Source organism: Scardinius erythrophthalmus (assembly GCF_964197995.2).
Source record: "Scardinius erythrophthalmus genome assembly, chromosome: 21".
Lineage (NCBI taxonomy): Eukaryota > Metazoa > Chordata > Actinopteri > Cypriniformes > Leuciscidae > Scardinius > Scardinius erythrophthalmus.
The window spans coordinates 13,896,697-13,964,275 of NC_138241.1; the positions used below are offsets into that span (position 1 = coordinate 13,896,697).

Consider the following 67,579-nt stretch of genomic DNA (forward strand, 5'->3'; position numbering starts at 1 on the left):
TAGAATGCTAACAACACGTGCTTGCTAGCATAAAATTTGCATCACAAACTGATAAAATTGGAGTGAAATGATTGTGGGCCTTGTATAAAACAAACTTCAAGCTTCAGATCAGATCAATATTTCATGTCTGTGTATTATTTATTTGTTAAGTAGATGTGTAATAAGAGGGACAATGTACAGTCAATTAGTGCTTATCGCAGAATATCGCCCCTTCAGGGTAAAACAAGTACTGTCCACTCTGCTTTGCATGGAAGTTTATTTAGTGGCTGTACTGTAATGACAGACTGTACTTAATCCAGTACATAATATCTGTCTGTCTGAATATGAGATGATTTGAATCACTAACATGTGGGCAGTCATAACTTAATATTTCAGATTTCTAAAATCGGAAATCCAGGGATTTCATAGTGAGAGGTTTTTCAGCGCTGTCAATAATAACTAGCTTTTTTGGACTATTGGACTACGTTTTGAGATCTGTAAAGTGCAGTGTGCTTTCATTGAAAAATTATATCAAGGAACATTTGATTTTGATTTAACCCCACTCAAAGATGTATTTAAGCCATAATTGTGACATTGTATGTTTGAATGTGAGCTTGAGTTTTCTGTCTTGCTGTAAAAGGTTATGCTGGAGAATTTTTTTAAAGCAGTAAAAAAAGATTTAGAAGGTGGACTTCTGCCAATATCCTAAAGACAGCAGATGAGCCGTTACTTTTCTATAAATGGCATGGATCCATAAAATGTTCTCATAAAATGGTTATATGATCATAAGTCTGGCAATCAGCACTTTAATTAAGAAAATGGCTTTTTCACATTTAAATAATATGCAAGAAAGCACACACCGTAAGATGGCTTACTTCTCAAAGTAACAGATTATTTAAGTGCAATTGTTATTTAAATAGAAATGATTTTGAATATTAAACTTATTCAAAATTGTGTCAAATTCCTCTTCTGTGTGTCAGACCCGTGCTTTTGAATTATTAAGTAGGAAGCCTCAGCTAAGCGTCTTTACGCACGCATAGCTCCGCCCTCCAACGCAGTCATTGGCTGCCTCTTTTAATTATTCACCGCAGGGGCTTGTAATAGGATAGATTCTTACACCGCTGATTTCATAAAGCAAATTCTTGGGAAGTTGTGTAAAATCACTAAGACACAAACTCAAGGTCCACAGGGAATCTCTTAATCTATGAGGAGGGAAGTCGTTTATGAGCGGCGCTGGACTTTCATTCATGTAAGTACCGATGCTTTCATGTCTGCCGCAGCGGCTTTGAAGTTAGAAGCGGCTCCTTTGATCTGATCTTTCACTGCGCATCTAATTAAATGTTCTCAGCCGATCAGATGAGATGTGATAACTGTATGGATAAAGGTTCGGGAGATCGCAAGAGAATGGTCAGTTTCTGGTCGATTTGCTTTTTCATTTTGCTTTATTTACTACTATTTTCACTTGTTCTGCTCATCGGACTTTTAAAACAAATATGAAACAACATCAAAAGAATGTTTTTCATTTTGTTTATATATTTTCGCTTTGCTTTGCATGCGTACTTTGATAATAATAATACTTATTAGTTTATTTTCAAATGCATTTATTTATTTATTTATTTATTTTTTACAAAACCACATCATGAAACTTTATTCAATTCAGGGCACCTCCATCACCTTCATTGAGACCCAGATTTTTGTTCTTTCTTTTTATCAATAGGGATGAGAAGCTGTCTATTTTCTCTAAGTTTACTTTAAAGCAGTGTCTTGTCGTAAGATGAAAGATGCTTGAGGCACTGACTGTGCTGGTGTTTGTCGCAGTCCGATCAGAGTCCAGAAATGCATGAACACACACTCAAGATGAGAGTAAAATAGGCTATAATTTACGAGGTGAAGGTCACAGGCAAAAAAATGCAAAGAAAGAGAGTTTATGGTTCCACATTGATAGGTCAGAGGCAAAAAATGCAAAGAAAGAGAGTTTATGGTCCCACATTATTAATTTCTGTAATTATTGTATCATTTGAATAATACAGATACATTGCAAACTTTGATTCAGTATGAAACATACCGGGGGAGGTTTTCATAAAGATCATAATGCATATCATCTAACATCTCAGTTGTAACCGTATTGTGTGATAGCTGCAGTGAGATGGAGCTGATCGCATATAGTCAAACTGCCTCTTCGAGATGAAGAGCTGGTGCAAGGACAGATTCACCTCTTCTTGTGGTTCCTCTGCCTGTCTTTCTCTGGATTTATGACCCCGTAGATATGAAGACTTTTTTACTTTGGAACACATCCAGCCCTCACCTCACCCGAGAAGCTTTTACATCATCGTATTACGATGAGAGATGACAGTACATAAGGTACTCTCAGAGCACTGGTGTTCCACTGCCCTTTTCCAGCCATCCGCAGTGTTAAATACTAAATAAATAACAATAAAATGACATGTTTACTCTGCTTTTACTGTTTCTGCCCTGGCTGTTTTGCACTGAGTTATTAATATGAAAGGGGTAAAATAATGCTATAATATAGGACAGTAAAGAAGAACAAAGTGACAACCTCTGCTGAGGCCTTTAATCAGTCTGACTATGTACATTCTGTCATCAACACTCAAATTATCACTATGCTCAAACCTTTGGTCCAGTAATATGACTAATACAATACTTATTTGGGTGCTTTGATTACACTTTCATCTCAAATAGAGGAGCGTATATTAAGACAACCTTAATCTAAATTAATTACATGGCTTTGATGTTAGAGTTCAATGGGTTGATTAGAGGAGTTGGGGCATGCATATTTTTTGAAATCGTTACTGCAAACACATACACTCATCTCTCTCCTCTTTGTGTTTCTCACCAGCTTGAGCATGCCATCTCTCTTTCCTTGCCATACTGCACAAATGCCGTTGTCTGAATCCAGATTTTGTCTTCCCCTATACTCTGAGAAGTACATACATATGGGGCCAAAGGTAGTGTGTTAATATGAATGAACTTTCCATATTGATTTTTCTCAGGTTTTTTACCTGTATTTCGAAATATTAATAGTGTTGTGTTTTAGGGTAAAAGGAAAAATCTGTAAATGAATGGATTATATCTTGGCAGCACATTACCGGTGCCTTTATGTTGTTCTATTGATATTTTTCTTACAGCGTATAATTAACATTATTGTCATTGCTTACTCACCCTTATGTCATTTCAACCTGTATGGCTGACTTTCCTATACAGTACGTGGAACACCAAAGGAGATCTTTAGTAGAATGTTTGAGCTGTTTTCTTACAATGAAATTAGATGAAGACCCGGACTGTCAAGCTCCAAAAAAGACTAAAAGCCCCATTTTCCATATTCCAAATCTTCTGAAACCGGAAGTGTTTCAGTGCTTCTGTATGATAGCTCTGTGTGAAGAAAAAACTCATTTTTAAGTTGCTATTCACTGAAAATCTCACCTTGATCAATAAAACCAGCTTGGATATTCTGTAAAAAAACTACTACTGTGTTCCACTGGGGGGAAAAAAAGGAAAATTATTACAAGTTATTACAGAATTTTCACTTTTGGACGGACTTGTCATTTTACAATTAGAGCTATAAGCAGGGGTGCACATACTGTAACTTTTTCGGTCTGGTTCTCAAGGGAGCACCTGGAGATGCTGTTTGGTACTCAAACTTTACGTGATGATGATGATGATGTTTTTTTTAATTATTAATATTAAAGGGATAGTTCACCCAAAAATGAAAATTACCCCATGATTTACTCACCCTCAAGGCATACCAGGTGTATATGACATTCTTCTTTCAGGCAAATACAATCGGAGTTATATAAAAAAATGCTTCCAAGCTTTATAATGGCAGTGAATGGCCGTTTATGTTTTGAAGTCCATAAAAGTGCATCCATCCATGATTAAAGTGCTCCACTTCGGGGGGTTAATAAAGGCCTTCTTAAGCGAAGCGATGCGTTCGTGTAAGAAATATCCATATTTAAAACTTAATCGACTAAAATAACTAGCTTCCGGCAGACGGCCGAACGCATCGATTTACGGCGAAAGAGTAACCTTTGACATGATGACGCATGACACATTGACGAACGCGGAAGCGTAGAGGATAGAGCAAAACAATACACCAGTCACGAATTAGAAGTCTAAAACGAGAATTTTTAAAGAGAAATGTCGGAGGAGCTTGCCCAGCCCTGTTTGTTTGAACTGCGAGAGGCGTCAAAGCTTACGCTACTCCTACATCCTACGTCATGCATCGTCAAGTGTTACTCTTTTGACGTAAGTCGACTTGCGTATGCCGTCTGCCGGAGGCTAGTTATTTTAGTCGATAAAGTTTTAAAAATGGATATTTTTCTTACATTTACATCACTTTTATTAACCCCCCAGGGCCGCGTGGATCACTTTTATCATGAATGGATGCACTTTTATGGACTTCAAAACATAAACGGCCATTCATTGCCATTATAAAGCTTGGAAGAGCCAGGACATTTTTTTTATATAACTCCGATTGTATTCGTCTGAAAGAAGAATGTCATATACACTTAGGATGGCTTGAGGGCGAGTAAATCATGGGGTAATTTAAATTTTTGGGTGAACTATCCCTTTAATGACACAGACAACAGCAGGAATATTAGGCTGCTGTCACTTTAAGATCAAATGCACGGACCGAATATACTGACACACATCCGGTTTCTTTCTCAACTGTTCACTTATGACAAATATGAGAGAATACTTGCTGAGACAGGCATTTTGACATAATTTTGACATAAGTTTATGTGTCTGTTCAAGCGCAAGTGAACGCAAAAGAGGAATCAATTTGGTGTTTGTGCGTGCCTCTCTCTCTCTCTCTCTCTCTCTCTGTGTGTGCACGCGCTTCGGGTGTGGCTGATAACATCACAGATGACATCGCGCGAGTCCTGATTTTTGTCTCTTCTTCTGTGTTTAAAATCGTTTGAATGTGTAAATTGGCAAGACAAAACAAGTCCAAATGATAAACTTTCATTCTATGATTATTAAACTAGCAGTTAATCACATGTGTGCCGTGGGGCCTGATAAATACGGATCAACTGCACCCCATTGCACCCCTATTAATCTAATGATCTAATTAATGAACACACATCATCATGATTGCTATCTTATGAGATGGAGAAAAATGAAAAAAAAAAAAACACCAAAGATGGAGTCCCTGTCCCCAAAAATGTTGCTACTCAAAAGCGTTATCCTCCACGTTTTCTGCTGCGCATCATTTATTTTTACCAGGCATGTGCACCGGTTATGTGCACCCCTGGCTATAAGACCTCATGTCAATGGCTTTGTTTGCATTCACTTATTTATGTTAACACATGGAATTTGCTTTGTATTCAACGGTGAACAAATGAGCAGTTTTGGGAACATAAATGTTCAAGTCAGTTTTACATTGTCTTAAAAGATTCAAATACATAAATATATAATAAATTATATTTTGTATTTTTACATTAACTATGTAATTAATGTTCTATCTATTTATTAAAACCAAGTAAAACATCTCAAGTTAGTATTTTTAAGCACTTTTTTTTTTTTTTACATTTAGTCCAAAAATAATAACTAAAGGCAGTACAATTTAAACAATATTTTATTTGTGAGCTGATGTTCAGTTGTTCTTTTTAATAATCAACTTATTTTCGGATCATCAAAGTTTGTTAAACACCGGTCACAGACACGTAGATGAACCTTTAATTTCATCAAGCTGATTTCTCTCTAAAAAAAACCTAGTCCTGATGTTTTCAGGCCATTTCACATTTGATTTTTACGTGACATAATGCAGTGATATCTAAGTGGGTGAGTTGTTTACTTACTTTTTAATTAGTCTTCCCAACGGCATAATTTTGTTCATTCAGACCGATCCGCGAACAAGCACGTGCACAAAAACAAAAGGCTGGAATTATAGCACGAACCAATCATAACCAATCATAACCAATCATATCCAATCATAGCGCGATGGAGGCATTGCCTCCTCTCATTTGACTTTCCCCCATTCATTCTCAATTACCCCCCTCCATACCCCCTCCAAAAGTCAATGGGCTCAGGGGAGGCAAGAGAGCCTCTGACTCCCACTATAACTTTATCTGCTGGTGTCGCTGTTGGACAGACAGAAAGATCATGTCCCTCTCTGTCACATATGGATTTTGCCGTCCTAAATGTCTGTCTCATGTGCAGTGAAATGGCTTCTACTCTCAGATCTTAATTTGGTCCATTCTGACCTGTCACATGTCTGCAGTTTCTGTATTTATGTCTCTGTCCGGTGAGTGTTGGGAAGGTAATTGCCTCTTAACACTGTAGAAAGCAATTCAGTCTCCCAAAACTCAATGAAAGTGGAATATCTCGACTGTGTGGCTCAGTTCAGGATGTTTTACAGTTCCTCTCTCTTGAGTGAGTCATAACCTCAATGAAAGACTTTTTCACAGATCAACAGGTAAGTATAATGGCGGTCTTGTCATAGTTTCATTCTAGAGAGTGATTTATTCTTTATAAAACTTGATGAATTTCACAGATAACAATGTCGGTGTGGATGTTACTACTCACTGTGGGTGTGTCTGGACTGTCCTGGGGTCAGCGGACTGAACCTATGTTTGCCTCAGTAACTCAGAGTGTTTTCCCCCCGGACTATGAGAATAACCCAACGCAGCTCAACTACGGCGTGGCTGTCACTGACGTGGATGGAGACGGAGATCTGGAGATGTTTGTCTCAGGGTGAGTGTTCTGGTCTTCTCATGATTGGATTCCCAATCACATGGGAACGTGAACCGTTTATGACATTATGTTTCTTTAGAGAAAATACTTAATCAGTGTCTAGAAGTTATATGGTCCTTTTGTGCCGTTTGAGTGAACGTACATTTTTGGAATATTGACACAGAACAGAGACTGGCCAAGAACATTACCTCAGTTTGGGGCTTGAAGGTAATATTTTCTAGGAGAAACAGAAATGTCAAAGCAATTAATTGGGATTATTTGTAAACCATTTGTGAAATGGTTTGGATCTCAGCGGATTTATGTTGATGATAATAGATGTAATTGGAGAGTTCATTGTTTTGTTTGAATTGTGCTCAAGACTAAAACGAAGTGCAACTGACAGAATTGTATCTCTAGGGAAACTAGAATTTGTTTTTCCTTCTATTAAATGACAGCCGAGGTTGAGTTGTGGGATTACAGGTCAGTGAAATGCACCAACAAGGATGTGCCTTGTTGGAAACAGGAGACTAAATGAATGGAATATGGTTTTATAGTAATCCTTCAAGGCATGTTTTTCTTTGAGTTGAGTTTTCAGAGAATGTATCTCGAATTAAGTTTACTTTTCCAATGCCAATATGATTTTTTCTCGTTTTAAACATAAATCTAACAACAATCAGGCTTGAAGCAAAGAAGAAGAAACAAAGCTAATGGGGTATATAATATAGGCCTATGATGTTTTTTAGTAAATCTTACTATATTCAATATTACATTTTAATTTTAAATATTTATATAGTACACTATTTATATAGTATTAAATATGTAAACACACACATATAAGACATAACTACTGAGTAAGAATTGTTGTCTTCTTAGTTAGTCGGTTTTAAATATCTAACTCATATGTGTTCTCTACTTTTTTCTCTTTAGCTACAATGGTCCAAATCTGGTGTTAAAGTACGACAAGTTTAAGAAGAGGCTTTTAAACATTGCAGTTGACAACCGCAGTTCTCCATATTATGCACTCAGAGATCGACACGGCAATGCCATCGGAGTGACAGCATGTGACATAGATGGTGATGGCAGGGAGGAAATTTACGTCCTTAACACTAATAATGCCTTCTCAGGTATGAAACGGTTTAATGAACGAGGCACTGGAGATAATGGTAAAGTAAATGGATGTTAGTTTCATGTAATTGTTCTTGTCATTTCATGCAGGTAGAGCAACGTACACCGACAAGCTCTTTAAGTTCCGTAACGGACGGTTTGAGGATCTCCTCAACGATGACATAAATGAACACAGAGACGTTGCCAATCGTGTGGCTGGCCGGTCAGTCGCATGTGTGGACAGGAAGGTAACACCTCTACTAAAGTTTGTGTTAAATGAAAGCTTTTGCCACTTCATCCCGAGCGAAAATGTTTTCCTCAAGTAAAACCAGCCAGGTGGAAAAAGGAATCATTTGTATGTTTTCCTACAAAATCTTGTGGATCATCTCAGATCAAGATTCCTATCGTTTTCAGGGATTTTTACATTGATTTCTAATGGAAGAGTTATGGGAAATTTGATAGTGCCATGGTTATCTGGTTTAAGTGGGACATCAAGTGGTGACACAATTTAAACACATTGTGGTCTGCACAAACCATGTGTATCTGTGCTACAAACAGGATTTGAAATTAACTCCCGAATCAACTGTGGGGGGTAACACTGTCTAATCACGAGCCAATTTGGCCTGTTACTTATTATTATGTTTACTCACTTTGCTGGGGAAGTTCGTGTTAGCCATTTCTGCACAGATTAGCGCAAATACTCAACTCGTGAGTCATCATGGTATATTAAATACAGCGTATTCGCAGAATCTGCACATAGGCCTATATGGTTTACTTGAACATGCCCGTCATGCACGCTTGTTCATTCAAGCAATAGCGAAGATTAAAAAGCATTTGGTTAACAGAAAAGACACTGTTATTTTCCAGCATCCTACATTTTATTGATGTTCTTTGTACTATATTGATCTGTCCACCTAAAATACTTTTTTGGTGAAAAAGAAGAGGATAAAAGAGGAAGGGAGGAGATGGCTGGATGGCAAGATTTTGTTTGAATAAGAAATTAATGTATGAAATCCAAATTTAATTTTATATCTATATAAACTGTGATGTAGTTAATCTGGTTTATTTTTGGCTAGTAGAAGTTGTGAATGGCCAGTAACTTAAAAATGTAGTAGCCAAATTGGCCAGTGAGTGAAAAAGTTGATTTCAAACTCTGGTTACAAAAGAACCAGAATCTGCAGTCAAAAATATTATAATTATTATTTTTTGAATGAGGGATGTCAAGCAACCTGCCCACCTTCCTAATTTGGCTAGTTTCAAGTGACAGATGAATTAATAATACAAATTCGGATTTCTCCTCCCTTTTAAAAGTTGATAAGCTGATTTATTTTTCGTTTCTACTTGTGCATACGTGGTCAGACATGTCTCATTTTTGTTTGAGAACCACTGCTGCAGTGAATATAAACTTTTCTGGTTATGCTCGGCTCTAAAACATTTCATAGATTAGAAATTGCTCTTCCTGAGTGCAGCATGAATAAAATGCTTTTTAGAAATCCAGTAATCATGAATGACTGAAAATCACGGAAATTCCTAGGTCGAAATGTATGGGAAGAAAATGTGAATAGTAAGTTGCAGCCAGAGGTACTATATGTATTGATCATCAACAGAATTGCAGAAGAGCAGCATGTTGAATCTGAGGGAAAGTGAGTTCTTGAGGGTGTTGAGTGTCTGTTTACATCTCATTACTGATCATTTCACCCTCACAGACTCAAAATCTTCTACGGCCATCATTTACTGTCCGCCATCAGCGTTGAGTCCTGCCCCTCTCAGCCAACCAATGTTCATTTCCAGCGATCTGCGATATTTCTCTCAGACATTAAATCATGTGCTGTGATAATTAGAAAACTCAAGGCCTCATTTGTTTCTTTTTGTAAGGAGACGTATTAGGTGGGAAGTGCAGCCTTAATTTGTCTCTCTGCACGCATGTTATCAAAGCTCCCACCGTCTGACCGCGCTTCACCTAATCCCAGACGGCATGATGAATGGCCAAACATGTCAATGATTTGTATTTAGTCCAAAACACAATAAGCTGAACAGCATATTTTCGCAATTACTTCTGGACGCCATGCTGTTGTGTGGAGCAGTCAGCAGTGAAGGATGCTCAGTAATCCTGGGGTAGAGCTGCGAGGGATTGAAATGGATTTTTTTCACCCGCAGTCATTTGACTGGGCTGATAATAGTGAGACGATGCTGCTTACAAGTATTTCACCAATGATTTTATGATTTAAATGATTTAGGATCAGGCTTATAATAGGTTTGGAAAGAAAAAATAAAAACAAAATGTGTTTGCTCTTCATGGGACTGAATTGGCCGGGAAAAAAAATCGCCCTGTCATTGGATGCTATGCAGTCGATCCCCTTAGTGACTTCGCAAAGTTGAAATTAACTGCTGATGCAGATGGTTGGGTTTGCCTAATTTATTCCCAACTGCATTTATACAAGGTCAAAGTAATTCAGGAGACCTGTTATCACAACTAAATGCATGGCTGCAAGTAAAAGTAAAAAAAAAAAAAAAAAAAAAATCAAATTTATTGTTTTAAGTTGCAAATATTATTTTGTTGAGTTAATTACATCAACTAAATATCATCTGTTATTTAAGATCAAATTTCTCCATTAATTAGTTATTTAAAAACATTTAGTTGTAGTAACTTAATGAAATTATCTTGACAACTTTGGAAATTAGGCAGTGGATTTCTATTTGCCAGCATACCTTGCATAGGACTGGATAAGGAGCATAAATGTTGAAATTAAATGTTAATATATTTGTTTTTAGTGAAGGGAAATACCTGTTAATGCTGTTATGTTTGACATTTAAAAGAGTTTCTGTATTCTTGAGGTTTTTGTGGTTACCACTGAAGAGTAGAGAAGGTAAACACTACATTGACTGCGCTAATGCCATGTGACAAGTAAGACTTTCTTGATCATTAAATATACGTGTTAAATAAGTTATGTTAGCATGTGCTATGATAGCTGTTTGAACTGGAATAGATGAGATTAATTGGTTCCACGGCTACAACTCAAGTAGTTGGAGCGACTTATTTTTTTGAGTAATCAACAAAAATGTGTTTATGCTACAAATTAAGTTCTTCTAACTCAACTTGTTAAAGGGTAACTCTCGCCAAAATGCAACCTAGGGTCTTTTTGTTAATCTACTCGAGGCAAACTTTAGTTTAAAGGCATAATTAGAATGGAAACGACTGTATTTTCGTTTTAGGTTAAATGCCTTGTGAATGGGAGTGAATGGGGCACTTTTATGATATAGCATCAAAAATCGCTATTTTTAAAACACTAAGAAGGTTCGACACAACTTTGCTGGAAGTATCACTAGGGGCTCTACACATGAACCCGAGCATTGAGAACATTATTTGTGCACACAGAGTTCCAAATGACAGTTAAGCAGAGTCTCAAAGCATACTGTAGGCTACTGTATATGTTTACCCCTGTGAATACATCAATGAAGTACATTGAAGTTTGACTTTTTCTATAAATGCAAATGACAGCATCTGCCACCACAGTTATAGAACAATACACACAATACACACCCCTGTGTATTCCGTTCAGCTTCAGAGACATTAATATTCAAATGTAATGTGTAGTTTTTCACTGCTTGAAACTGAAGCAGTCATTTGTCACTTCAAAGTGGATTGGAAGACACATGGGCCTGTTTCTGTAGGGAGATGGATTGGTCCTCTCATTTGCCTATCTGCATGGGTTAGTGATTACCTGCATTATGTGCTTATTGAGGTTTTCTCCCCCAATAACACATAAAAAGGGCAAACATTTACAGTTGAGACTGCAACAAAATATCTTTCTCAGTTTAAAATTGGTTTAATAGGGCTCAGATGCGTTAAAACAGAGGTGCCCCATATACACTTATGCATTTATGTATTTATTTATGCACAAATTAGGCTATTCAATATTGACTAAAACTCAATATTGGTAAAACAATGTAAATTAGGCTATTAAATATTGACTAAAACTCAATATTGGTAAAACAATGTGGTGTGGTAACTTTTCCTAAATAATTATTTTCAGTCATTGGAGTGGAAAGTCAATAGTACAAAAATGAGTTGGAACAGAATATTAATTCAAAATATTATTATTAATTTCAAATTCTCTGCTGGCCCTTGTTACTGGCTGAATTTCTCCATTTTGTATCGATAAACAGAGCAAGAACATTAAACCATAGCAAAAACATGGAAATCATGACATTAAAACCTAAAACTGCTAATACATTCTGGGGCAGCATGCGTTTTAACTCCATTATGCTATAATCTGTATTTTCTGACCTGAAGTGGCGGTTATGTAGAAACCAGAAAGCGTTTGACATTTTCATTGTTGTGCCTCATTAGGATTCTGGTCACGAGCTGCTAATATTTATACACTTATGTATATATTTCTTTATTTCACCATTTCCATGCTGTTGGATCGTAGGTGTCTTTATTGAAACTGTGTGCGTAAGTTCATTTGCTTGGCTACTTCACTGACTTCATGTCCACAGGGAATCTTTCTGATAATGGGGTGTGAAATTAATATCCAAGGGGAGGCAGCTGAAATATGTGTGTGGTGTGTGAGTATGTGTCCGTGTGTATGCTCTATGAATGAGTGCTCCAACTTGTTTCTTATATGTTCTGTGGAGATCACATCAAAAATGTCTTGGAAACTCTTTTGCTTATCAACCTTGTCCCAGACCCAGACAGACTTTCATGATATATATATATAAATATAAAATGTTTTATATAATTTTATATATATAATTTTTATGTAATACATATATATATATATATATATATATATATATATATATATATATATATATATATATATATATATATATATATATATATATATATATATATGTTTTTAATTAATTAAATGATGATATAAATGATTTGTTCATGTATTAATTCATATTTTCATGATATTTAAGCCAATATATATATATATATATATATATATATATATATATATATATATATATATATATATATATATATATATATATATATATATCATCATTTAATTAATTATATCAGATTTTATTTAATTAAAATTCACTTTCACCATTGCAGTGCAGAATAAATCACTATTGAATAGAACATTTGAGAAGTGGTGGAAATGGCACTGTTGTGGAAATGTTTATGACATTCAGAGAAAAATAACAAAATATACTGTGATGCATGTATATTCACTGTTGGACATGATTATATATTGAGAGTGTGAAAAGGGTTAGTTAAAGTTAATATCAAGTTTATTAAAGGGTTAGTTCACCTGAAAATGAAAAACGTATCATTAAATACTCAGCCTCATGTCAGTTTGCATGCATGTGTGCTTCCACGGTTTGATTTTGCACTTTTTCTTTGGATTTCCTTCAGTTGTGTGCACTGGTCTTGTGTGTTTCACTTTTTCTTTTTTTCTTTTTTTACCCCCTTGTGAACAAACTTGTACACCAGCCAATGTGTACAATAAAACAAAATATATGGATATGAGAATGTGTATAAAATATAACTAAATTAACAATCTCTTAAATATTTTCTAATTTCACTAAACATTTCATTAAGTTTTGTGAACATTTTTATTAAACATGGACCTTTGTGTTCATTAAAAATACTTATTATGCTATTGTATGCTCATTTTTTTAATGTAAGCAACTAATTTAGACGTGCAAACTGGGTGCCGGTGTGGTGAGAAGTTCGAGCTCGGCCAGATTCGGCTCGAAGTCGTTAATCTTCGGATGCGGAGCCGTGCGAAATCTGCCGTGCACACCACAAAATCTGCCGTGCACACCGCCAGGCGAAATGGGCCCTTGTGCACCCAACGCGCGCGACCGCCCAGTGCCCACCCCACACCGCGATGACGTCATTTTTGCAGCGCGCACCTTCGCGCTCGTGCGGACGCGTCGAGTAGGGCTATACGGGAAAAAAGAGATCCCGGCCATGCAGTCTTGGAGCCCGAAACAGGAAAAGTGTAACATCTTAAATCAAAATTTTATAACCTATTTGGTCAGAAACTTCATCCAACGTCATTCATTTGATGAATGCTCAAGTCCGATTTTATATAGGCCTATCCTCAAGTCCGAGTCCAAGCACGATCATCAGTCCGCGAGTCCAAGTCAAGTCACGAGTCCAGAGAATAGAATCTCGAGTCCAGAGAATAGGGACTCCATCACTGACCTAAAACAATATAGGCTAGCCTACTGATGAATAGTAGCTATTAATAAATCCTTATGTTATTTAATCGGTGATGGCTTATTCTGTTTGTCGACAACTTATAAACACATTAAATAAAATAGGTTAGATAATTATATAAAAAGTATGGAGATTGAGTCAAAAGGACCAAGATCTCAGCGAGTCAGCGAATGCAGAGCGAATTTTGAAAGCGCGACCCGACATTCGTGTGAGAGAGAAGGAAATTCGCCTGCGAAGAGATTCGCTCTTGCGCATTAACAGCCACTCAAGTGTTACAATAATACGCTCTTGACAGTCGTTATTAAAATTACACGATAGAAAGAAACTGCCTCAAAAGAACTATAGCTAAAGAAGAGAAGAATGTCGTGTCTGAAAGCTGGCGCGTTGCCACTGTCTGACAAGTCGATAAATCAGTGCAGTGGTGTAGTCTAGTTTTTTGTAGTGAGTATACTGTAATATACTATAATATATTAATAGTTTTTAATAAACTATTATTATTATTATTATTAGGACTACTTGAAGTATACTCTACTGTGCAATAGTAATATATATTATGTTATCATTTTTATATGTTATACCGAACTTTTATTTTGACAGGTTGTCATAAAGACATTACAGTTTCTGTGTATATGAAACGAATTAATGACGATAGTTTTATCAAATGAAATGGTGAAATTCGCATGAAGTGACTCTCATAGCAGCTCTGCGATGAAAGTGCACATGTGTATCCTATCCTACATCATGTCTCAATACAGTGAAACGCTGAAAACACCACGAGCGTGAGTCACGCGTGCTTCAGTGTGTGTGATATTCATATACACTAGTCCATATCGAGATTTGATTCATTGTACAGCCCTACTTTTGATTTATTCATTAAAAAATAGCCAAATTCCATGAAGTTCTGCTTAGCAAGCTCCATTTGTGACTGGATTCCGTGATTCGATCCGTGTCGCTTCGCAAAAACACAGACGGGGTCAATTTATGAATGAAAGTGTGAAAGTTCTGACACAAAACGAAGTTGTTACGTATCCTCACGCTTTTTTAAGTGGGTATACGGAAATCCTTGGCCTTTTCTAGTGGGTAGCCTATACGCCCGGCGTATACCTGCGTATCACGTAGACTACACCACTGCGATAAATCATGGACAGACTCAGACATTCCATACACATAACGCTATACAGCGCTCTAATGCCTATGGTTAATGCATCCACATCCCCCACCCCCCACTCCACCCCCCAGTGGAACTGGTACGGTCCAACCGTGAGCAAAACACAGAGAAATGGAAAATCAGAGCAATGAGTAATTTTTTATGTTTGTTCAAAAATCAGACTCGGACGCAACAACCCAGCTTGTAGAATTGAAAATTAAACTGAGAAACAATTATCCGTTTGTGAATTATTCCAAAGAAATGGAAAATGAAAGTTTGAAGCCAATTTTTCATTTGGTTAATTTTGATGGTTCAAATTGAACAAAGAACTGCAAAGCGTTACACGGACCAACTGATGACGGAACAGTATGATCTTCGGCTGACAAATCAGAGGAAAGGGACATTTCATTCCCGCCCACGTGAATATTCAAGCTGTTTATTAATTTTTCTACATCAGAACGAAAAACAAAAAATCAAGCAGAATTCTTGTTTTTCTGGAAGAAATTAAAAAAGCGAAAAAGGAACTGTTTTCTCATTTTTCTACTTTCGACATTTCATTTAGTAACATTAGGCAGTTAGGCAGTTTTGATTTATAAGCTGTTCAATGTTGATGATCATGTTATTTTATGCATATGATTACACATGATATCGCTCGTTTCTGCTTCTTTGCATGTGTTTTGATCAGGAGATTCAGTAATCTTTCAGAAGATGCATAATAGTACCCCCACCATATAACAATGAAAACACGGAAAGATTCCTTCAATGGTGGGGAAGCGTTTTCTCACACATGAGTCATGATGGAAATGTCCATCAATGGCGGGGAAATAGTTAAGTCCACAGTGCCAGAAGTCACCCCAGAAACATTTGTATATTGTGTTAGCATCATGTAGAATTGTGAGAAATTTTGAAAAAGTTTAATGTACTGTATTTTTCATGAAATCGTCTTGGGTTACGACTGTAACCCTTATTCCACTGCGTCGATACGATACTTTGGGGAATGCCCCCAGCGTAGCGTGTCTGAAGCATGAATGAAACTATTCTAATCCTGATTGGCGTTACGTCATGATGTAACATGTGGCAGCATACACGGAAGCTACAAAGGTACGCCGGCACACAACAGAGTTAGCTTTTGCGATGAAGCAAGTCGCTCCCAGGCAGAGGAAGCCCTGGTGATGGGACGCAGTGTCTTGTTCCCTTCTCAGGGAACAAGGGTTACAGTCGTAACCCGAGACGTTCCCTTTCGAGGGAACTCGATCAGCATCGATATGACACTTTGGGCAACAAGTACCCACTATGCCTTTAGAATCTGATAAAAGTATGAGTGGTGGCCCATCCTGCTGGATCGCACACTTCTTGGATTGGGGCCCCTGAAAGGAGTGCTCTAGAGGACGCCATGCCTCTCGATGAATGAGCCCTCATGGCCAAAGGTGAAGGCAAGCTGCGCACCTGATAGGCCATTGAGATAGCCTGAACGATCCAGTTACTGATGGTCTGTTTGGATGCGGGAAGCCCCTTCTTGGGTGACCCGAAACACACCAGCAACTGGTCTGACTTCCACCATGAAGAAGACTTCTGGACAAAAATCTCTTTCTTCATCCGCCGTCACGCGAGGTGGAGGATGAAAAGCCTGCAGAACCGTAGGCCGTGCCACATTAGATGGCACTTTAGGCACATAGCCCAGCCTGGGATGCAAGATAGCCTTAGTGTTGCCTGGAGCAAACTCCAGGCAGCCATGAGATATAGAGAGTGCCCGAAGATCTCCTACTCTCCTTAGAGAAGAAATGGCTTATAAAAAATTTACCTTGAGGGAAATATTCTTGGCCTCAGCCAACTCCAGACGTTCGAAGGGGGCCTCGACCAGTCCTTCGAGAACCACTGCCAGGTCCCATGTGGGAACTCTGGTACGAGCTGCAGGTCTCATCCTCCAAGCCCCACGGAGGAAACGTGCGACCAGCTGATGTCTCCCCAGAGGCCCATCACCCAGAGGAGCATGGAAAGCCGTAATGGCAGCCACGTACACCTTGAGTGACCAGCTGAGAAGCGATCCTGGAGGAGCTCCAGCACTGAAGCCAACCGTGCAGTTAACTGGGTCCACCTCACGCTCTCTACACCAAGTGGAAACACATTCCACTTTGGGCCGTACAATCTCCTCGTGGAAGGAGCTCTGGAACTGGTCTCAACCACTCCAGCCGGCAGGCCAGCCTCTAGATATTGAGCCCCCTCAGGGGCCAGGCCCAAAGTCTCCACAGGTCTGGCCGAGGGTGAATATTGAGCACCCGGCCTGCTGAAGCAGGTCCCTCCCCAGAGGGATCTACCAAGGCTGGCCTGCCAGCAGTGCTATGATGTCTGAAACCATACTCGGACCGGCCAGTACGGGGCTACTCGAAGTAGGCTGATCCCGTCTCGACGGACCCTCTCCAGAACTCCCGGGAGATGAGCGATCGGGGGAAAAGCGTACAGACGTAGCCTTGGCCACATCTGTAAATGTACCGTCTGTACCATGGCATCCAAACCCCAGTGGGGCCGGATGGGTGAGAGAAAACCACAGTAGACAGTGGGACGTCCCTCGAGATGTGAACAAATCCACTTCCACTGGGCCGAACCTCTCGCATATCGACTTCACCACCTCAGTGTGAAGTCTCCATTCCTGGGCCTCAGCCCCTGCCTCAACAGGATATCTGCTCTCTGATTCTGGTCCCATGAGATGTGCATTGCTCTGAGAGATAACAGTTTCCCCTGGGACCACAGGATGAACTGGTGCGCCAATCTGGATAGAGGGTGCGATCTCAGACCCCCCTGATGAATTAAATAGGAGACCACCGGCACATTGTCTGACCGTATCAGAACGCGGTGACCCCTTAGGTCTGGGAGGAAGCTCCTCAGAACCCTCAATACCGGCAGCATTTCCAGGCAATTTATATGCCAAGAATGGTGCCAGTCCTGCCACAGACCTCTCGAAAAGCGGCCGTTCATGACCGCGCCCCAGCCAATGAGGGATGCGTCTGTCAAAACGGTTTTCCGGTGACATGGGCCCCCCCCCCCACTCTGGGCCTTGGGACAGGAACCAAGGTTTCTTCCATATGGACAGGGAATAAAGGCATCTGTGCGTAACCCTGATCATACGTAACGGATTTAGGAAGTAGGATCTCTTTCCTGACGCCTTCCAGACCTTAATGACGATCCTTAGAGCTGTCTTCTCAGGAGGCTGTGGGCAAGAGCGCCGCCTAGAGTCCCAAGCTCTCTGAGTTGGACCTCTAGAAGCGACACTCTCCTTCTGTTCTGGATGGTAGGCTGAATTAAAATATCTAACTTCACAAAGTCAGATAATATCCCCCTCAGGAGCTGACTGTGCATGCCCCGCACCCAAACAGTATCACACTTACACACCGATTTCCTTATTTGCACTGCCTCGGCAAACGCGAGATCTGAGCCACTTGATTCTGTATTGCAATGCAGACCTTAAATCTATGCGCTGCCTCTGCAAACGCGAGATCCCAGCCACAGAATCTTTTTTGCAAAGTAGACCCGTAATCTATGCACTGCCTCGACAAACACGAGATCCGAGCCACTAGATTCTGTATTGCAATGCAGACCTTAAATCTACGCGCTGCCTCGGCAAACGCAAGATCCCAGCCACAGAATCTTTATTTGAAGTTCTTACGGGACAAACAACACCAAATAGGACAGACAGTTTGACACAGAGCGCTTGCTGAAGAGCAAAAAGCTAACTCTGTTGTGTGCCGGCATCCCTTTGTAGCTTCTGTGTATGCCGTCACATGTTACATCATGACGTAACGCCAATCAGCATTGGAATAGATTCATTCATGCTTCAGAAGCGCTATGCTGGGGGCATTCCCCAAAGTGTCGTATCGACGCAGTTCGAGTTCCCTTGAAAGGGAACTATTATTAGTTATAAGCACCCATGATGTCAGACTTTGCCTACGCAACATCAACCCAAGGAAAGCAGCAGGACCAGATGGAGTACAGGGTCGGGTGCTTAAAGACTGTGCAGCCGAGCTAACAACGGCCTTCACTACATCTTTTACCTTTAACAGAGGATGCCATAGCTATTGTGTTACACACTTTGCTAGAACATCTAGAACACAGGAACACATATGCAAGGCTTCTCTTTGTCGATTTCAGCTCAGCATTTAACACAATCTTGCCAAACAAACTCCGTGACAAACTACATGGACTTGGACTAGGCACCACATTATACAACTGGATACTGGACTTTCTAACAAACCGCACACAATATGTCAGAGTAGGCAAGCACACGTCCTCCACCCTGACCATTAACACCGGGGCCCCCCAGGGTTGTGTGCTCAGCCCACTTCTCTACACACTTTTCACACAATACTGCAGTTCTTCCTCCCCATCCAACTACGTAATAAAATTTGCCGACAACACAACAGTGCTCGGCCTCATCACCGGGAATAACGAGACTGCATACAGGCGAGAGGTCCAACTGCTGGCGGCATGGTGCAGCAGCAACAACCTGACCCTCAACACAAAGAAAACCAAAGAAATCATTGTGGATTTCCGCAAGACTGGACAGTTAAACCACTCTCCATTCCTCATTGGGAATGAGGTGGTGGAGAGGGTCTCTAGTTTTAAGTTTTTAGGTGTGACTGTGACGGAGGATCTGTCGTGGGGGAAAACCATCGCCTCTGCCACAGCGAAGGCCTGTGCCTCTTCTTCCTCAGGAAGCTGAGGTGGGCAAAACTGCCCAGAGACTCATGGTCAACTTTTACCACTGTGCAGTGGATAGTGTGTTGACCTACGGGTTACTGGTGTGGTTTGCTGCCTGCACCAGTGCAGAGAAGGAGGCCCTATACAGAGTGGTGAGAGCCGCAGGAAAGATCATTGGGGTCATCCTCCCAGACATTCCAACTGTGTACACCTCCCGCTGCATGAACTGAGTGAAGAACATCCTCCAGGACCATTTACATCCAGCACATCACCTCTTCCAACTACTGCCTTCGGGGAGAAGATATAGGTCCATCGGGGCCAAAACCAGCAGGCTGGCCAACAGTCTTTACCCCCATGCAGTCAGGCTGCTTAATGGCCAGTCTACCCCCCCATTCCCCATCGGACATCCCTCTGTGACATAATGTCTCTGTCCATACACCCTCAATACCTGTGACCTGGACTTTGCATTGCTGCAAAAACACTCCAACAACCTTACCTCTATTAGATTTATTAATTGCACCATGCACTTTACTGGACATACAGTAGCAATTTATGGGGTTTTCTAGGGGTATTTATGGGGAGTTAAATTAGGTACAAAGTCATGGGTAATTCAATTCATGGGGACATATATTGATAAGGCAAATGGGTGAACAACTTAAAACTATATGCCTGTCTGTCTGTTTTTGCTCTAACAACATTTTGTTGTTATCCTGTAACAATGACAAATAAACTGAACTGAACTCATCTCTGTACAACTGAATGCTTTTGTCTTCTACTTTTTTTTTTAAGGGAACAGGTCGTTATTCCATCTACATTGCCAATTATGCCAGCGGGACTGTAGGTCCTCATGCTCTGATTGAAATGGATGAAAGTTCAAGTGACCTGTCCAAGGGAATCATTGCGCTGTCAAACGTGGCCGAGCAGGCAGGAGTCAACAAATTCACAGGTGCATGTCCGCTTATTTATGAATGCATGAGCGGGAGTGTGTAAGTGTATGATGATGTCAGACAGTGAATATATTACCCGGACTCTTTAAAGGCCATGAGCTGTAGGATCCAGGTTTTTTTGCCTTGTGGCTGATTTACAGTAGACCTCAGTGCTCATATCAGCTTTGAATCACTGAGTTATAGACAGTGTTTATCAGCTAAAGCAGCCAGTAATAGAGAGAACAGGGCCCTGGAAGGCAGCGCTGAATAAAGAGATGGGAGTTTTGGCCCACTCAGCTGTTTACTGCACTGAAAGTCATGTGAAGGAACAAGGACAAGTGAGCCGTATTTCAGCTCTGACTTACTCAATGAAGCAACCATTCCATTAATCTCTATGGGGAGAGCAGGGCTCTGGACGACTGTTCAGAGCTGTTTCGAGGGAGGCACTCTTGTATGAGCAAGAGTGAAATGTCACTGTCACTTCGGCAAGCTTCACATATTATCACATGTTTGAATGACAAAACATGGAATGGCTTAAACTAAAATATATTTTATTTCATTTATATTAAAAATGCATTATTTATTTTATTTTATTCACATATTTAATATTTTACATATTTTATTAACATATTTTCACATTTTATTCCAAGGCCTATTCACATATTGTCACATGTTTAAAAGACAAAAAAAAAAAAAAAAAAAAAAAGGAATGGTTTTAACCATAGTATGTTTTAAAATTATTTATTAAGTTAAGTAAATTAAGTTTTTAAATGCATTTTATTTTATTCACATATTTAATTTTTTACATATTTTACACTATTCACATATCACGTTTAAATGACAGAAAACATGGTATGGTTTCAACCGCAATATATTTTATTTAATTTCTATTATAAAAGTAGTTTTTATTTTATTTTATAACCATCTACAACAATGTCACAAGTACTTAATCAGTACCTAATGTTACAATAATTTAATCAGAAATCTTGCAAAAAAAAAAAAAAAAAAACATATATATATATATACAGTATATATCATAAAAGAACTCCTAAATTTCTGCTCCAGTGTTATTCAAAAGAGAGTAAGAGCCATTAAACCTGTTAATGTGATGCTCATATTTAGCATAAAGTAAAAAGCTTGGTAGAGCTGGGCTTATAGACATTAAGGCATGATTTTATTTAAAGCTGTTTTGAAACATTGTGCATTGTGAAAAGTGCTATACAAATAAAATGTACTTGCTGCTGCAATTCAACTAGAGGTCAAAGCTGTAGAATAGTGATCGCCAGGCAAGATGTGTTGAAGGAAAGCTTTTTAAATGCACATGTTCACACTCCTTGTAATGTGATTATGGGCAGCCAGAGTCTGTGTCAGCAAAAGCAGCAGTGAGCAGGGGCCGGGGAAATGAGCTGGAAAGCCACTAACGATTTCTACTGTGCTTTTGGTGATGATGGCCGTCTCTGCTTTGTGTTATAGGGGGACGGGGGGTCGTGGTTGGTCCGATCCTCAGTCAGACCCTACCTGATATATTCTGTGACAATGAGTACAGTCCTAACTTCCTGTTTCGCAACAATGGAGACGGTACCTTTACAGAAGTTGCGGCACAAGCGGGTAAGCAAGAGCTGTCACTGTTTTCTTTTTCTTGATGATTTTGTTTTGAATGGTGAATTTGTTAACCTTTTACAGCAATTATGAAATTAAATATTAGCTTTTTTGTTGTTGCAGGGGTGGATGACCCAATGCAGCATGGCCGTGGAGTGGCGTTAGCCGATTTTAATCGAGATGGGAAGACAGACATTGTCTATGGAAATTGGAATGGGCCTCATCGTCTGTTTCTACAGCTCAGTAACAATCGCAAGCAAAGGTTTAAGGTGCAGATTTTAAAATCTCTATTTTCTTATGCTTTTAGCTGTAATAGAGGACACTAGAAGTTTATTACAGTGCTTGCGAAGCCTGAGACGTTAATGTTGTTCTTTAGCTGCTCTGCAAGAACTGGTATTTCCTTCAGGAAATGCAAATCTAGTTTTGTTTTTATTAGATGTGAATATATTCTGAATGGTAGGCTTCATCTTTGTAATGCAGAACAAAACATGATCCCTACATTTTAAGCTGCATAATTAAATCCTTATGACAGAATACAGAGGATAAAATAATAACATCTGCTGTTTGAATAGAGTATTCAGTTATTCTCTAATCATTGTTCTATTGTTTGCGCAGCAACCTGGCCTTCATTTCAGCTGGTAAAGCACAGTGATTGTAATTAGTCACAGTAAGATCGAAGACCCTCTTTTTTTCCTGAGACTCACACAGGAAGTTTTATAATCTGCTGAGAGCTTGACTGAATGAAGTCTGAATGTTGTGATAAATGTCTGTTCATTTATTCATTTTTTGAATACAAAATTTATCAAAAGATTGGAGTCAGTATTATTTTTGAAAGAGATTAATACTTTTACTCAGAAAGGATGCATTAAATTGATTAAAATGGTGATGTTCGCTCACGTCGCATGTCCCAACTCACCCGCCATCTCCTCCTCTGGAGTCAGCAGAGGTCACTCTCTCAGGTCACTCCGCAACATTTACATTCCGGGCGAAGAATTTACATCCACGTGATTGTGGCTTCTGGACCGGACATGGAAGACTTAAGTGGCCTACCACCAGCAGTGGTAGATAATAACACTCAAGCCAGAGCTCTCTCTATCAGACAAGCTTATGCTTTGAAGTGGAGTCTGATCACTGAGTGGTGCTATTCCCGTCAGGAAGACCCCGGAGATGCCTGATCGGTTCTGTGCTTTCCTTCCTGGAAGAAGGGTTGGCACGGAGGCTGTCCCCTCCAACTTGATGGTGAATGTTGCCGCCATTGCACCACATCATGTTGCAGTTGACAGTAAGTCGCTAGGGAAGTACTACCTGGTCATCAGGTTCCTGAGAGGCACCAGGAGGTTAAATCATTCCAGACCGTGCCTTATCCCCTCCTGGGTTCTTTCTGTGGTCCTTTCTGGTCTGCAGAGAGCTCCCTTTGAGCCACTGAAGTCACTTGAGTCAGTTGAGCTTAAGATCTTGTCTCTAAAGACAGTGCTCCTGACCGCGCTCACTTCCATCAAGAGGGTGGGGGACCTGCAGGCATTTTCAGTCAGCGAATCCTTCCTTGAGTTCAGGTCAGCTTCTTCTCACACCTTCCTCAGACCCCGGCCCAGATACGGCCAACTCCCTTCCGAGACCAGGTGTTGAACTTCCAACGCTGTCCCCGGAAGAGGCAGACCGAGCCCTGGAATTACTGTGTCCCGTTTACGTGGAACACATGCAGAGTTTCAGAAGCTCTGAGCAGCTCTTTGTCTGGTCAGCTTTGGAGGTTAGCAGACGGGAAAGGCTGTCTCCAAGCATAGGTTGGCCCACTGAAAAGTGGATACCATCGCCTTGGCGTACCAATCCCAAGGCAAGGCGTGCCCCCTCGTAGTCAGGGCTCACTTCACTTGGAGTGTTGCCTTCTCCTGGCCATTAGAGCTGTAGGCTTGGCGACACCTATTAACTTTGCGAGATTCTACAATCTCCATGTGGAGCCTGTTTCTTCCATTGTGTTGAGTACACACAGCTAATGTGTGGGAACGCTGGTTTGGTGTTTAGACTGCAGCCCCATTCCCCTCTATGGGTGAGGATATGAGCGCCTTCTTGGCTCTCCAGGTAAGTTCCTCACTTATTGAATCCTGAATTGAGTTCCTCTGAGCATCCTTCAGCAGTCAGATGTGGTGGAGTCGTCCGACGCCAGGCCCTGTACTCGAGTACCTGTACTGGGCTAGTGTTGTGATTCCCCCTGGGTAATCCCATATGTGTATTCTTCCTCGGCACGGTTTTCCTGTCGATAAATCTGTGTATTTCCCTTTGCTCTGCCCTGCTTCTGTGTCTGACTGTAGTATGGCTGAAAAAATGGAATTGTGAACCGAAGCCTTTCTGTGAAATAACAATGTAAAGTAACAGCTACGACCATCTCCATGGTAAGCCCTGTCCCTTCCATCCCGTTGGCATGGAGGACTATCATTCTGGGCTTACATGGGGCGCTGGGTAGGTTACGACCAAGCGGCAACCTCCCCGTCTCTCTCTTGAAACCAACACGGAAGTGAGTTAAACTGCAATTCGTTGACTGGCCGCTTGAGGCTGTTGTCAGAAGTGAGTCAAATCTGTATCTTCCCCATGTTAAAATGCCAAATTTTACAGCAGAAAAAAACGTGTTTAAAGCCTGGTGTCTGTATGTGGATTTGGTCTATACAGCTAATTTTGCCCTTCATAACAACTGTGAGGGGGGTGAATTATTTTATAACTCGTCCGTTTAGTTGATTAATATTTAAATTTAAGGGTGTGGCCAAGCCACTTGAGTGACAGATGGATTGCCGCTGTCAGTGCTAGCCGTTTGTCTGCTGTTACTAGCCGTCACTTCACCTCAGCAAATGTTAGCTGCTGAACTTGCCATCTCTGCAGTGTTTGTGCTTTTTTTCGGGATTATTTCATACAATTTAATACTTGGGTAACGTTACAAAGCCCACGTCTTTGGATTCCGTCGTTATCGTTCGAGAGAACAACCAGCGCTGTATTTCAGTTGTTTTCCTCTGTGAACATGCACTAATGGATGTCTGACAATTTCGTTGCTTTTTGGGGTTTTCAAATTTAAAACGTCAATAAATGCTCGTTTGTTCTGCTCCCATGGAACAGATGGATTTTAATATGCTTATGTAAGTTACCGTCAGATGAAATCATGCGGGCGTCGGCGCTTTCTCCGTCCGTGAATGAGCGCGGATTTTCTAGCGCATTTACTTGCACTTCAAAGGCAATATATCTATGGTTTAACGGTTAAACCATAACCCATTTGAGAGACGGCCAACATCAGAATTTAAAATGGACTGAATAAGCTCTCTACGAACTTGAGCGATGCCGCGCTGACGGACCATGAAAGAGTGACGGACATGTATGCACATAAATCACTGTCACACACAAACACTCTCTAAGTAATACACAGTCTCACTTGTAGCCATATCTTTTAACTATTATAATATTTCGAAGGGCAAAAATAGGAACGTTTAATTGGCTTTACATCATCAGCTAACTCGATCACGTCGAGCTAGGTGATTTCAGATAGCCAGGCTCCTCAGCTCCACTCACGCCCCGCCTGTTTGTCTATTTTCTGTTATCCGGGAGTGACGCAAGGCCAAGATGGCGACGGCCGGCTCCGCCCACTTTAGGCTTCAAAAATGCTCTTCAGAAACCTACGGGTGACGTCACGGACACTACGTCCATATTTTTTTACAGTCTATGGTTACGACTCAACGGGAGCTTGGCATGTCAATTCCACTCTCAAATTCCTTTGGCCTTTTTTTCTAAGACTCAGAGGTGATTGGGGCTTCCCATCTGTCAGTCGACATAACGTCTCTGTTCCCTCCCTCAGAGAATGAAGGTTACATCAGAAAAACCTTTTTTTTTCATTTTAGACCTTTTACTCATCAGAGAATCCCCCCCAAAAACAAAAAATTAAGAAGTACAACACTGATAATAATAAAGTGTTAAATGATAATGATAATGTTGAATATTCAGCAATAAGTGACATTAAAATCTATAAAATTTAAAGATATCAAAATAAAATAGTTATTTTAAGTTTAAATTTTTTCTTTTTCAAATAAATGCAGCCTTGGTGAGCAGAAGAGACTTTTGACACTGCCATCTGATACTGTATGCAGAAGTCTTAAAGAATTTCAATCTGCTCTCTTTAATCTTATTTTTGTCTAAGAGAAAAATTTGTCCTATGAGGCCAATCAATTTGGAAGTCTGCTAATCTTGAACTAATGGTTTAATTAGGCTATGTAAGCAAGCTTTTCCTTAAAAAAATAACACACAAAAAGGAATGAACATAAAATTGAATCTATTTTCCAGCAATAGTAAGTCATGGAGCTCTGTTTTACCAGAGTGTCTCAGGCAATTGTGTTTGACTGGACTGTTGTGTGTGTAAGCCTTCCTTGGCTTTAGTTTGATCCCAGTGTTAGCGCCAGTGATTGGCTTCTTTAGCACAGTGATAAATGTCAGCAGGAAGCTGTTTTATGGGGGTCAGTTGTTGGGTTAATGTATCATGGGAGAGCTTACAGAAGGATTTGTGCATCAGCGTAGGGTATTGTGACCTTTGCCATGTATAATTGCATTGTGATTAAGATGCTCTGTTATTCCATGTGGTAATTAAACTTTGGCTGAACAAGGCCACCAGCTAGTGTAAGTGCATGTTTTAGTTATAATAAGGGTTTAAGTTATAAACATCTATCTGTCTATCTGTCTGTCTGTCGGTCTTCTATCTCTCAATGAAAATAATTACCCGTCCGTCCATCCACCCGCCCATCTATCCATCCATGGGATGATCAGTATTCTCTCATGCTCAGCTGTACCTCCTCTTCTGGGTCCTGTCCAGAGATGGCCATCACCTCTCCTTCAACCAGACAGCAGAAGGTCACTTCACGGGCTTTCACCTACAGGTTTTATGAGCCCTATAATTAAAATTGGGGTTAATACTTGAGAGAGTGCCGGCATGCTCAATAACTCTTCCATGACTCGTTGCTGCACTATTGAAGCGCGACGATAGCAGTTACTTTTTTTCTGCTCCCACTCCCTGAAGTTTTTAGACTGTGATTTACCTGCAGCTTAGATCTTTATGTCATCATAGATATCATACATCTGACTCTCCAAATATTAAAGCTGACATTCTCCTGTCAGAGAAGGGGGAAAAAACTCATTCTTGTCCGAGTTTAATCTGCAGAGACAGATACTGTACATTATAAGTGAGCCATTAGTTGGTGGATTGATCCCAAGTGTAAAGAATATAAACAGCATGCTTTCAACTTTTGATCTCTGTAACAGGACATTGCCACACAGAAGTTTTCCATGCCATCTCCTGTTCGCACTGTCATTGTAGCTGACTTTGATAATGACAATGAACTGGAGGTTTTTTTCAACAACATTGCCTACAGAGGACCATCAGCCAACAGACTGTTTAGGTATGTACAAAAATACTATACTGGCATGCATAGGCTCTTAGAGGAAAGAACACATAAGGAGATGTTTAGCAGAATATACATAAAGATTGTTTCTATACAGTGTTAGTGAATGGTGATTAAGTACTGTCAAGCTCCAAAAATGGCAATAAAGTGCCTTAAAAATACATAACGGTAGTCCATATGACTCTTGTGCTATATTTTAAGTCTTCAGAAGTCTTTCAATAGCTTTGTCTGAGGGACAGACAGAACGTTTTGGTCGTTATTCACTAAAAACATCCCTCCTTTATAGTTCTGAAATCTAATAAGGAAATATATAGTGCAGTTTTTGTTGTTTTTGGAACGTTACATCTCGTCACCAGTGTTATTTTAGTATTAATTATAAATGATTAGAGTATTTATTAATTTTTTTAATTGGCTTTTAATGTTATATTTTAATTTTTTGAACTTTTTGAGATTTTGTTTTGTACTTTTTTTATCAATAGTTCTTGTTTTTTATTTTCTATTTTATTTAGCTTTAATTTATTATTTTATTTCAGTTCTAGTTCTATTAATTTTACTATTTATTATATTTTAACTTATTTATTTTATTTTAATTAGTTGTCAGGGCAAAATTAGTTATTTCTCTTAATTTATATTCTGTTTTATTTCAGCTTTAATTTCAATGAATGAAAACGAGTTTTAGTTATCAGTAACAATACTGTTGGTCAAAAAAAGATAAAATCTTCTTATTCTTCTTTTATTTATTTATTTATTTATTTATTTATTCATAAAATATATCAGTAAGATTTAATTTTGAAAAATAAATAAAAATAAATTAAATAATAAGTATAACCTCCCAGGCATCCTTTGTGTTTCTGGAATAATTAATTTCTTCATGTATCTATACAATTGCCTGCTAGATCAACATGACCTCACAAAACAGTATTTTCATTATGTAACAGAGTTATTTCTTTAACATTTACATTGTAAGGTAGGAAATAATTATGGAAACTCTTTCTCTATTTTGGGGATTTGGTGGTAAGCCCAGGCGGCAGGGCAAGCCAGAAAGTCCAACCACCAGACCACAAATATAACCCAGTCCAACCACAACTTTACCTGATGGGAAATTCCCCCTACATCCGACCTCTTTATGCGAGTGCTTTCTAATGAGAAGACTGGATGTAGCATTAAACAGAACATTGTTTCAAATTTGTTCCTAATCCCAAACTCAAACAATCTTGACCTTAGTTCTCAGAAAGCAAAGACTTAAGCTTTTTGTATAAAGGACCCTCTTCGTTAGCACTATTAGTCATCAAAATACAAAGTAGGAACTACCAGCCCCAGAAATGTTTTAACTGAATCAATATTGCCGGGATTTCATGAGCCTGTAAATGAATATCTCCTTTGAGACATGTTGTATAACATGCAGCTGACAAGGTACATTTATCTTTGACTGTTCCATTGTGTGGAGCTCTCTCAAGCCAAAAGGCAAAGTCAGTAAGTAATTAATCTCTACCATGGCAGAGTTTCTCGGAGAGAACACGGAGATCCACAGATCGAGGAGCTGAACATCGGGGAGGCCGCGGAACCGGAGGGACGGGGAACCGGTATGAAGGGTTTGGCTCTTTCATTCCATCAAAATTTTAGACTGTTTATTTTGTAAATCCATTCCATGAGTTTTACAAATCGTAAATTTTAGATTTTCCCCTTAAAATAACTTGGTAATTTACCCAAAGCTTGTTTAAAAATACTCAATTCTTAATAAAAAATTGAGGAGCGTGTTCTATCAAAAATGTATTAAAAAGACAATGTTAATGTATTCGCATTTGTGTTGTTTTACTGCATATCACCACATCATATTTCTTGTGTAAACTCTAATCCATCTTGATGCATTTTGGACAGTATCAAAGGACCACCTACTCGCTTGTCAACCACTGTCATCCACTGTGCACACACACACACTCATTTAAAATTAGCTTAAAACAGTCTCTTCAGCCTTTAGTTCAATACTCTGAAAGTCACCAGTGTGCAGCTTGTGTATTTTTCACCATGGACCATAAAACTGTGCCCTTAACATGCATTTGGACATTGTGAGTTTAGTCACCATGTCAAGCTAAAGAAACAGTTTATCACGCTGAGGTTTATTATTATTCAGTTGAGGTAGTTTAACCTTAATTGGTTAGTCCATCGAGAAAAAAAAAAAAAAAAAAAAAAAAGGTTTTAATTCCCATTTGTTAGGAGTGGTGAAAAAATGTCACTACCATTCAGAAATTCAGCAATTTATTCAGCAAGGATGCTTTAAATTGAATAAATGTGACAGTAAAGACATTTACAATGTCACAAAATATTTCTATTTCAAATAAATGCGGTTCTTTTGAACTTTCTATTCATAAAAGAATTCTGAAAACAAATGTATCACAGTTTCCACAAAAATATTAAGCAGTACAACTGTTTTCAACATTGAAAATAATAAGACATATTCCTTGAGCACAAAAGCACCATATTTGAATGATTTCTGAAGAATCATGTAACACTGAAGATTGGAGTAATGATGCTGAAAATTCAGCTTTGTCATCACAGGAATAAATTAAATTTTAAAATATATTAAAATAGAAAAAAAGTTATATTTCGCTATATTAGTGTTTTTTACTGCATTTTAATCAAATAAATGCCGACCCAAAGCTTTTGAACAGTAATGTATATTAATTAGGCACACTCAGTTCAGGTAATGAAGAGATGATGAGTTTTACGTGTGTTAGATGAACAAAACACCTAAACTGTGCAGTTATGGAATGGTTCAGTGTCTCTTCAAACCTTTCTCTTGGTTATCCTCTACCACTAGATGGCATTATAAATCCAGGCTTCTATGTTACTGTAGTCATGAGTTGCACCCTGGTCATTTACTGACATTTGCAGTCACCACTCACAGCTGAATCTTCATTATTAGAAAACCACAGTATTAATACTGAGATGTTGAAACAACATTTGTTACAGCTGTTTCTGAGCAGAATGATCTGTAATTTCAGGAGCAGCTGTGACTGATTTTGATGGAGATGGACAGCTGGATCTTCTGGTTACACATGGGGAAAGTGCGGCTCAACCCATTTCATTGTATCGAGTCACTCAGGTGAGAACATGGCTGAATCCAAAATTACCCCCTATACCCTCGTTTACTATACCCTACTTTAGTCTACTAATACAGTTCACTTGAAGGAGTGAATGAAAACGAGTGAGTGAGTTCGGACAGCTGTTGAGCATACATTGGTTGTACACTCATTATTGCGGTGCAATGTGGGATAGAATGAGTGCACTCGATAACATTCACTATGGTTTCGGACACCACTACATGGTTGCCCCCTCAAATAGTGCCCTATTTGAGGGTGTAGGGGGGTGACTTCTTATTCGGAAAATCAGTGAAATCATTTACACTTGGTTTTATCAACTTTGTCTCAACTTTGTCTTCTAAAATTCCTTAGGATAAGTGAAAGTACAGTATCTGCAAATGAGACAACTGTATAAAAGAGTATAGAGATACAGTATAACATGAATGTGGATAGCATAGAGCAGATAATATGGTCTAGAAAGAATGTGATGGAACTATTTGTGTTCATTTTGAAATCGTTGACTTTTGGCAAATAATCTTGGAATCATTTCTCAGACAAAATATCTCCTTTTGATCTTGAGGAGAGACAATTGAGATATTTAAAGTCGGCATGAAACGAAAGTTGTGTTTGTCTTCCCTATTATGACGTTCATATGTCAGAGTAACATGGCTTTTTAAATAAGGAAAAATGTAGGGAAGGACTTGATTTTTTTATCCATTGGGAATTGATTGTATACTTGATAGTAAGTTGATCTCCTGTGAGTGACAGGTTGTCACGCCCTCACGCCAGTAAACACTTCATCAGAGAAGAGAAGAGATGTTGTTACAAGAGAGAGGGGAAGTTACTTTATAAAAAAAATGCCCTCATCTTTATTCAGATACATCATTTATAATAAATACTGCAATACTCCATAAAACGAGAATTGTCAATTTTGATTTCATAGTGACTTTAAGAGATCTAATTTGTACTTTTTTCACAGGTCTATTTGGTCCAAATAGGCATGCATCATGATACAGTAGCTTGTTAGTTTATTGAAAGTGTTTTGCATTTTTGGTTCATTTTAACATCTGAAAGTTTATAACTTGTTGATTTCTCATCGCAGGGCTCATCTAATAAATGGTTCCGTGTGATTCCACGCACACAGTTTGGGGCTTTTGCTCGTGGGGCAAAGGTGATCGTCTACACCAAGAGAAACGGCCCTCACACACGCATTATAGACGGAGGATCAGGGTACTTGTGCGAGATGGAGCCAGTGGCTCACTTTGGACTAGGTATGTATTTCTTTTCCACTCTCTTTCCCTAAAAAGTCTGCCTAAACAATCTTTGCGGGAAAATGACATTAAGAAAGAAACAGCCATGAAAATGACTAGACCTGTAATATATCTATTTCATAAGTACATCCACCGTCTCGGAAATGTTCAGGGTCGCCGAGCAGCGGGAAAACAAAAATTCGCTCTGCTGACTCACTACAGAGAAACAATTATGATGTAACTCCAGGTCATGTTCAGTGGGGGGCTTCGGGTCTCAGTAACATTATCCTCCGCGTGGAGGCCGGCTCCTTAAATATCCTCATAGACTGGAGACACGGAGAGAAGCCTGCAGGTGCAGCAGCCAGTGGCAGCGGACCGGGACCTTTTCCCCACGGCTCGGCCGTGTTACAGATGCTTCGAGGCACATGGCTTCATCTGGAAGCTCTCGGATGGATTTGTGGCAGGAATAGGCTGCCAGCTGGAAGCTCGAATTGTTCTGAATGTGCTGTGAAAAACAAAACGATAGCCATCAGCGGTCACAGGATCACCCACAGGATCACCCCGAGGGCTCGTAAATATGTGTGTACGTGTTCAGGCCTCTCATCAATGTTTCTATCAGTAAGAGTGTTTGTAAATTGATGTCAAATGTCTACACTATAAAGTAAATCCATAATACAGTTTATGCTATCAGATTATAGAAATCCGTTTTCTGCCTTAGAGTATTTTACTTTATTTCTTGCAATGGTGACTTTGTCTCAGATTATGACTTTATATCTTACAATTGCATCTTTATTTATCACGATTGCGACTGTATGTCACATTTTATACTTTATATCTCACAATGGGATTTTGGTTCTTAATGACGTTCCCAGTTATGTTTTGGATTTGTCATACTTTACAGTATGGTGTCTCAAATTTGTCACAAATGCATGTCTAAGAAATCCTAAAATTTTTAATGTACATTAATTCATTAAATAACATGGTACTTTTTGTTAGTGAACCTTTACAATAAGCTTTCATTAGTAAACTATATTAGCTAACATGAAATTCTAAGTTCTGTCATGAAACTCTAGATGGCGCAACCTGATGATATTTACATTGTTTACTACATGGCACAAGCTAGTTCCTGTCACATCTGCAGCCAATGAGATTTTTGCTCAACATTTAAATAGCTGGTTAGAGTCCGCTAAAGCAGTTTGCAGCATGCTTCAGAATCCATCTGAAACCCTCCACCTTCCCCAGCTCCACCTGTATAGATCTGCTGGAAATAATTGTATATATGCTATTTGTCTTACATTGTCTTACTATGTCTTACATGCCACAGCAGCGTATCAGTGTTTGTATTGGCAGTAGCAAGTCCCTGTACTTGCTCTGCAGCGACAACAATAATCTACAACAACAGAAATAATCAACAGCAGCAGCAGCAGTGTAGCAGAGTGGTTATGATAGAACTAACAATTAACAATATTTCTACAGCATTTATTAATCTTAGTTAATGTTAATCCCAGCATTTACTAATACATTTTTAAGATCAAAAGTTAATACACTGTGAACTAACATGAACATGAGCCTTTTTATTAAAAGGTGCAGTAAGTGATTTTTGAAAAACACTGTTGAAAGTGGGTCGGACCGAGCACCACAACAAACTTGTAGCCAATCAGCAGTAGGGGGCGTGTCCACTCATGATGGGGGAGGAGAGAGAGTGAGCTAGAGGGAAATTTCAAGAAAGATTTTAGAAAGAGAGATAGCTGAGAGACATTACAAAAGGTCTGAGGAATTTCATTGCCAAAGGGAGGGCTATGACAAGGCAAGAGCTTTAGGACCCATGTTAGTATTAGAAAAGTTTTCCAGTGCTGGAGAGACCTAAGTGGGAAGGCCTAAAAGTGCTAAGGTTTACGTTTTTTTCTGCTCCATACGTGAGTAACATTGGTTTTGAGTGTCATGTCTGGAGCTTGTGTGGTGCAGGAAATTATCACTCTTGCATTGAAAAGAAGACACTCTTGCATTGAGTGTACGTGCATTTTGGGGGCGGAGCAATGAAGGGAGGGGTGTGTTTGTTTGTGTTCAACAGCAGTTTTGAGAAATTGCTTACTGCACCTTTAACATTTACAAAGGTGATACATGCTGTAAGAATGTCGCTCATTGTTAGTTCATGTTATTTAATGCATTAAATAATGTTAATAAATTAGATCTTATTGCAACGTGTTACCCCTTCATTAAATAAAAACCCAACAGATGCCCAATGTGTCTTCCCCAACTAAACTGTGTCTTTCAGTAAGCGCTGGTGAAATGTCATGCTTTTTGTCTTGAAGAGACACCTGTGCCAGTCCGGCCATGCCAGGAGCCCAGTGGATCTGTTTACCTAAGAAATGCCACTTTAATTAAGAACTGGGACGGCGGTCAGCTTCTCTCCTGCTTGACTAAAGACTATAATGGAAGGAAAGTCTAGAGCCCACCCTGTCCCTCCTCATCTCTGCTCCTTTGAACCTCTGCCTTCCTCCTCCACCAGATTCATTTCTAATGGATGATCTCTCCATTCATGATCACTATGACAGTCTCCTCTAACTGCCTTGTTAATTGCTTTCGCCCTGTCTCTGAGAAAGTGTCTTCGACAATCAGATTGAAGTCAGTAAATGGATGCCGCTGTAAACCTTCTTAAATGAAGTGCTTTCCAACCACCGTGCCATTTATATGGCTCCTTATTTCATCCACTGAACAACAGACAGATTTCATCGGTCTGGCATATGAGAGCCTCATTGCTGTAATGCCTCAGTGTCTGCTATGCCAGAAACTCTCTGGCCTGTGAACCCCACACACCGGCAGTCATGAGAAACCGGGCTTGCCGACATCAAATGAGACGTATTCAGGCCTCGCTGCTCACGTTGCTGCCCACAGCTGAGACTGAACACATTCTTGTGCAGTTGTTTAAGAGTCTACATGGCATGTGCCAAACCAGAGCCTATTCCAACCTGGCTTTTGCCGAGAAACTTCTTGGGAGGGCCCTTTCTCCAGAATGGTATTTTTCCATGGAGAGCTGTACATTAAGAAAATAAATCATTCATTATGTCTCCTAAGCCTGAGGGGAAGTTATAAAGGCAGAGTGTTCATAAAGTATTAAAAGGATTGCTTCTTTGCCGCCCTGACAGGGAAAGATGTGGCCACCAGTGTGGAAGTCTTCTGGCCAGATGGACGTTCTGTGGCTAGGCCTCTGGAGCCCAGTGATATGAACAAAGTGATGGAGATCTATTACCCTGAGAATGAGGAGGAGGCGACCCCAGCGCTGGAGATCGAGGTGCATACCTGTCATACTCAAGTCAAGTCACCTCTATTTATATAGCGCTTTATACAATACAGATCCTTTCAAAGCAGCTTTACAGTGATAAACAGGAAAATAATTCAATGATGTAAACAGAATTCAATTTGCTGTAAAGCAGCTCTAAAAGGCAATACAAAACAATCATTATTCAGTTGAAATCAGTTCAGTGTTGATTGGGTTCGGTTCAATAACTGTGTAAAGTTCATCAGTATGGAATGAGTTCAATTCAGCTATAAAGCAGCTCTGGAGAAAACAATGATGTGTTCTTTCTTTCTTTGAGAAGTGTAATTGTTGTATTCAATAAATGCTCTTTATTTTCACAGTGTGGACCAGGATTTGAGGTCAACGAAAATGGCCGTTGCACTGGTAAGTATTTGAGCTCTGTGACTTTTAACCTCCCGTAAAGCCTAAATCCCATTATGGATTCCAACAAGGTGACAAAATGAAAGATGGTGGACAAAGCAAGAGTAATGTAAATTACAAAATATGTAAATCAGCATGTTGGAATGGTTTATAGAGCATCATGTGACACTGAAGGCTGGATTAATGGCTGCTGAATATTCAGATTTGCCATCAAAGGAATACATGATATTTAAAATATATTCAAACAGATAACAGTTATTTTAAATTGTAATGATATCTCACAATATTACTGTATTTCAATATTTTTAATCAAATAAATGCAGCCTTGGCGAGCAAAAAGCAAAATTATGGAATTATTGCAAACTTTGACTTTTGATTAGTTTTGATTATATTTTGAAGTTAGGAATAATTTTGCTCTTTTTAAATGTTTTTTTTTTTATGTTTTTCTTTTAAAAAAAAAAAAGGCAAAAAAAAGAAAAGAAAAAGTTATTGGGTCTTTAGCTTAGCAACATACTAATGGCAAACGTTATTGCAATTGTGAGTCAGTTCTCCTATGTGATTCACAATGAAATCCCTGTTTGCATAATGTGGTGCAGAGCAGTCCAAATCAATCACTCGAGTTATGAATTTCCATTTCAGTTAGGATGTTGTCTTGATGGGAAGCTACCTATGTAGGCAACAGACAGCAAGACAGCTCAGCAGGTGTTGGTACAGAAGCTATGTCAGCCATCATTTGTTTGATAGTAGAAGCGACTCCTATACTGATAACTATACTGACACATATAATGATAACTTGACGCATCCACTTTCACAAGTAAATGTGGCTGTCACCATAGCATCATGTATAAGACCTCATATTTATTCCACTCCTCTTCACTCCCTAGACCGAGACGAGTGCACACAGTTCCCGTCTGTCTGTCCCTCTGAGCGCCCCGTCTGCACGAACACGTACGGGAGCTTCAAGTGCCGTGCAAACAAGAGGTGTAACCAGGGATATGAGCCGAATGATGAAGGGACAGCATGTGTAGGTGAGTTGAGACTAAAGCCAGGGTGGGTTGATGCAATACGAAGCCATGGAGAAAAGCTGTTTTCTCACATTTCACATAGGTAGACTTTCACTTTCACTGAGAAAATACTAAGGGCCAGATTTACTAACAGCTTTTGCCAGCGGAAACCCACTTTTGGTGTCAAAAAACTACTGTCAGGATTTACGGAAGAAAAATTTGCGCTAAAAAGGCGTGGACACACTTATTTTTGAGGCTGACCGTATTGCATATGCATTTGTTGGAGTTTCCATGTCAGACGCAAAATTTATGGGAGGAGAGTATTTAAATGAATCCCGCAAGGCGATTTACTAAGGTTTGCGCTAGTCAATTTACTGGTATTTGCGCCATTATTTACCACCCAAAAAAAGCATGTCTTAAACCAGATGCTAATTTGTGCTGCTCTTGGTAGATTGTGTTGTCATTCTGGAAATTATACTCTCAATACTCTCTCAAAAATCTCAGATTTGCATAAATACCAGAGTCTGCAAGTCAGTGATTTCAATATAAACTCAAACATTTTTCACTTACAAGACCAAATGAGGCAAATTAATTCTCTATCTCTACATTCTTACTTTACATCGTCTATATCTTTCTAGTCCTCCCAATTAATTTTACGTTTAAAAGTTGGTGTTGTTTTAGTTTATTTGAAACCATATTTACATAGAAACGGCAAGTATTATAGACTTTCCTAAGTACAAGTACTTGAAATATGTCAGGGTTTAATTTCAGTTTTGATTGTTGCTCTGGTTGGTTGTGTTTATTTCGTTAGTTACTTAGTTAGTTTGCTTGCCATGACCATGAGATCTCAATAATGTCTCAAAACTGTGCTCAGATTTGCAAAGATATCAAAATCTGCATTATTTCAATATGAACTCAAAACATTTCTAAGACCAAATGAGGCAAATTAATTTTATAACTATATATTCTTACTTTACATCAGCTATTGTCTAATATTTTCCTATTTTTATTGCAATTAATTTTAAGTTGAAAATAGTAAGTGCACCTATAAAGGTTTAGGATGTACTGTATTTGAAACAGTTTTCACTTAGAAAGTGCTAGTAAATTTTACAAACAATTACAAAGAAATGGCGAGTAACGTGACATTTTGAAGTAGAAAGAGTGAGATAGTATTTTCTTGTAAAATGTACTTCAAAATATCATTTTAAACAGTGTAGTTTGTGTAATTTCTACAATTATTTGTGTAATTTTCCCTTTTCTCTGCAGCTCAGGTGGCTTATTTCGGAGGAAACAGGTCCTCAGCCTCCAAACTCTTCGAGTCTCGTCTTTGGCCTCTACTAACTCTCTTCGCTATCTTTACTGCTTTCTTTGGGGCATAAAGGGCAGTGCCTCCCCTCTCCTGACATCTCTGCCACCCTGCTTGGTCTCTGATTCTCTGCGTTCCCTTCGTTTTCGCACTGAGGTGTTTGGACGTCAGCTGTAAACTGAACTCTTCATGGATCTGTCGCTCCTGCAATGTTGTCACTAACAGACCTGTATAAATAATGCTTCGCTTTCCAGTTTGGAACCACAAAAAAATCCCTGTTTTTAGGACAGAACAAACATTCTGACTCCATCTAGATTTAGGGAAACTTAATGACCTTCATGTCCGTCAACTATAATGTGGGATAAGATTGTAATTGTAGTGATCTTTATAAAAGGCCGTGTCCCAGCGTGTTACAGGCACATAAACAGGCGATGGGTTCTAGCGAGTGAAGTCTCATATGGACAGCAGCGTGTTTGCAGGTTTTTCAGGAGAGCATATGCCCGGCCATCTGTTTCACGCAAGGTTACATTCCTTGTTCTCTGAATAATACATTCACATGAGATTTGTACGTTACACTTTTGACCCTCACCAGATCTCACGACTTCCCTTCGGGATTGGTGCATGTTTTTGGCATGGATGAGTGTCGCAAAATGTTGTTCAGATTTACACACATGGGATTTCACCAATCTAGCTGCAGAAACATAGACCCAGATCTTGTCATGAGGTAAAACTTTTATTATTTTTGATTTCAGCATACTGATATAGAAGTTGTCAGGTTCAAGTTCACTCTTAAAAATAAAGGTTCCAAAAGGTTTTTTTTCTTTCTTTTTTTCTTTTTTTAGCAATGCCACAGAAGAAACATTTTTAGTGAACCTTTCAATGAACAGTTCTTAAAATAATCATTTTATTTTCTAAGTGTGAAGAACATTTTAATAATATAAATAACCTTTTTCTACTTAAGAACCTTTTGTGGAATGGAAAGATTCCATTGATTTTAAAGGTTCTTCATGGAAAATTCGATGCCAATAAAGAACCTTTATTTTTAAGACTAGAGTATGTCAAGGTTTCATTTGAGTCTTCATTGTTGTTTTATTGTATTTATTTTATTATATTTAATATTTTTTTCAATGTTTTATTTATTTATTTATTTATGGCAATTACCAATTTTTTATGTTTTAAAGTTATAATATTTTAAAGCTCTGAAAGAGATCTTTTCTACCAAAGTAAAACGTATCCATAGCCAATGTCCAAAATATATAAAATGTAAAAACATCTGGAACTTCTGTGCAATGTTACAAGCCAAATAGTAGTTTTCTGTGGGAAATAGGTGGAAATTTAAGGGAATAGTTCACTCAAGCATGAAAATTGTCATTACTTATCTTCATTTTTTTTCAAACCTGTACGCTGTTATTTTTTTTCTGTACATGGTAAAGAATCTTCACACCTCGTTTGCTCAGAAAAGGATCCCAAAACCCATAAAAGCACCATAAAATAGTCTGCCTGTAGTCCGCAGTCTTCCTAGGCCATGTGATAGTTTTATCTGAAGAGTTATGACCAAAGTTTAGGTCTTTATTCAATGAAAATGTGTCTGTTTCTCACACGGAGCTTGTAAGTGGCTTAAGAAGTCTGCAAAGATAGCACACAAGTCATATGGACCACCTTTATGGTGTTTTGTTTTGAGTAAATATATGACAGAATTTTATTTTTAGATGAACCCATGCTTTAGATCATTATTTACTGGTAATAGTTACCAGTTTATATATATATATATATATAATGGTTACAACACCCCTTTATTCTAAACCAGTAGGCTCAGTAGTAAATTCACCACTATGTACTCTAGACATTTATTTTTTTTAATGAATTTTTTATAAATTGATTTAATTTTGCCTTTCAACCCTAGTTATCGGGAATATTAGCATTTGCTATGCAGAAGATTCACCAAAGGTTAATGAACCGTGTGTGGTTCAATGAAAAGGCATTTTAAAATGAAGTTTGCATAGTCGTTAGCTTTGGATGTAAATGTTATTTCCTACAGAATGTCCTTTACTGAAATGAGTCTGCTTAGACAGGATGTCAGTTCATCCCTGTTGTTACAGAGTTCAGAATCCACATTTGTTGCATTTTTTAAACATTGTGCGCTGTCATAACTGTCATAACCTCAGAAACATTTGACATGAATCCACTGTGTTATGGAGGTGTTAAATAACTTCTAAACTGACTCATGATGTGTGCATTGGCGAAAGACCCTTCAGTCTCTGGGGGAGAATAGATTCTTTTTATTTTATTACACTGTTCTAATGTTCCATGTCGAGTCTCACGCGGAATGTCAGATCTCACATGAGCTGACAGATGCCACCTATAATTATTGTTAAAATGATAGTGATATGTAGTTACAGAGCAGATTAAATCAATCTCACCTCAGTGTCATGGCTACAAGGAAAGGCACAGTGTAGAATCTCAAGAAATGCATGTTAAAGGGATATGTGAGGCTGATCAGTCTTCATATTTTCTGCCATAGCAATTTCTGTTGAAAATACCAGCATGAATTTCTATGCTAGTCCAGACTGGTTAGAGCTGTTTAACCAGCATGGGTTTCCTGTAAAAAAAAACACACACAAAAAAAAAACACTGGTTAAGCCTGGTGGGGAGAATAGCATGCAAAACACATGTGTTTTCAACAGGGTTGGCAAAGTACTGAATGATCGATCAGATTATATGAAGAGCTGCTCCTGATGGTGATGTCATCTCCACTTTTATGTGAAAATGGTTTATTTGGAAATAGCACACACGCTTATTACGTTCAAAGAAAAGATGGCAATTTTGACTTAAAAACAGGTTAGATCCAGTGAATCCAATGAATAGTTGCTCCTTTCTTTTGCAGAATTCACTATAATTTAGGATCCATGTGTAAAATAAAGTCAAGATCTTTTTCTGTCTTGGTGTTTGTCTTATTTTTTCTCGCAGCAATGTTCAACATTCATGAGCCTCCCAGACTGACTATAGAAGCCTGTTTCCACCTTAAAGTAAAAAATACAAAGCTAGATTTCTTAGTAACAATTCATCTCAGGTACTTGCATTATGAATTAGAAATAACATTATTACATTAAATACTTAGCAGCTTTTTAGTTTGAAAGTTCAAAATTACTTTGTGTATATAATGTGTTATGTTTATATAATGTGTGTATACATACACACATTATATAAACACATACTTTTAAAGCGTTATATAAACACAAACTTTTATGTTAGATGAGATTAATCGATTTGACACCACTAACAGTTTTTTTTTCTTCAAACAATCATCTTTTGAACTTTCTATTTTTAAAAGAATCCTGTTTTTTTTTATTATTTTTTTACCACATTTCCAGCCTGATCTCACGACAATTCGTACGAATTCGACGAGGTGGCTAATTCGTACGAATTCATACGACCTCACTCGTACGTATTAGTACAATTTTTCCTAAATCGTACATATTTGACGATTTACCCAATTCGTATGAATTCATACGAATGACCTACCCCTGACCCCGCCCCTAAACCTACCCATCACGTGAGTTTAGACAAATCGTTCAAATTCGTACGAGTGAGGTCGTACGAATTCGTACGAATTAGCCAATTTTCCCACACTCGTCGAATTCGTATGAATTGGTCGTGAGATAGCGTAGACATTTCCACAAAAATATTAAGCAGCACAGCGTAACTGCTTTCAACATTGATGATAATAAGAAATGTTTCTTGAGAACCAACTTATTAGAATGATTTCTGAAGGATCATTTGACACTGATGATGGGGAAAAATTATTTCTGAAAATTCAGCTTTATATCAGGAATAAATTACATTTTAAAAATTTTTAAAATAGAAGAGTAGTTATTTTAACTAGGGATAAAATGTCACAATAGTCCTGTTTTTACTGTATTTTTGCTTAAATAAATGCAGCCATGGTGAGCATAAAAGACTTCTTTAAAAAAAAAAAAAAAACATACCGACCCCAAACTTTTAAGGCGGCGGCTATTTAGCATATTTTCTTAGACATATATTTACACTAAGTGGAAATAGCAGTATTTTCTTAGTGATAGGCTGTGCACACTATGTGCAAATAGCAATATATTCTATTTACACTAGATGTAAAAATAGTAGTGTTTTCTTTGCAATAAGGAATAGTAGTTAGATACTATTTGCACCTCAGTATATTAGTACATTATAAAACAGTATACAATAATAACATAGAGTGTTAAATGATCATATTTATTAAATATTATGTCGCCTTATTTGGACAATAAAGACCTCCCTATACACCTACCCTATTATTAAATAACCGTTCGGCATTTTAATTCCACTTTTCCCATATTTTCTTCATATTTATTGAAAATAAATGCCTTTACAATTATGATATGCGATGGGAAAAGGGAGAACGAGTTCGTCAAAAGGCAGATTCAAACTCTGGTCGATCGCGTCAAAAGTATCTGTAATACGCTAATAGGTTACAGGCGTTTGTCTGGCCCAGCCAGACATTGGTGGGAAGTTAGTGTAAATAACCTCAGCCAACAAATCAGGCTATTTGCACTTAGTGTAAATAGACACTCCGAACTTTTAAATGTTGGTATGAATCCTAATGATGAAGTGCCTTCAGGGATGCCTGGTTGAAGCTTTATTTGTAATGATTCTCATAAAACCATCCATTTTAAAGAAAACTAATACATTCATGAACCGAGTGGTTTGTATGTTTATTTAGTGGCTCATCATCTCCAAAGCAAACACTAACTTCAGCAGGTGTATGGGGGGGTCACATTAAAGAGAGCAGCGCTGTGTTTGTTGGGTTACCCGAGGCTACTACAGCTCTCTTTCTTGTAGGGGCTCGCTCAGGTTTTCAGGACATATTTCAGATTTTCAGACTCTCAAGTTAGCCCAAGAAATAAATACTGTAGATAAAGAAATATAATAAAAAAACTGAAAACTGGAGTGAGATCAAATCTCGGGAGAGGAAAGCAAACAGTCGTAGTCTGTCGAGATTGCTGTGTGTTTGTTGTCTCTGTATGCAACATTAGATTCCAAAGGCTGGGTCTGGGTTTAGAAGGGTGAACGGTATGACGGGCAGCAAGGTAGTGGCCATATCATGTTTTTTGGAGGAATGACCTTTACCATGAATACATCTCTCTTTTTTCACATTGGGAGACCTGGTTTTGAGCCAGTAGTGAAAAGTATGATTTAGTGAAAGTGAGTCATCTTCAACTGAATAGGTATGTGGCCCTTTAATTCGAGTGAAAACAAGCTGTTAGGGAGTACTGACTCTATACACTCACCTAAAGGATTATTAGGAACACCTGTTCAATTTCTCATTAATGCAATTATCTAATCAACCAATCACATGGCAGTTGCTTCAATGAATTTAGGGGTGTGGTCCTGGTCAAGACAATCTCCTGAACTCCAAACTGAATGTCAGAATGGGAAAGAAAGGTGATTTAAGCAATTTTGAGCGTGACATGGTTGTTGGTGCCAGACGGGCCGGTCTGAGTATTTCACATTCTGCTCAGTTACTGGGATTTTCACGCACAACCATTTCTAGGGTTTACAAAGAATGATGTGAAAAGGGAAAAACATCCAGTATGCGGCAGTCCTGTGGGCGAAAATGCCTTGTTGATGCTAGAGGTCAGAGGAGAATGGGCCGACTGATTCAAGCTGATAGAAGAGCAACTTTGACTGAAATAACCACTCGTTACAACCGAGGTATGCAGCAAAGCATTTGTGAAGCCACAACATGCAGAACCTTGAGGCGGATGGGCTACAACAGCAGAAGACCCCACCGGGTACCACTCATCTCCACTACAAATAGGAAAAAGAGGCTACAATTTGCGCGAGCTCACCAAAATTGGACAGTTGAAGACTGGAAAAATGTTGCCTGGTCTGATGAGTCTCGATTTCTGTTGAGACAATCAGATGGTAGAGTCAGAATTTGGCGTAAACAGAGTTAGAACATGGATCCATCATGCCTTGTTACCACTGTGCAGGCTGGTGGTGGTGGTGTAATGGTGTGGGGGATGTTTTCTTGGCACACTTTAGGCCCCTTAGTGCCAATTAGGCATCGTTTAAATGCCACGGCCTACCTGAGCATTGTTTCTGACCATGTCCATCCTTTTATGACCACCATGTACCCATCCTCTGATGGCTACTTCCAGGAGGATAATACACCATGTCACAAAGCTCGAATCATTTCAAATTGGTTTCTTGAACATGACAATGAGTTCACTGTACTAAAATGGCCCCCACAGTCACCAGATCTCAACCCAATAGAGCATCTTTGGGATGAGGTGGAACGGGAGCTTCGTGCCCTGGATGTGCATCCCACAATATGGGCCAACATTTCTAAAGAATGCTTTCAGCACCTTGTTGAATCAATGCCATGTAGAATTAAGGCAGTTCGGAAGGCGAAAGGGGGTCAAACACAGTATTAGTATGGTGTTCCTAATAATCCTTTAGGTGAGTGTATATTCATATAGCCATGTTATGATATTAAATGTTTAAAATCTCATATGTGTGCTGTTTGGGTGTCCACATACTTTTGGCCATACTATATTTGATGGGTTTAGTGAAAGCAAGAATAGAGTCATATTTAAATTCAAATCTATTATTAATCTCCTGCCCAGCTCTTCAGCTCCTCTTCCTTCAGTACTGTGCTGCTCTGATAAACTATCGATGGGGTTGAAAAAGAGTGGAGAATTTAGATGTTGAAGGGAATGGGATTAAAATTGGTGCTGATAGCTTGTATTCTAGATGTAGGAATTCTGTTGCTCAGTTTGGGAGGTCTGAACATCACTGACTGCCATTGTTTGCTGCCATTGGCATTCCTCACATAGCAAATAGGCCAAACCAAAATGGCTCATTCTCATAAATAAAGCACTTGAGGACACTTGGCTATGATGGATTAAAGAATTAAAACTTCTGGACTTTTTCTTCTACACTTTGATCTCGGTTGATTTGTTTGGGCGTTTATGAAACACATCGGCTTGAATAAGTTCTGAACACGGATAGTTTTGGTCAGCTTTCAAGTAATTCTCTTGCTTGATGGTTTTGGATATTAATAAAATAAATGTTATTTATTTTTAAATTTTTGGCTGATATTTATATTATTATACCATTTTACACTAGTCAAGTCAAGTCACCTTTATTTATATAGCACTTTTTACAATACAGATTGTATAAAGCAGCTTCACAGTGATAACATGAAAATAATAAGTTATCAAACACAAACACAAAACAACGTTTGTTTCTAGAAGAAAATTGCATCATCGTCCACCTAAAGTAAGTCAGATCAATAATATTGTTGAATATTAAATGTCCCCAACTAAGCAAGCCAAAAGCCAAGGCAAACATGGGCAAGGAATCAAAACTCCATCAGGTGACAGAATGGTGAAAAAAAAACCTTGGGAGAAACCAGGCTTAGTCGGGGGCCAGCTGTCCTCTGGCCAACGAACGAACAGTGTATGATTATGATTCAGGCAGCATTACAGTTAAGATGAACATTTTGTGCAAAGTTTTTCAGTCTTGGTGTGTGGCCGAAAGGTTATTTTTGTCACTGAACAGAGCAACAGCTTCCTTAGGTCTAAATTAGACTCTTACAGAGCTCCTAAAGGGACATGGTGATGGATAAAAATGGGAGATGGGAGGAAAAAATATATTTCAATGCTTTTAATTTCTCAAGCAAAAGTTTTGCATTCCCCTGAGAAACTTTGCGTTCATTCACAAAACTTTTGCGTTCCCTCGAGAAACTTTGCTCGCAAATAACATAATTATTTCCCTGCCAGTGTTTTTTTTTTTTAAAGGGCCCCTATTATGGATTTTTGAAAATGACCTTTCATGTAGTGTGTAACATAGCTCTAAGTGAATGAAAACAACCTGCACAGTTTTAAATCTGAAAGTGCACCGTATATAAAGTTATGGTCTTTCAAAAGTAAGAGTCGACTCTGAGTCAATGAAATGAATTGTTTTTCAAACGAGTCATAAGCCGCTTCGTTGTGACGTCAAGACGAAACATTAGCATATTGCCCGCCCACTTATTGCGTGCGCAGACACCAGGGAAAACTTGAACCTCAAACCTGCAGCTGATTCCTGTGGATACTGGATAGCATCATGTCGAGAAGACGCTGTGCTCTATGTGAAGGTAAAGCCAGTTTTTTTTTTTTCACTGCCCAAGGACGAGCATGTGAAGAATCAGTGGTTAAAGGGGTGGTATGATGCCCTTTTCACAAGATGTAAAATATGTCTTTGATGTCCCCAAATTGTGTATGTGAAGTTTTAGCTCAAAATACCCCACAGATATTTGTATATATCATGTTCAAATTGTCACTTTTTGAGGGTGAGCAAAAACACAGTTTTGTGTCCGTTCCTTTAAATGCAAATGAGCTGCTGCTCCCGGCACAGAGGGCGGAGCTTCAACAACTTGTGTAATTTTTCCTCACACAAACATGCACTGAAAATTTCAAAAACTTTTAGCCTTTTATGTTCAAACCAGAGTCAGAGGATGTCAACGGAGTCAATGATGGAGAGACTCAAGAAGAAGTGACAACATGAATGCAACAGGACATTTCTGAATGGTTAGTTGATGAATTTATGTAGCTTATGTGTGGTTATCTTCTAGTCATTGATTAGCATATTTAGACCTCTATCCTTGATAATCTATAAATCGTGTTCAGGGGGCAGGGTTTATGTAAATGTTAGGGTTAGTGATGTCACTAACCCGGGAGGAAGCTTGTGTAGTCCCTACCAGCTGTTTGTTGTAGTCCATAAAAAGCAATTTCTTTAAAAGCAAATATCTCCCTTTGCTTTGAACTTTGAACATTGTAACTTTGCAGATGTTGTTTATGCTCAAACAGCAGCATTACACACTAACTAAAGTTAGAAAAGTGAAATCATAATCAACCACCTCTTTAAAATTCATCTTTACTATGATCCCAAAGCAGTATAATCCTAAACTTTTGCTGTGTTCCCTTTATTTCACTGACGACTGCTTCTCAAATCTCGGAGTTCAAAGCAGGATTCGCAAACCGCTTGCTCTTGAAAGATGGTGTTCAAAATACTTAGTTTTGAGTTTTATATTGTGTAGGTCTCCTGCTAACTGGCTAACTCATGTTATCACTGTCTTACTTAAATACTTCTGCTAATCAGTTTGTGGGCCCCTATTACCTATAACTGTGTCTATTAATGCAGATTGTCTGTCATTCTCACTACTTTGCTATATAGGGAGGCTGCAGACCTGGAGCCTGTAGATATACGCCACAGGTAGTTTTACGCCCCTGTTGTTCCTGATGCGTCCAGTAGGGGGATATATTGTGAAATAACATCATTAAATCTACGCTCGAAACTTACACATTAATAACCGTCCCGTCCATAGACTTTGACCAATACATAGCATTTTATGAAGACAAACACAATGTATCCCTTTTCTAAAATTCCAATGGCCATTTAGAAGAAAGAGACAATATTGTTGTTCACAACAACATAAACACCATTTATGAATTATGATGACTCCCGTAGATGACTCCCCTATGGCTTGCCTCTCATCTTTAACTTAACTTGATCTTGTCACTGTGGGTGTGTGTGGCTGTGCTGCCCAGAACTGATGTCAGGTGAGTGGATTGCATCAATTTGCTCCTCATCTTCAAAGTACAACAGCACAGGCACTTGTTGGTTGAACACTTTTGGAAAAAGTGTCAAGCCACTTTGATTTCTTTTGGCCACTGATGATGGACTGTACAGAGAAAATTGAAAATGACATTAAATACATGTGTATGTCTCTGTAAGTCGTTTATTTACTAGACAAGCTATTGGTTTGGAATGCAGTTAAAAAAGAGATGGGTATTTATAGTTTATACAAGTTTAGAGAGAGAGAGAGAGAGAGAGAGAGAGAGAGAGAGAGAGAGAGAGAGAGAGAGAGAGAGAGAGAGAGAGAGAGAGAGAGAGAGAGAGAGAGAGAGAGAGAGAGAGAGAGAGAGAGAGAGAGAGAGAGAGAGAGAGAGAGAGAGAGAGAGAGAGAGAGAGAGAGAGAGAGAGAGAGAGAGAGAGAGAGAGAGAGAGAGAGAGAGAGAGAGAGAGATTTTCATTTCCTTGAGTAGCTAAAGCAAACACACCTTTATGAGATGCAAGTTAAAGAGAACTTGGTAAAAACAGAGTATGATAAAACCCACATTAAGTGCACATACCCTACATGTTAGTCCAGATCAGTAAGCTATTTTAAGAAAAATGTACATTAAGATATAAATTATATAATTAGATCATCTCATTTGTAAGAAACAACTCAAACCAGAATCTACATTCAAACCATATGGGAAAAAGTTTTTAATGTGGGTTTTATCATGTATGATGTTGGAAATAATCAAAATATTTGAGTGAGTGTGCAGTTAAACTCTTTACTTAGAGAGAGAGAGAGAGAGATATTTACATACAAATATACATATATATGCCTATTAAAAATGTGTCTTTTGTGTGTCCACACCATAGAGTGTAAAAAAAAAAAAAAAAAAAACAAGTTCACATACTTCCAATATCTACTGTAATGTTGCCCCAGAAACCATGTGGAGAATGTTTTAATGCAAGAGGTAAACAGGGTCTTACCAGAAGAGGCCATCTCACGCAAGCTAAAGACAGGCAACAAAAGAAAATTAAAAAGAAAATTAATTTTGAAAGTGAGTATAGAGAAGACTAGGGGCAGCTACTGTAAACCTACACATGGTTAGCAAAGTTTGAGCCAGACAGAACATCAGCCTGACTGTCAAGAACTTTTTGTCTCTCGAAATAAATTATAGACCCATCCACTGATATATAGAAATGACTTGATATCTACCTACCCTAGCTTTATCTAGATAATCGTTTATAAATAATAAATGTTGCATCATTGCTAAACAACAAAAAATTTAGCAGATTATTTAACATACCTCAATTTGTGTCGCTGTACAGCCTCCCCCTACTGGACACATTAGGAACAACAGGGGCGTAAAACTGCCTGGGCCATAAAAATGCCTGGGGCGCATATATCTACCGGTTCCAGGTGTGCAGCCTCCCCTACTCCTACTTTGAGGAAAGATTAAGCATGGAGCAAGATTTGTTTTACCAACGTTTATGTTACATCAGTCATTCACATCAGTCATTCACGCTAGAGCTTGGCTAATGTATACATTGCATACATGCACTGTTATTGATACAGTTTCCACAGGTTCACCGCAATATATTACAAAAATACTCGGTAAATAAATTAGTACAAGTAAAATAATCGGTTTGTTGATGGACATGCACTTGTTAATGCTGATGGTGAGGAATTACAGTTGCAACATCTCATAATGTACCTCAAACTGAGTAGTGTATCACTGAGAAATGTCCTGCTCTAGTCCTCCTTGCGATGGAGGTTTGAGTTGAATAACTAGTTTTTCCAGTGTTTCATCATCGGACTCGCGCTCGCATTGATATGGTAAAATCAAAGTCATTGTTCGTTACTGTCTTTAGTTTACGTTGTAGGAAGCCTCAGGACAGCTGACCGTGTTATGGCAATAGGCGTTTTTGTTTTCGACGCGTGCGCTGTGCGCGGTAAACCAATCACAACAGACTGAGCTGTCTGGCCAATCAGAGCAGAGTAGCTCGCGGAAAGGCGGGATTTAGAGAGATTGATTCATCTGACGAGTCGTTTGAGAATCATTGAAAATGTGGTGATGTGCAAATGTGTATTATGAGGAAATTAATCAGTTTTTTTACCTTTGATGCATGTAAAGCTGTTGTAGGAGACTCCAAAACAACATTAGGAAACTTTAAAATAGCATAATAGGGGGACTTTAAAGTTGCCAGCCTCCACCAGCGTGACACTTGATTGTGGGTAAGTTTCATAAAAAAGCAACATTTTGATCAAAAAGCTGAGAAAATTGTGTTTTCTACAACATGCATTGGCAATGCTTTTATCACTTGTTTTGATCTGGATATTCTCTGCTCTTTCAGAAGCTACGTAATAGCGCCCCCTACCATATAACAGTTTAAACACGGAAGGCTGGAAAATTCCATCAATGGCGGGGAAGCGTTATGTCATCGATGACGGAAAAATTCGGTCAATGGCGGGGAAAGGATTAAAAGTTTTGCGAGCGAATGCGATTTTCCTGGGGGGAACGCAAACATTTTGCCAGCGAATGCAAAGTTTCTCGGGGGAAGGCAAAATATATGCTAGAAAATGCAAAACCATTTTTTTCCCTTTACCATGTCCCTTTAGGAGCTCTATAGACCATTGCTAAATATATCTGACAACAAAGCTTATTGCAACAGCACATATTTAGATTCAGCGTACACTAGATATTACATCCTACAACAGACACCACACATTAAGTGCTAGTCTTTGAGGTTGATCACCATTAGCCAAAGCCAACAAGGTTGGCTCTTGAAAAGAGAGATCCAAATGCAGTCAAACAATAATATTTGCAGACACTAAATCCAGCCAGAAATGAAAGAGAAATGTCATGAAGACTGTATTGTATTCATCCTGTCTTATGAAAGCTCTGCAGCCTGAGTGTTTAAATAATACATTAAATGTGCCATGAAGATTGAAAGGATCATGTTCACAATTAAACTGCCATGTAACAATCAGAAGCGTGAAGAATTGGAGTTTTCCCTCTGTTAGGATCTCATTCACACTGTGTGCTGAGTGTAATTGGATCACAATTGGCCACATTAAAAGCCATGTGAAAATGACATATTGAGGTGAGATCACTGGATTTGAAGACGGCGTAAATGCAAATGTGTGTAGAGTTGTGCAGCAAATAATCATTGTCATTTGTTTTTCAGTGTAATTTATAAAATTAATATTTATATATAAAAAAAGAAATATATATGAAAAATAAAAACTATTTTTAAATGTATTATAATATTTATAAATAAAATCATGGAAAAGTCAATTGTTCAGTATTTGAAACACTATTTATTTTTAAAGAGACATTTCACCCACGCTGTAAAAAATAATCCTGTAAAAAAACAGTAAACTACTGGCAGCTGTGGTTGCCAGCATCATACCGTAAAAATACGGTATGTTACTGTTTTTTTAATTAACAGCTAAATACTGTTTTTTCACCTACCGTATAAAACTGTAATTTAACAGCATATAGCTGTTTAAACATTAACAGTAACACGCTGTATTTTTACGGTATGATGCTGGCAACCACAGCTGCCAGTAGTTTACCGTTTCTTTACAGGATTATTTTTTACAGTGCAAAAATGAAAATATTGTCATCATTTATTCATCCTCAATGAGTTTGATCTTAATGAATTCAGTCATAAAGGTTTTTGTTTATTCAGGCAAAAATTTGATTTTAGATCATTTATACTAAAAAACAACGAGAAAGAAAAAGAATAATTGCAGTGCACTTCATTGGCTCATCTATCTGTGTTCCTGTCAGAAACTGGAATATTTTTAAAAGAACATTTCCCGGTAGTTTCAAAATGATTGTCACTTTATTTAAAGCAATCTTACAAGACTGTATAACAACATCTGATCTATTTAGCATATATGATGACATCTGCTTCTCAGACAACAATAACTCTTTCAGCCTCTGCCTGCTTTAGTCCTTCAATTTCATTTCTCTTTTTGTTTTTAAAACAAACGCAAAGCTGGCCTGTGTTCTAACGCTGGAGTGATTTTAATTTTCCCCTTGGTTGACAAATAGGATGACGTTTGCTCTTTAAATGTGAAATCAACTGTATTTCAATAACTTTCTCTCATCTGCTGACCCTGACCTGCATATTTACTGCTGTGAGGAATACAAGTAAATACATGGAAAAACCCACACTGGCCTTGAATTCATTATACTGAAGCTGCTTAGTTTGTTGTCTTTTATCATGGTCCAAAACAATATGACTCTAGGGTTTTGAGTAACCTTTCTTTAAATGACCATGCTATCTGTTTTTCCTTAGAGATGTTGCAGCAATAACACAAATATATGAACGTCTGTGAACGTAAAGGTGAAGTGTGTAATTTGTGCACTACTAGCATCACAAAACATAATTGCAAAATTAAAAAAAAAAATGTTTTTATTAGTTGCCCGAACACTTCCTCATCACACACTCCTCATCAAAACAGAATGTTCCCCCCACTCCATAGCAGAACTTTGTACTGGATGTGTTACACTGTTTCACCATGAAAGCTGTTAGAATTAATCTTAAAATTATTCTCAGAGAAACCAACCCAGGCAGCAATAGTGTCGGCCCAGATCCGGCTCACATCTGGTACATGTGGATTCCATGTGTGCCAGATGTGGGCCGGGTGTGGGCCGACATATGTTGTAATCTGGGAAACATTTACTGTGTGATTTCAATTGTCGGATATTTTCAAATTATCCTCATGGAGCAAATAATTTTTCCTCACTGTTGCCCAATTACCGATTCAAGTATTCAAGTACTGAATACCAATTTTGAAATAAATTTGACATGATTTGTAAGTGATAATTTATCAACTAATAACCATCTACTAATGATCTATTTGATTTATTTCATGATTTACAATTGTTTTTTTTAAGATAACACAACACATTTGTAAATCGTTAGCATACCACTTAACAATTCATTAATACAATTATAACTGAATGAACAAAACATTTATAAAATATTAGCATAACACTTATTAATCATTTATAAACATATAGTCATGTTTCGTAAATGATGTTCATCAACTAATAATTTATACAGTAAATGACTTAAAACTGAATCAACAAAACATTCATAAAATGTTAACATATCACTTATTAATAATTTATGGTCGTATAGTCATGTTTTGTAAATGATTAGCTCATTAACTAATAACTTATAAGTGACTTATTACTGAACGTTACCCCATTTGAAAACCACAAGGCTTTCATATCAGCAGGTGAATCTGTTCTTCTGCACTAATATCCTGGAGGAAGAACAGACCCAATGCAAATGCTCTATAAAACTGAAGAACCAAAAGCAGCCTTGGGTTGCCAAAGTCATAACTCTAATCCCCCATCTCGGGCGTAGAACACTCGCCTGTCACATCAAGGGCAATACCATTTCCTCTCAAATAAGAATATATGACTTCTTCTCAAGCCAGTAATGCTGCTTAATGTCTTATGGGAGAGAAAGACTTCTGGAGAGTGTGTGAGCTGGACCTTGAATTAGCCTGTTGAGATTTACCAAAATGATGAACCCATGTTTGTTAACCTATCGCACATGCCCAGAAAACAGTCTGTTTTTATTTCAGCACTGTCTGTGTATGTGCAGGGGAAAAAACTCATCTGATCTCCGTTTCCAGAGAAACAAAAAAACATTTTATTTCTGTTGGCTTTCTGTATAGAAGCAGAAAACAATACCTCTTTTCAGAATCCTGCTCACATCCAGACATTTTGGGGATAAATATATATTTTATATATAAATGGTATAAAACTCTCTCTTGATACATTGAGTTCAACATAACAGTAATAAACAAACAGCAGAAGAAATACCTGCTACATTTTTATAGATATATTCTCAATTTCAAGGTATATTAGTACAGATAATAAAACACATTTGTCTCTGTTGCAGCAATGAGCCAGATATTTTATAATATTCCCAACAGAAGTATTAAAGGTAATGGAAAGTTATGCTTCAACATTAGGAAGACATGAACATGTTAGCTTTTTTTTTTTTTTTTTTTTTATAATTCTCCAGTGTTTTCTCTATACAATTGGTTCAAAACAATATAATATACAATACAAAACTAGTATTTACATTTTGCCATATCAAAGTACTTTTTAATACATATGTGTGATGTTTCTTTTTTTCCTGTAACAGATGAGTAGACGATTTTCCATCTTACCTATGCTGACATACCCAATATTTGTTGATATAAATGAAAAGTGAGTATTGTGGAAAACTCATGGCATGACGCTAGACACAGTGCCTGACACTTTATATGAATTATATACGACCTGTCCAAAATAGCAGGCTTGTCCATATAAACACAAGGTAATATATGTCTTTTTAATGTAACTTAAATTGTTATGTCATGTTTTACTGATTTGTATGGATCAGCCCAGGGCCCTTTCAGACTAAATATTGTAAATATTGAAGGGCCCCTCACACTCCATCATTAGAGTCAAAATCAGTCGGTCAAACCATGCCAAGAAATATTTCAGATTTTCAGTCAGCTTTGTCAAAACGTAAAGGCCGTGGGTGAGAGAGGTTTGGCAGATTTACCTGTAAAATCTTTCCTGAGCAACTTGTCAAAAACATGCCTTTCCAGCCCAACAAACAGTCAACATGAAATCACAATGAAAATACACTTTCTTAACTCATGTACCATTATTGTGCACGATTCATTGCTTCTTGCAATTTCAAATAAAATTGTAAAACAAACCGGATCCATTGTAGAAATGCCCATTTTTCACAATCCAATCAATTCTCAAAGGTCCCACTGTAAACTGGTCTCAAAAATATATCATATGGCAGAAAAACAAAAGGGCTGTGAACAGGTTCACGGTGACTTCATAAACATCAAGAACAGCGTCATCAAAAGAAAACTACAGACATTCACTAACTAATGACTTGAAGTCCACATGTAGACAAAGACTCTCATGCATTAATAGTGCAAGTCATGTACAATTTACAGAAGTGCTCGGTCCTGATGGATCAGCGCCAGGGTTGGTATCTCCACAGCAGTGAAACATGAAGGCAGCAAGCACAGGAGATCAATGAACGCTACGATACAGATCAGGTGAGTAGCTGTCAGAAATGAACTGAGGAGAAACCCTAGAGAAGCTCAAAGGTGGGTTACAGTAACTGTGACCAGGTGGGGAGCTGTTCATTAAAAAGGTGAAACAAATGTCATAAAATAATGAACAGGCAGTTAAAGGGGTCAAATGTGGAATCAAATTTACCTTGACTTTTTGTGATAAAATAACTCAAAACTTTCTGCAGTCCAAAAAGAGCATTTACTGAATGCTACAAGATAAGGAAGATCAAATTCAACAGCTCAAACATGTTTTATGTAAATTACAAATACATTAAACAGTTATGCAACTTTGCATGTGGTATTTCAGTGCACAAACCGCCATTTGATTCCCTAAAAATACTAACTTAAATTTTATACCTCCTTATTATGTAAATTGTTCTTATTATATACATACAGGTCATGTGCCTTACAGATACAACTCTATTTTCCTGGCACAATTAATACTGGACCATTACTGGCACCTTTTTTACTTAAACAAACTCATAAACTGAAGAGAAGTCAATCATGGCAGATTATGTTGTTTCTTATAAGAGAATAATGAGCATGTATTCTTGCATGAATTATGTCTGAGTCTAGCAAATATGCTTAACATGAAACCAACAAGAGCAATGAAAAATCTCACAGCTCATTCTGAACAGCTGGTGAGTCAATCTCCTCTGAACCAGATCAGTCCAAATAAACTTTATCTAAGGCGCATTTACATGTTGGACCTCATTCTGTCTACACTGGCTCCCTCGGCTCCATGCACAAGCACAAACCAGAGGTAGATTTTATCGTACAAAAAAAATAATTAAGAACAAAATAATAAAGAAACATGCTGCCAGAAGGGCTGCCATTTGTTATTATCCTCCATGAGCAGAAGGGAGCATTGCCCGGTTTGGGCATATTGTCCACGACACCAAACACTGAACCTCTGAGGTGCAGGTATGTGGTGGAACTAAAAGAAGGAACATGAGCCTGGAACGCTGCAAAGGGTCAAGACTGCCAGTGAACTGAGGCACTGCTGAATTTGGCCCCTGTGGAACATCAGGGGGATGAATAGAGAGAGCCCAGTCACTGTCCAAACTAAATAAGCACCAAAGCCCTGCTGGAAAATCCAGCTTAAGCTGGTTGCTATGTTTTGCAACCATCTTAGACTATGTCTACATTAATCCGGATACATTTTCATTTCAAAACGCTCACGGTCCGCACTAGCATTTTCAAAAAGTTTCTCGTCCACACTGAAACGGAAAAAAAAGCTAAAATCATCCTGTGTAAAATGTAATAAAATCTCACTGAGATGATACCCCAGACAGCAATAGTGTCGGCCCAGATCCGGCCCACATCTGGTACGTGTGGATTTCACGTGTAACAGATGTGGGCCAGCTCTGGGCCGACACTATGTAGCTATCCGGGACTGAGAGACCAGACATCATAAAGTTCTTATGCTATTCTTCTTGCATGATGATTTTATTTGCCAAACACACTTACTGGTGCGTTCAGGTCGCATTTAATCGCCATTCCACATATTGACTAAAACGCAACTGCCCTCATGTTTTGCTGTAGGACAGCAATTGCGAGTAATTTTTTGTCTTTTGCAGGAATGTAATATGAAATTTGTACAAAGTAGCATTTATCTTTAGCAACACTGTGAATAGCACAAAGCAGGCACACTGGTATAAACATAGATATCTATAGGTACAGAATGTGTCACATGACTAAACATGCGCTATCCTTTTCAAATACCTAAGATTTTACAGTTTACACTATAAAGTGAAAACTGCATTTTTACTTTTATCCACTTGGCAGAGCGTCTTCAGAAAGCTCTGTTTAAGCAGCACAAAAACGCTGTCTCAGTGTGGATGAAAGGACCACACATAGAAATAATATATGCATTTTTAAATGTACCCAGATTAGTGTAGACATAGCCTACAGCTATCAGTTGGCCATGCCAGTACAAGGTTTATTTTGGAACATGGTAAACCAGCTAATTGCCATCTTAGACTACCTAGAAACCAGCTATCACGTTGTTTCAAAACCATCTTAACCTGATTTTCCAGAGCTAAGGCACATTAAGAAATCTGTAGAAAGCACTCCAACCATTGCTATCCCTCTTTATTTCATTATTGAGGGCGTCTGATCAACTTAACGTCTGATATCTGTCACTTAATGGAAATGCAAAGAAGGTTAAATTAAATGAGATGGGGAAGGGGAGTTGTATTTGTGAGTTAAAGCTCCTGGCTTTGCGCTTGTTGTTTGGAAGAAGCGAGTGAGTGAGCAGTACCTGTACTTCCTCTCTCTCACTCAGTATTTAAAATCTGGTGCTCTCATGTTTCAACATGCGGATCTTGGGGAGTGTACAGACCCCCCTGTACCCGTATCCCTGGTGCTGCTCCTCCAGTCATTGAGCCGTGCTACTGGTTGGAGAACTTCCACTGGAGCTGGAGCTGGTGGAGCCACTGTCCTCGAAGATGGAGATTTCGATCTGGATGGCCACAGTCAAGGGTTAAAATTTGCTATGTCGAAACATGGTATGAGAAGTCTAAATACTGTATTAAAAATGTGGGAATGGAGCTAGGCCTGTGGAGCGAATGTTAGGATAAAGGGAGGAGTGAATGGAAGATGAGAGAGTAGCAGGCCTGGGACTTAATGTTGTTTTATTATGTTTACATGCGACTGTGAGGGGCTGCTGCTTACTTTCGTCTACTTTATGTTTATTTTGTCATTAAAGTTACACTCATCTTTTGCCAGTTCCTGCCTCCTTCCCATATCTATTAACTTTTGCAATCAGTATTCTTGTTTTTGTGGTCATGTTTTCATTTGTGGACATTTGGGTGAATATATCAAAGCTTTCAAACCTTTAAAAAAAGAGCCAATAGCAGGTGGTGTCATGTTTACATTTATAGATTTGGCAGATGATTTAATCCAAAGTGACTTATATTGCATTCAAATACATTTTATTACTTCATGTGATTGAACTCATTAAATAGTGTTTCTTAAACCCTACTGTTTCATACAAGATAACAAAAAACAAACAAACAGTTCATTAGAGTTGCATCAGCAATGCAGACACATCCACACATAAGATTCAGAACAACACATCAGATCTACAGTAAGTAACATAGTCCTTTAAGCAACTATATAGGCTACTAAACATCACGTTTAGGTCTAGTGGTATAAGTGTGTGTGTGTGTGGTGAGCAGTGTTCTTAGGAGATGTTGGTGTCCATGGAAATAGAGTGAGAGGGGAAGCATTCCACATCATCATTCATTCCATGTCATCACTAAGAATGTATGTACCCACCCCAAATCTTTTGGCAACTGAACTCAGTAAACATTCGGTGTCCCTTAGGAATATGCAAGGGGTTGCCCCGCTTAGCATCAGTGTACTTTTTTATTTTGTGTTGCAGCCACATAAGTCTTTGACGAACAGTCATGTCCGTTAATGACTGCACAGGAGCAGATAGCAAAATAGACAGTTTTGTGCGCATGTTCCTGCTATAGAGTAGCGGAATAGTTGAAGCACTAGTTACAGCATGTGGAGTGGCACGGTACACCTGTGAGAAATCGGTTACCACAGATTTCCATGGCATATTTAGCTGGATGGCCATTTGGACAGTGTGTTTGAACACATGGTTGAACCTCTATACAGCACAATCAGCTGCCGGGTAGTATAGAGAGATGAATGATGGTGACAAATATTCCTTCCTTCCAGACAAGCAACGAAAGCAGAAGATTTAAACTGAACACCATTATCAGTAACTATACTCAATGGATTTCCATGGCGACTGAAGACTGATGACAGAAACTAAACCACAGAATCTGTAGCAACAGTGCGAGCAAAGGAGACCTCAGGCCATTGGCTGTAATAGTCCGTTAAGGTTATAGCAAACCTGCAGTCAGATGCAGCAGTGTCAAATGGTCATTGAGCTGACACACGTAGCAGGAACGGACAGCATCATGAACCTGAGCATCCATCCCTGGCCACCAACAGAAATCACAAAGTTGTTGTTTGGCTCTCACCTCTACCCGATGTCCTTTGTGTGCTATGGAGACCAACACAGACCTAAGAGAAGCAGGTGCAATCAGCTGTGAGCCCTGAAAGATGAAGCTGTCCTTAACAGAGAGTTACAGATGCAGTTTTGTAACACTGCAACAACTCAACGTCCAGTCTCTTTGATGATGGAGGCCAACCACTAGTAATCTGTGTACAAAGTTTGGTTAGAGCAGGACAAGAAGCACATGCAGCATCAACATCAGCAGCAGACAGAGAACCACAGGCGGCAGATACAACAAATTCCTCACCAGCATCATCAGCAGGAGCTGGAGCAACAGCACCATCTGCAGATAAAGCAGGAAAGGGCAAACGTGATAATCAGCAGGGACATTTTGAATCGCATGTACATGTGATTCATCAAAAAGAAAACCCTCTGCTGATACAGTATGAGCAAAGAACAACAGGCTGGTTTGCCGGAAGTGACACACAGCTTCTAGTCGTGATAAGACCGCTTAAAGTGCTTTGTCATGCAGGTAATGCCCTTGGATGATAATGTTGTCCAGGATGACAGTCAGGATGATGGTCATCATCTTCTGAAACGCCGCAGGCACTGAAGCCAATCCATAAGGAGCAAGACAAAAAAAAAGAACAGTCCGTTGTTGTGAGTAATAAAGGCTGTGAGGTCACGACTGTTCTCATGGAGCAGCACTTAGTAGTAATCATTAGCCATCATTAGCCTTCTGCGGTCAGTCTGAAAGACTGGCTACACAAGACTAGGGAAAGGCAGGAAAAAACTTGTGAAAGGCACGTTAGCAACAGCCATCTTCATGACCAACGATAGCAAAAAACAAAAACAAAAAAAGAGCCTAATCCTTGTCACCAATTTGGGGTGTCTGGCAGGAGTTAGTAAGCAGTAATAAAGCACATGAGAACAGGAGTAGCAAACTTCATCCATCTTGTTTAGTCTTCACTTTCGTTCTCACACACACTATGTCATTACACAACACTTTTCAAAATAGTAGTCAACACAATTCATAACAATTTTATAATTTCATTAAGCAAAACATATACGCCCATGAGTTCAAGATCAATATTCATCAATATTGTTGGTCTAATTTCCCAGAAGAGAATTAAAATGAGTGCACAACTGTTCAAAGGTGTAAGGTCAATTTGATTTTTAAAGAAATTAATTGAAAATAAAAGAAGATAGATTCAGGGTTTCCACAAAAATATTAAGTAGCACAACTGTTTCTTGTCACGGATACGCCAGGTTCCACCGTCACACCCTCACAACGATCAGTTGCTGCACCCCTCGCCAATTCTTCACCCACCGTTATCACCAGACCCATGGTCACTCCAGCATCCTATTCTGGCTTGGCAGAGGAATGCAATGGATTCCTCCTTCAGTGCTCACAGGCCCTGTAAATGCAGCCACAGCTATTCCCCACAGAAAAGGCTAAAATATCGTTCATCATTTCTTTAACATGCAGCAAGATCTACTACAAGGTCCACTCTATAACTGGAAAACCCCTCAGCCAGGGTCAAGTTCGCCATTACATTGGGCCAATACAACTCCAAGTGGGTCTCCTTCATGTTGAGAACATCGAATTCCTGGTTCTGGAGAATTCCACCGCCGACATCGTTCTTGGACGCCGTTGGCTCATCCAGCATGAACCGGTTCTGTCTTGGGCCACGGGGTGAGAAATGTTTCTCTTCCTGTTTTCCCGAACTACCAATCTCAGCATGCCAGCCAGTCAAACATTTACCTGTCCTGTCCACCTCGATCGAAACTCCCCTAGAGAGAAACAATCTGTGGACGTGTCTTCAGTGACGCGTTTTGCCCAAGACGAGCCGCACAACTACCGCCTCACCGACCATGGGACTGTGCCATCAACCTCATATCGGGTAAGTCAGTGCCCCATGGCAAGATCTATCCTCTCTCCATCCCTGAACAGAAGGCCATGGAGGAGTATATACAGGAGGCACTTCAACAGGGTTATATACTTTCTTCTACCTCCCCTGCTGCTTCGAGTTTTTTCTTTGTGGCCAAGAAGGATGGAGGCTTGAGGCCCTGCATTGACTGCCGGGCACTCAACCAGATCACTGTGAAGTTCTGGTATCCACTTCTCCTTGTCCCAGCTGCCCTGAAACATCTTAGAGGCGCTACCATCTTTACTAAGTTGGACCTCCGAGGTGCCTACAACCTCATCCGGATACGCGAGGGGGATGAATGGAAGACTGCTTTTGTGACTGTTAGCCTATCCTCTGGATATCATCCCCAAACCAATGGGCAGACGGAAAGGACAATACAAGAGATAGGTCACTTCCTGAGAACCTTCTGTCACGGCCACCAGAACTCCTGGAACCGGTTCCTCGCCTTGGCCGAGTATGCCCAGAACTCCCTAAAACAACCCACCACTCTGCCCTACAAAGGCACAAGACCTTAACTCGCTAGAGTGTGGAACTGAGAAAAATGACTTTAAAGATTTGTAGTTGTCCCACCAAATTAATTATAGGTAGGACACTGGAAATCTGGCAATTAGATGTTTCAGTAATGAAAATTATCTACATAAAAAAAATCTTGAGCTCAAACTTGACTTTTGACCACTATTTTAAAGTTACTGTACTATGCCTTTGTAATGGAAGCAAAAAGTGAGAAGTCATGCCTTGACTCATGCCATGTCTTGAATGTGAAAAAATATCAATAACTCATTTTCAACCAAAAACGAAGTTACGGTCTTTTGCCTTTGCAAGGTCTTACATATTTTCAATGTGTACTCGGCTTCCAGCCCCCTCTGTTCCCGTGGTCCGGGGAACTCTCGGACGTCCCTGCACTGGTTCCGGGAGAGTGAGAGAGTCTGGGCCTCAGCTCATCACCATCTCCAACGGGCAGTTAGAAGCCAGAAGAGCCATGCCGATGCTCGACGGACTGAAGCTCCCACCCAAAAGCCCGGGCAGATGGTATGGCTCTCCACTAGAGACATCAGGCTACGACTGCCAAGTAGGAAGCTGAGTCCCAGGTACATTGGTCCCTTCACCATCATCCTTGAGGTCAACCCGGTCACCTACGAACTTAAGTTACCTTCACACTACAGGATTCACCCCACATTTCATGTGTCACTATTAAAACCACATTACTCACCTGTTTCTCCCTCTTCCACAGAACCTGGAGAACCTTCACAGAACCTTCTCCCGTGGAGAATCCCCCCCTTCCAATGATCATCGAGGAAGGCCCAATTTACGCTGTGCGGGAGATTCTGGTACACCAGGTTCCACCATCACACCCTCACAACAATCATTGTCACCCGAATACTAATCACCTGCACCTGTTGTTTATCAGCCATGGACTACTTAACCACACACCTCAGTCACACACATTGTCTGTTCTCCCAAGCGGATACTAGACTGACACTTGAAACGCTACTTACCTGTTTACAACATCTCTACGAAAGATTCTTATACCTTCTCCAGCGTTCCACAATCTCCACTCTGTCACCATCTCCATAGTCGTTCTCCTTCGTCTCCGTGCATTTCCCTGTCACCGTTGTTTCCTTCTGGTCATCGACAACTGAGGTGTGCTTCTCAACCATCATTCTCCCACTCTGTTATATTCAGGAAAGCACTATTACTTTTCTGTTGACATCTAATCATCCCTCATCACGCTGTTTCCGCCTGCTATTAACGTGTGGTCATTCTCTTTGCAATTTCAATAAACTGATGTTAACTGGTCTCCCAGTGTGCTGTCTGGGTCTATATCGTTACATTTCCAACATTGATAATAAAAATAAATGTTTTTTGAGCAGCAAATCAGCATATTAGAATGATTTCTGAAGGATCATGTGACACTGAAAACTGGAGTAATGATGCTGAAAATTCAGCTTTGCCATCACAAGAATAAATTACATTTTAAAATAATATAGAAAACACATGTTTATGTTTACAGTGCAATGATATTTCAGAATATTACTGTTTTTAAGGGTACATTTTTACTGATGATAAAATAAAAACATCCTTGGTCAGCATAAGACACTTATTCTATAAACATTTAAACAATCTTACCGACTCTTTGCAAACTTTTTAACGGTAGTGTAATTCTGATAAATGTTTATTTTGCAAAGTACACATGACCTCAAAGCTGACAGACATGCACTAAATGCCACAAGACTCCAATCTGGATCCTAAAATGGATTTAGATGAGAGTTGGACAGCTGTTAAATGCATTCCCTCTCCACAAGAAAGTTAGACCTAATCAGATGTTGATAATATGCAATATTTTGCAAACTCAGTAGCATAGCAATAATGGAATTTAACCCATCAACTGTTTCATTTAATTTAACTTGAAAATGTCTTTCCTGTGAGCTAAATCAAAGCCATGCGATGAGTTACTGGTGGTCAGTGTGGTAGGAACTGAATGGCAGCTATTGTTTGCCCATTGCTCCTAAGGTGACAGCTGGTTGGAATCCGCAGGGCTGTGAGCTGACGAAGGCCTGCCAAAGCCAGACGGGCCTGCAGTCAGCGGGAAGGAGAAGAACCAGGATTGCCAAGCTAGCTTGATGGTCCACTGGATAGATTTCCCAAAAGGAATCACCCAAAATTATGGGATCCAAGAATAATATGTTCCTGGATGATCGTTTGAGGGTGCATTTACTGTCATACCTCAACAATACTGACATATATTAGACCTAGAGAGAGAGGAAACACACCCAGATCTCTCCACAGCAGGGTTTCCTAAAGTGTGGGCGCTGGTTGCTTGAAAGACACTGAAATTTCATTATATATGATAATTCTTTTTATACATATTCTGGAAAAAGGAAAAAAAGTTTAAGCCAAAATAATAATCAAAAAGGGAATGGGTTGCCAAGGCAACTAGTAGGCTATTAGGAAACATGCTGTGTGTTGAGCCTGATATCTGCAAACTGACAAGTATTCAGCTATGCATCAAAAGACTTGACAGGAGCAATGCAGTAACATCTCATTAGGTTAGTTGCTTAGAAACAATTAGTCTAGTTACCACTGACCCAACAAACAGCAACATTTCAAACACTCCCATGATCCCGGTTGGATTTATAATGCTGAGAAACATATGCATCATTTTCAAACTGCTTGATCTGTTGTAATTTGGTGTTTGTCGGAGAACTAGTCCCAAGGTTGCATTTATTTGATTAAAATACAGTAAAAACAGTTATATTGTGAATATCATTACAATTTTAAATAACAGTTTTCTATTTTGAAATGTTTTATAATGGAGCTTTAAATCATGTTATGGCAAAGCTGAATTTTCAGCATCCTTACTCCAGTCTTCACTAGCTATCATTCACTAGCTTTCATCCAAAGTTGCGAATTTAACTTGTGTGCAAAATCGGAATATCACAAAAAACATTTGCGAATAAAGCAATTTCCATCCCATGTGTTCAAGGGAAAAAACTTGTCTGTAATAAAAATGGAATGAAAAGCCACTGTGGCTCTTTTTGTCTTACATCATAAATGCAGACAAACACTTTTGGGATCATTTTGGGACATTTTTATGGCTCCAGCATTTCAGAATGATCCAACCAACATTTGAGATGCTGTACAATGCGATTGGTCCGCTGATTAGTCCAGTAATCCAATCACATCCACTGTTGAGGCAAAGTCACATGAGTTTTTTTGTTGCGCATTGAGGGATTTATTTGGCAAATGTGTTTCCTTTGTAGTTTATGCCCATGTCTTCTTATCAGATTAAAAAATATTCCGCCTCAATGGAGCGCATACGTTTTTTATGCGCGTTTTTAGAATTTATGCGTGTCTTCGCATTTCCATAATCCATAGTGGGGTTTTTTTATGTGATATACCAAAATGCACATAATATACTGTAGCTAGTGTCACACAATCCTTCTGAAATCATTATAATATGCTTATTTGCTGCTCAAGAAACATTTCATATTATTATCAATGTTGAAAATGTTTTTGTTTTTTTTTGGAAACTTTTTTTTCATTAGGATACTTTGACAAAGTTAACGTTCAATCAATTAAATGCATCCTTTCTGAATAAACGTATTAATTTTTGAGACTATTAAAAAAAGAAGAAATTAACTTACTTGCCCAAACTTTAGAAATGGTAGTGTAACTAATTTAATTTAGAAGAAGGGCTTATGGTAATTCCCAAAGCCTCAATTTTGTACTTAATTATTTTGAGTTATTAAATTATAAGTTAAAAATAATGTAGATATTTGAGTTATTATTACAAATACATACATATCAAGTAATATTTAATTAGGACAAATTCCATTAATGACACCATTTGGGTTAAATGTGCAATGGAAGCAATCAGTTTGTTGTGATGCATGTGACTAGATTGTTCCCTTTTTGATAATATTATTTTCCTTTTTGTTTATATCGATTTGAAATGTTATCCCAATAAATTCCACTGACAGATGTTCAGTTTGGCTTGAAATATGAATGACTTCAAACTCTAGCTATAAAACACTTTAAGTTGTTTGTCTTGACAAACTTTCCTTATTCTTTAATCACACAGACAAAGTGTTTCCAATCAGGTCTAGCCTCAGGCAGCTTTTTGGTCTCACACAGTTTCCTAGCTACAACCATGGTGCTGGAAAATGGAAAGAAATGCCTACAAAATAAGGACGATTTTCCTCTCTGCTTTATATCAACATATCAAAGTGTCACTTCTCCTGAACGGCTGAAGGTGAAGTTATATTCTTTGTATAGTATGTAACTATTATGAAAGTGTGACTTCCCACTTTGGAACGAATAGAAGGCACACAATCACAACAGTGTTGACTGACATCATGCTGTGCCAAAGCAAATATAAACCATTTTTTTTGGAATATCAGAAGTGAAAGGAAAGCATGGTCATGAGAAAGTATCTTAGCTTGAAGTGACAGCTAAAAGAACAAAGTCTTTTCAGCAAACAAACAGAATAAGTCATCAAAGTTCACAACTAGATCATGCTCAGCTGTTTGTGGCAGTGCCAACACTTCAAAAAAGCATAACATGCGACTGAAAACCATCCCAGACTGTTTACAAAGGATACCACTCTCATACCTCTCTCGATGGGGTCTGTGAGGAGCAAACCTCTGGGTGCATAGACCTTCTCATTTTGCTCCTGAATATACATGCTGATCTTTTTCAGTATCTGTGGGAGTCAGAGAAAGGACAGGAGTTAGGAGGATTATCATAATTCCCTTACTACTAATAGGCCAGTTCACACCGAGTCCGATAACTATAACGATAACAAAATAGTTTTATAAATCGTTCTAAATAAAATAAATATTATCCATATTTACTTATTACACTTTTCTGGTCTTTTTGTGCATGATTGAAACAACTTTCCTTGCTGGCTGACATCATTAATCCCTTTTCACTTTTCATCCGCTCCCCTCCAATCAGTTGGCTCCATTTTGGTAAGCAACACCCAAATTCCACAATACGTTCAATTATGACAGATACAAAGTTACTCCCTAAGTGCATTTTCCAATGGAATAGCCTTTATGAATACATTAAAATATTTTTATAACTAGAATTAGTATACTAATAATACTTATTATTATTATTATTTTTAATGTATTATAATACATTAAAAATAATAATAATAATAAGTATTATTATTACTTTATAATGCCACATAGGCCATATAATGCCCTTGTACAAAGCCTTATTTAGTTTTTGAGGTCTCCAAGAATGTTTTCATGTTTGAATGTTCAAAAGACATTATTTTTCACATATTTTACATTATTTCAGAATCTCTCTTCCCAGTCTGTTAGAACCGTTCAGGGATGTTACTGTTTCCTGAAACAATAGTTTAAATGAACATTCAAACTGCATTGCAAAGTTGTGTGGTTGGAACGACACCTCTTGACCAGTGGTAAGAAGCATAGTTTCTTGTTTGTATGACGTGGACTCAATAAATATTTATCTTAAGCCAAATAAGCAAGCTGACATCCAGTACAATCTATATCTTTTATTTATAATACATACATATGTCATTTACGTCTTTTAGTTTGTCAAGGGATTTACCGCGTCGTTTTTGAAGAGTGCGCGTGTGCATAAGTAGCCTGATAATACCAGACTCTGCTACTTCGCTTTGCTTCGTAGAGAGAGTCTGGAGTTCCGTAATAGAAAAACGTTTTCTTTACCTCCTGGGGACGCTAGTCTGAAGCTTAAAATCATTGGTTACCCGTAAGCCAATCACATAACGTTTGGTTATGGCGTGTGTTATGCGCATGCTCAGCCGCATCTAACTTCCACTGTAAACACATGTATGATGCGAAAACAAAACCATCGAGCGAAATACCGGAGTGAACATGGCTGCGAACGACTTTTGCAGATTATGTGAAGTAAATCTACGCATCCACGGTACAATCAGCGTCTGCGTCATGGCTCTCAGCCCGCCCTCTGTTCGTTGATTGGCCGGCTGTTTTCAGGCCGGAGGAAAACGGAAAGCTATGACGCGGTCTCAGACTGAGTACAGAAGCGAAATGAAATTGAACGGAAGTACTAAGTCTGACGTAGTCAGGCTAGTGCATAAGTGCTCTAGTACGTAAAAAACGAGCCTATGATTGAATCTGGAAGTAAAATAACTGATAAAAAAAGATAATTACTCCACCACCTGTGTGACATAATTAACCAACGCATTTGCGACAATGCGGTTACGGGAAACAGTCGTGACTAGCTAGCTAAGCAGCGAGTTATGTTGTTGTACAGGAAATGCACCCCTGTTTAGTTCCTGTCTCTATAAAGCCCCTCCTTCCGAAAAGTGCAGTGTGCTCTGATTGGACAGCTGGACCAGTGTGTT

General features: G+C 38.8%; 1 protein-coding gene across 1 annotated transcript; it reads left to right on the forward strand.

Annotated features, from left to right (window-relative positions):
* Positions 1 to 1,210: 1,210 nt before the first annotated feature.
* On the forward strand, positions 1,211 to 38,139 carry crtac1b (cartilage acidic protein 1b; the record flags this gene model as incomplete). The annotated part of the gene is made up of 15 exons (XM_081351595.1): positions 1,211 to 1,228; positions 6,494 to 6,693; positions 7,600 to 7,796; positions 7,888 to 8,024; positions 20,592 to 20,748; positions 22,202 to 22,336; positions 22,451 to 22,596; positions 27,608 to 27,744; positions 29,248 to 29,330; positions 30,750 to 30,850; positions 31,930 to 32,098; positions 35,224 to 35,369; positions 35,717 to 35,759; positions 36,641 to 36,784; positions 38,027 to 38,139. The coding sequence occupies exons 2-15, from the start codon at positions 6,500 to 6,502 to the stop codon at positions 38,137 to 38,139; spliced, it is 1,902 nt and encodes a 633-aa protein (XP_081207721.1). The 5' UTR covers positions 1,211 to 1,228; positions 6,494 to 6,499.
* Between the last annotated feature and the right edge of the window lie 29,440 nt (positions 38,140 to 67,579).